Raw genomic sequence first — 72,089 nt, forward strand, 5'->3', positions numbered from 1 at the left:
CTGTCTCACCCAGGGCACCTGGATGACTTTACCAAGTTTACCTGGCAAAAAAATTCTTTATGGATTTTCATTCAGCAACATGTCCCAACCTCTTTTAAAATGCACTGTGCTAATTATCTTCTTGATCACATCCTCTGGCAACAAATGTTATAGCTTGATTATGCACTGAGTGAAAAAATACTTTCTATGATATGTTTTGATTTGCATTGCCTAAAATCCAGTTAATTGTGACACATCAAAACTTTCCCTCAGCTCTCCTGTGTCAGGAGAGAGGAGTTTCTGTAGTCACCAGTGCCAGTGACATGCCAGGTACACACTGCATTGAGTAAAAACCCTGCCCAGATAAGAGTGCCAGGTCTGTTTTGTTTTTTTTTTTCTGCAGAATTAAATTCCATGGAAGTAGGCCAAGCACGAACTATTTTCCTGTGTGCTTTCACGTGCTCCGTGTATGCTGCTTACTTTCCTGTGAAATTCGAATAGGAAGTAGGTGACAGTGACAGTGAGGTTTCCTGCACAGCTGCCTGCTTACATGGAGTTCATACAGGATTTTTTTAAATCCTTTACTGAAATACTTGAATAAAGTTGAGTGGCCGCCATAATAATGAAGATTGCCCACAGTCACTAAATTTACTGACAGTTGTATACAAAAAAAAAAAAAAATAAGACCTGTGCGTACAAATAATTTTATGCCAGTGAAAACATCGGTGTCTCTCCGTTGCCATGGGCTAAGGTTTTGTGAGGCTGCAGTAGGAGTTGGGGACTTTTGCCTCATAAAGGGCTTTAATAATAAGCCCAGCTGTAAAACGGGTCAGTAAAAAAATAAGTAGTTTGTCAATAAAAATCTGGAAGATTGTTAGTAAAAAAAAAAAACAACAACTTTTTTTTTCCATAGGTTGATAACCCGCATCTTGGTCCATTTGGAAATGTAGAACAGACGAGCTAGAGGTGAGACCAGTTTCATAGATTTCTGATGGGCTTTGGAGGGCCTCAAGGTCAGGAAGGAGTGACCTTGGGGTGCATTACGATTAATGGTCAGGATGGTGATCGCAAGCAGAAGAGGAGCAAGGCGACACTCCTGCGAGGGGGGGGGGGGTGGCCGGAATACCGGACGGGAACTTCCAAATTATTTATTTATTTATTTATTAAAGGCTTTTATATACCGAATTTCTTGATACAAATCAAATCAGCTCGGTTTACATAGAACAAGTAGAAACTATAACCAACCAAACAGTAAAGACAATTTGAAGGAGAATAAAGTTACATTATAACAAAGATGTGTAACTTGGAGGAGGAAATAAGAAGGGGTACGAAAGATTATAATATACATTGGAGAATGTGAGGGAGACAAGGAACAGTCCCCGAAATTACAGGAGCATAAGACGCTTGAAATGAAGCAGGCGCAGAGGGGACGCAAATCCACTTTTCTTTCTCACCCCCTCTGCTAACACGTTACCCCCTCGCCCTCTCTTGCCCCCTCCACCGCCCCTTTTAGTTTCTAGCTTGGAAAACAAACGCTGCTGGTGTAGAGCCGACGACTTGCTCGCCTATTCAGCTCTCTAAAGCTCCTCGGAGCTGGGCCAGTACAAGGGGTCTCAGCCGCACCTTGTTTACCGAACTTTTATTTCTGAATTATTGAAGGAAGAATCCAATCGTCCAACAATCAAGGCCAACACCAACACCATCTCCCCGTGGCAGAGTCCAATGCAGTGCTAGCCCCCTGTATAAATGTGGCTGTCACTGGGGGACCTTGATAGCATCGCTAATGGGTCCGAAGCAGGATCCTGTGTTTGCTGCCGTGGCATTTGCTGCTTTGAATATGGAGCGCAGCGAGAAGCAAACCTGGTCCCCGAGAGGTGCCTGTAACAGCAGGGTTTGGCACTCGGTTATTAAGCCCTCCCCGCCCCTTCCTCCAGTACTTCCAGATTGATTTATTTATGTATTGAAGCGCTCCTATTTTCGGGATATTCACAGTGCCTATTAAATCAGCTATACTTCTCTGCATTTAGTCCACCAGCCTGGTTATTGTTGCTTACTGTGCAGTCTGAAGATAAGCCCCCTTGTTTTGGACTGTCGCCTAAAAGCATTCAGTTCCCCCCTCCGTGCCAAGCGTAAGAGCTTACCCTGGTTCGGGCTCAGTCAGAAGACTGCCTCCTCTGGCTCCAGCAGTGCCCCTGTGTCCTGTGCCCTGAGCTGGCAGGAACGATGCCTCCGGAGTGCCTGGCTGCCACCCTCAGGACGCAGTGAAAAGAGTGGCAGGCACTGGCGAAGCGAGGCGAGGCGAGGCGCGGCAGGAAGCCCTTTTTACATCTGGGAGAGAGCAAGAGACGAGCCGGAGGGACACAGGAAACCGAAAACCTTACTGCCGATGCAAGCCCTGAAAGAGGCACTGAGCACAGTAGCGGTGACCTCATAAGCTCGGTTTTCTTCCAATCTATTCTAATTGGCTGCTTTAATTCCCCAGAAATTTCTTCCACTGCAGCTTGTAAAAGATCAGACTTGAGAGTGCACAGCGGCAATAATGTGCTCCGGCCACTGGGGACGAAAGCCCTCACCGTCCACAAGCGCAGCATTCCTCACCCATCAGGGAGCGTTGCTTATATATATAATGCCCCATGTCTGTTCTGAACGCTTCCTCCATGTGTGGGAACAGTTTCTTATGGTGCATTGATCTCCCACTGTAATTGGTGGAAGACAATTTAGAAACTCATAGGTAGTGGACGCCGGGCACAGGCCTATGGACTCGGTGGCAATGGTCATGGTGCCTTGCAGGATTCTCCATTCATACTGCGTCTTGCTCTTTCTCAAATAAGTGTTTCATGTCAAAGTGACAGCACCACAGATTTTTCTGTCAACTTGTTGGTGGGAGCTGCTGCATTCACCTTGTCTGTCTGTGAGGTCACAGGCAGCCATATCTAAGCCACAGGTTCAGTCCAGCAAGTGACAAGGGGGTCAGGTCTGAGCTTAGGTTATTACTGGGAAGATGGTTCGAGAAAGCAGCAGAAGCAGGTCTAGAAGAGGCAGGAATAGGCAAGAGCTAAGCCCGGAGCAGGGACCCAGGAATTGGAATCGGTAGTGGCAGCAGGGAACTAGTCAAAGCTGCAAAGGAGCTGATTTGGCACAGCCAAATGAAAGCTGGCCCCTGGGTGAAGACAGAAAAAAAAAACCAGGGATGCTGAACCTGCTGGATCTGTGAATCACATGAATCTGTGGCTTAGTGAGCCAGCTACTTGCCAGCAGATCTGAGGGTCACCGGCTCAAGACCAGCTAGGCTTGACACGCCCACCCTATGCCATGCTGGGTTAGGCCAGGGGCCATTCTGTCTCCTACAGTGGCCATTCTGGGGGACAAGTACCTGGCAGACCCCAAAAGGTAGATCTATTTATTGTTACTCACTCCCAGGGATAGCAATAGCTTTCCCTAAGCTACCTGCTAATAATATTTTATGGACTTTCTCTCAAGGAACTTGTCCAAACTTCCTTTAAACCCTGCTACGCCAGCCACCTTGACCATTTCTTCTGGCAATATTTTCCACTGCTTGAGTGAAAAAGTACATAACATAAGAACATGCCATACTGGGTCAGACCAAGGGTCCATCAAGCCCCAGCATCCTGTTTCCAACAGTGGCCAATCCAGGCTGCAGGTACCTGGCAATTACCTGAACATTAAATAGATCTCAAGCTACTATTGTAGTTAATTAATAGCACTTTCTACTATTTGTTTTAAATCTGATGATTGTTAGTTTCATAAATTATCACCTCCTTTTGGTAGTATTTGAAAGGGTAAATAATCATTCTTTGTATACCCATTCCACCCCACTCATGATTTTAGAAACTGTCACCCCCCCCCCCCCCCTTAGCAGTCTCATCTCCCAGCTGAAGATCCTTAAGCTGTCTTCCTAGGGGAGCGGTTCCATCCCTTTATCAATTTTCTTGCCCTCCTCTACCCCTTTTCTAGTTCTCCTGTAGCTATTTTGAGATGGGGGACTAGAACTGCACACAATATTCAGAGTGTGGTCGCACCAGGGACCAATACAGAGGAAATATGATAGGCTCTGTTTTATTTGCCATTCCTTTTTATATCATCCCTAATATTTTATTTGCTGTTTTAGCCACCATTTCGTTTAGTAGATACCTTGTTGTAACTATCAGATACAGCATAGTCCATCCGTCTAATCTGCCCAACTGTGCTGTCACAGGTCTTACTCATCTGTCATCTCTTTCCCATTGCCACTAAGGTCCCTTTGTGTCTGTCCAGTGCATGCTTGCCGTCTGCCATGGTTCTAGCTCCAGCTACATATAGTAACATAGTAATGACGGCAGAAAAAGACCAAAATGGTCCATCTAGTCTGCCCAGCAAGCTTCCCAAGGTAGTACCTATCACTCCATGCAGGTTACCCCATGTTTCCCTTAAGGGTAGTAATTGCCGTTCCATGCTGGTTAAACTTTTTATTTATTCCCATCCTCTAGCCTTGTAGAGATCCACAGTGTTCATCCCATTCCCCTTTGAAATCCTTCACAGTATTAGTCTTCATCACTTCCTCCAGCAGGGCATTCCAGACATCCAGGCATCTGATTTCCTGACATTGGTTCTAAGTCTTCTTCCCTGGAGTTTCAAATCGTGACCCCTAGTGCTACTAAATTGGTTCCTTTGCTGGAAATCTTTTCCAGATGTCCATCATGCTCTCAGTTATAGATATTTGGAAAGAATATTTGGTTACAATTCATAGAGCAGAATTTTGCTCAAAAGATTTACATCCAATTGTAATTTCATGTGAAGTTTTGCCTGGCAAAGCTAAATCACTTACGACAGGAAATAGCTTTGCTTGAGCATCAACATAACTAATTATTATAGTTAGTTTTATCATGTTTAGAGCAGTAGTGGACATACAATGCTGTACAATAAGTCCCTTATCCAAAGAGTTTACACTTTGAGTACTTGAGGCAATAGCAGATACTGTAGAATATCATTGAGAGAGGTGGAATTTGGTGTGCGGGTCATGCTTAAAAGTGTGGAAGGGCACATGCAAACTTTTACACCATCAGTTAACGCCAGGGAAGGCTGCATGCATATTTTGCACTGCACAGTAAGACAATATTCCAACACAATGCCTATGGGCACCCGGTGTCTGAATATCAAGGTGAGTTTGTGCAGGCTAAAAACTCTGCAGGGGCATGGACAGGACACGCTATTGAAACTTTACACTTTTCTGATTAGGTAAGTTTATTGCAGTTTGCTTACATTCTAATTTAACAGTTTCAAAAAGGAGCATGATATGAAAATAAAAAAGGTAAAAAATATTCTAAAATATGTGACCCTTGGCAAAAATCTCTAATAATTTTCAAAGCCATTTACTTAGGCAAAATGGGAGTCTGTAAATGTCCCTCCATCCATCCATCTAGAAATGCATGAAAGGCTGTACAGAGCATGTCCTCTTACCCGGATTGAGGGGGGAGGCACGTGTTGGGAAAAGGATTGAAAAGATACACCTGTAGGTTTGTATTTTCAAATCAAGAGGTGTTATTTTCCATAGAAGTTTTACCTGCAAAAGAAGCGGGGCAAAGTTCATGGCTCCTTTTGCACCTGGGGGCAGCTTTGAAAGGGAAAAGCATATGGATGTACTTTCCCTTTGAAAGTTATGTGCAAGGTCGTATTGGGAGACTTTGCAGCTAGGAAGACATTTTGAAAATTGTCCCCTTTACTATGCATGAGAAAATTCTGCAGGTATAGTAATAATAGTAAAAAAAAAAAAAGGTAAGCCCTAAAAAATTTGAATAATTTAAATGAATACAACCACATGTAGAAGATGAATTTGTAACCAAAGTACAGAAATATAACCATATCAATAATCAAATCAGTATTTATAACACACCTTCACACAAAGGTGCTCAAGGCATGGGACATAATAACTAATAATAATGAGATACATAAAAACCAACAGTTAAAATAAGAGCAATTACTGCAAAACATTTTATGACTGAATAATTAAAATAAAACAATAAGATTAACAAAGGTGACAATAAATGCCCTCTCTACTACACTAATTTCTTTCCCAGATCTTCTCATCTATGTTGGAAGGGATGCAGGTTGGAGAGCTCATACTTGCACATGTGGTGGCAGTGCCCCTTGGTGGTTGCTTTTTTGGAGGAGCTTATGTGGAGTGATATCTCGTATTTTGGAGACAGAGATTGCTCTAATGCCAAAGCTATGCTTTTTGGGGATCTGGGCAAAGAGGCACTTACCAATCTCCAAGAGAATAGTAGCGGATTATTTATTGCATGCTGGGAGATTCACGTAAGAGCATAAGGCTTTCCATACTGGGTCAGACCAAGGGTCCATCAAGCCCAGTATCCTGTTTCCAACAGTGGCCAAGCCAGGTCACAAGTACTTGGCAGGATCTCAAGGGGTAGATAAGATTCCAAGCTGCTTATCCCAAGAATAAGCAGTGGAATTCTGCAACTCTACCTTAATAATGGTTAATGGACTTTTCCTCCAGGAACTTGTCCAAACCTTTTTTTTTAAATGCACCATAGCACTGTTATGGAAGCTAGCTTCCACTCTGGCAATATGGAAAAAGACAGGTACACCAAATTGCTTTAATAGAACAATTAACCTATAAACTGAAACCTAAGGAGATGATAAGATTTGGAAAGGTTATTGGGACTAATGGGACAATGCCCAGAAGAAATTGTATTAATGGTTAAGCTCTGGAATTTGTTGCCAGAGGATGTGGTTAGTGCAGTTAGTGTAGCTGGGTTCAAAAAAGGTTTGGATAAGTTCTTGGAGGAGAAGTCCATTAATGGCTATTAATCAAGTTTACTTAGGGAATAGCCACTGCTATTAATTGCATCAGCAGCATGGAATCTTCTTAGTGTTTGGGTAATTGCCAGGTTCTTGTGGCCTGGTTTGGCCTCTGTTGGAGACAGGATGCTGGGCTTGATGGACCCTTGGTCTGACCCAGCATGGCAATTTCTTATGTTCTTATGTCACCTGTATACTCTCAGATCTTTGCACTTTGGGTGATTGGTCTTTTCATGATGTTTTCCTTTCTGTAAAGGAGGACCATGTGCTTATTACTCATGACTTACAAACTGCACCATGCTGTTTTGGATGTACTGCCTTGCTTCCTGCCAGGGTTGTGCTAACTTCTTTTAAAATAAAAAAGTAAAAAAACAAAAACCACAAACAACCCCAAAACAAAACAAAGGCGATAATTATTAATTCTAGTAAATATCATGAACCTTAAGCCATAGATATAAAACAAACCAAGCAGAAAACTTAAAAATTCCATTAAATCAGTATGAACCATAAACCAGGATCTTTAAGAGCTCAGCATCAAATAAAGTTATATATGGAACACGTTGGATACACCAAAAAAAAGGGGGGGGGGGGGGGGAGTATATACTTCACTACTAAAAGTGTGCACAAAAACTATATTTAAAAAAAACAGTATTTAAGAATTGCACTTTTGAAAAAAATATTTTGTTCACGTTCAGACCGATGAATCTATTAGACCTAATTGGTTTCTAAGAACATAAATCTCGTTCTCAAACCAAGGGTGGTATGATGGTCCATCTAAAATCATTGTATTATATATTATGGTTTATTTTGCCTAGCAATACGTGTTTGTATATTTCTGGAATCATTTCGTTTGCGGCAGTACTGGACTCTTAATTTTTGTGATCTAAAGAAATAAAAACAACAGCAAAAGAGAAAATTGCTAAATAAAAACCCAACACAAGTTTCAGGCAGAGAAGATGGTGATAAAGAATAGAGGGAAATGTAAAACCAACTTTACTATAACTTTACTATAACCCATGCTATAATTACACAATGTTGGGTTCCATATTAGGTGCTACAACCCAAGAAAGAGATCTAGGTGTCATAGTGGATAACACATTGAAATCGTCGGTTCAGTGTGCTGCGGCAGTCAAAAAAGCAAACAGAATGTTGGGAATTATTAGAAAGGGAATGGTGAATAAAACGGAAAATGTCATAATGCCTCTGTATCGCTCCATGGTAAGACCGCACCTTGAATACTGTGTACAATTCTGGTCGCCGCATCTCAAAAAAGATATAATTGCGATGGAGAAGGTACAGAGAAGGGCTACCAAAATGATAAGGGGAATGGAACAACTCCCCTATGAGGAAAGACTAAAGAGGTTAGGACTTTTCAGCTTGGAGAAGAGACGACTGAGGGGGGATATGATAGAGGTGTTTAAAATCATGAGAGGTCTAGAATGGGTAGATGTGAATCGGTTATTTACTCTTTCGGATAATAGAAAGACTAGGGGACACTCCATGAAGTTAGCATGTGGCACATTTAAGACTAATCAGAGAAAGTTCTTTTTTACTCAATGCACAATTAAACTCTGGAATTTGTTGCCAGAGGATGTGGTTAGTGCAGTTAGTATAGCTGTGTTTAAAAAAGGATTGGATAAGTTCTTGGAGGAGAAGTCCATTACCTGCTATTAAATTCACCTAGAGAATAGCCACTGCCATTAGCAATGGTTACATGGAATAGATTTAGTTTTTGGGTACTTGCCAGGTTCTTGTGGCCTGGATTGGCCACTGTTGGAAACAGGATGCTGGGCTGGATGGACCCTTGGTCTGACCCAGTATGGCATTTTCTTATGTTCTTATATCTATTTTTAGATTGGATTACTCACCTTTCCAAACCTGAGCTCAGTACTAACTACAATGCAGGTACAGTTGATAAGTCCCTGTCCCAGCAGATTAAAAATCTAAGGGGACTGTTTAGTAAAGATTTTCTCTCATGTTGTGTCTATGGGAAAAAGCTTAGGAGGTAATTTTCAAAGGAGTTACGCTTGTAAATGTAACATAGTATCATAGCAATTTTTAAAAGCCATTTACATGCATAAAATGCACTTACATGTGTAAAACCTATTGACAATTCTTTGGGATATATTGTAGCAATTTTCAAAAGCCCACTTACACGCCTAAAGTGAATTTGCACGTGTAAAACTCAGTTTTAAGCATGTAAACCCTTTTTAAAGTCACAACCCCCCCCCCTAAGTAAACAGGGCCCTAAGTTCACACCTGAGGCAATGGAAAGTAAGGTGATTTGCCCAAGGTGCATCAGTGAGAGAAGCAGGATTTGAACCCTGGCTTAACCTAGTTTGCAGCCCATTAGGACCTGCCTCCACTCTTTGTTATAAGAAATCTGTATTGGTAGGAATTTCTTTCACCTCTAGTGATGATGCTATGAATTCCTGGAAAACCTGGCATTACGAGGAAGGATAGCATCCCAAAATGAGAATGCATGCACGGATGATACAGAAAGGAGGGATCGCAGCTATGTCATGTGGCTGGTTTCAAAATAAAACTGTGTGACAAACTTTAGATGGGAACAGGGTGGTTGGTATCTGAAAGAGGAAATCTGGTGTCTGAGGTTTCCCCTTTCATAAGAAGCATCTATTACAGATTTAACTGCGACCTAGTTATCTGTTTAAGAAAGAGAGAGAGAGCAAAATGCCAGCCAGAAATCTTAGCTACAGTCTATCCTTGGGAAGGTTTGCTATGACAAATACATTTTGAAAAGTTATGTTTACAGCAACTCACTTCCTATAGCAGAATGGCGAAGTTGTCTTCAAAAGCAAACGGCTCCTACCAGCACGCTCACCCTACTGACTTATCTCTCATTTAGACTTTGGAGGACATAGCCCCTGTCCTCAACGCCCTGTCTTTGACTAGATTGTAAGCTCTTCAGAGCAGGGACCATCTCCGTACAGCTAGCTCTGTGATTGCCTTGTAACGCTAGAATCAACGATTCACAGCAGTAGGGGTAGTGAAAGGCATAAAGAGGGGTAGCAGAGTATATGCATGCCTGTTGTCAGTAGGGTGCATATTAATGGGGCTATCATTGTGATTGAATTTAGGATTCACACAATCTCCTTTTAGATGCCTGCCGCACATTACCATGGTCTTAGAGACAGTTCTTACCCCTCTACAGCTTACATAACATTTACTGCCCATACGATTATGGCACGCTCAGAGAAACATTACTCCTTGATCAGCTGAGATCCTCAACTAATCTACCCCCCCCCTCAAAAAAAAAAACATTTTTATAAAACGCCTAGCTTCAATTAGAAGACTACAAAGAGGATTCAAGAAACTTCTTTCTCACCTTAAGAGTTTCAAAAAGTGCAGCGAATAAAGCTGAACCCAAGAAATGTGGAAGTCACACAGCTACAGCGGCACAGAACTGCTTTCCGTAACACAGGAGGTACAAGGCAACTAGGACTTACTTTAAAGGGAGGGTCCTGACAGGAAGCCAAGGGCTCAGGGAGTGACTCATTTTCCTGCTTGCGAGACGCGCGCAGGGACTCGGACTTTACTATCTTCTGAAGCAAAGTGCATCCCATCCAAATGGCCATAGAACGCACATTTTCAGAACTTGGGACCAGACAGACTGGCTGGGTCAGCTGGCCCTTTAGCGCACATATGTACTAAAATGAGATGCACGACGCGGTAGCGTTAACATGGCTGTGGTAAAGGAAGTGTAAACACGGCAACCCTACCAGTTTGGGCAGCTCAGTTTCCCAATGCTAACCTTCCTTTTAGCTTTGGGGGGGGACACCCATTCCCATCCCAATTTCCAAAGTGAAAGCAAGCCTAGGGGCACTTCGAGCACCCCCTTCTACCGATGACAAATGGGCTTCCGAGTCCGTCAAATGCCCATTCACCGCGGCTGCAGAAATACATCTTCCCTGGCAAAAGGGAGCTGGATTTGTTCCTGCCCGCAGTATCAAATTCAGAATGGCACAGCTGACCCTTCTGCATGCCAAAGTCAATGGGGGCTGGGTAGATGAGGGGTCCAGAGAACCACCGACTACTAGGAGAGGGCAGGTACTCGAGTGCCCCAGAAGACAACTGTATTTTAAGGGGAGGAGAGAGAATGAGGGACGCGAAGTTCCACCTTAACATGATCCATATAAGAATACCAAATTAACTGCACCTTATTTAGAACATAAGAAAATGCCATACTGGGTCAGACCAAGGGTCCATCCAGCCCAGCATCCTGTTTCCAACAGTGGCCAATCCAGGCCATAAGAACCTGGCAAGTACCCAAAAATTAAGTCTATTCCATGTTACCATTGCTAATGGCAGTGGCTATTCTCTAAGTGAACTTAATAGCAGGTAATGGATTTCTCCTCCAAGAACTTATCCAATCCTTTTTTAAACACAGCTTTACTAACTGCACTAACCACATCCTCTGGCAACAAATTCCAGAGTTTAATTGTGCGTTGAGTAAAAAAGAACTTTCTCCGATTAGTTTTAAATGTGCCACATGCTAACTTCTTGGAGCGCCCCCTAGTCTTTCTATTATCCGAAAGAGTAAATAACCAATTCACATCTACCAGTTCTAGACCTCTCATGATTTTAAACACCTCTATCATATCCCCCCTCAGCCATCTCTTCTCCAAGCTGAAAAGTCCTAACCTCTTAAGTCTTTCCTCATAGGGGAGCTGTTTCATTCCCCTTATCATTTTGGTAGCCCTTCTCTGTACCTTCTCCATCGCAATTATAGTTTTTTGAGATGCGGCGACCAGAATTGTACACTGTATTCAAGGTGCGGTCTCACAATGGAGCGATACAGAGGCATTATGATATTTTCCATTTTATTCACCATTCCCTTTCTAATAATTCCCAACCTTCTGTTTGCTTTTTTGACTGCCGCAGCACACTGAACCGACGATTTCAATGTTTTATCCACTATGACGCCTAGATCTCTTTCTTGGGTTGTAGCACCTAATATGGAACCCAACATTGTGTAATTATAGCATGGGTTATTTTTCCCTATATGCAGCACCTTGCACTTATCCACATTAAATTTCATCTGCCATTTGGATGCCCAATTTTCCAGTCTCACAAGGTTTTCCTGCAATTTATCACAATCCGTTTGTGATTTAACTACTCTGAACAATTTTGTGTCATCTGCAAATTTGATTCTCTCACTCATCGTATTTCTTTCCAGATCATTTATAAATATATTGAAAAGTAAGGGTCCCAATACAGATCCCTGAGGCACTCCACTGTCCACTCCCTTCCACTGAGAAAATTGTCCATTTAATCCTTCTCTGTTTCCTGTCTTTTAGCCAGTTTGCAATCCACGAAAGGACATCGCCACCTATCCCATGACTTTTTACTTTTCCTAGAAGCCTCTCATGAGGAACTTTGTCAAACGCCTTCTGAAAATCCAGGTATATTACATCTACCGGTTCACCTTTATCCACATGTTTATTAACTCCTTCAAAAAAGTGAAGCAGATTTGTGAGGCAAGACTTGCCTTGGGTAAAGCCATGCTTTGTTCCATTAAACCATGTTTTTCTATATGTTCTGTGATGTTGATGTTTAGAACACTTTCCACTATTTTTCCTGGCACTGAAGTCAGGCTAACTGGTCTGTAGTTTCCCGGATCACCCCTGGAGCCCTTTTTAAATATCGGGGTTTCATTTGCTATCCTCCAGTCTTCAGGTACAATGGATGATTTTAATGATAGGTTACAAATTTTTACTAATAGGTCTGAAATTTCATTTTTTAGTTCCTGCAGAACTTTGGGGTGTATACCATCCAGTCCAGGTGATTTACTACTTTTCAGTTTGTCAATCAGGTCCACCACATCTTCTACGTTCACCGTGATTTGATTCAGTCCATCTGAATCATTACCCATGAAAACCTTCTCCATTACGGGTACCTCCCCAACATCCTCTTCAGTAAACACCGAAGCAAAGAAATCATTTAATCTTTCTGCAATGGCCTTATCTTCTCCAAGTGCTCCTTTAACCCCTCGATCATCTAATGGCCCAGCTGATGCCCTCACAGGCTTTCTGCTTCGGATATATTTAAAAAAGTTTTTACTGTGAGTTTTTGCCTCTACAACCAACTTCTTTTCAAATTCTCTCTTAGCCTGTCTTATCAATGTCTTACATTTAACTTGCCAACGTTTATGCTTTATCCTATTTTCTTCTGTTGGATCCTTCTTCCAATTTTTGAATGAAGATCTTTTGGCTAAAATAGCTTCTTTCACCTCCCCTTTTAACCATGCCAGTAATCGTTTTGCCTTCTTTCCACCTTTCTTAATGTGTGGAATACATCTGGACTGTGCTTCTAGAATGGTATTTTTTAACAATGCCACGCCTCTTGGACATTTTTTACTTTCTCAGACAACCACTTATTCAATAGTGTCCTGCTTTGCATATTGTTCTTTAAATTAATAAAAAGAAAATACAAACTATCTGATACGGTGATAAGAATTCCACTCTATTCCCAGCTCACGCGGCTCTCTTAACATGGAAGGGGAAACAGTAGAACTAGGGCTTATGCAAAGAAACGTGCTGCTCTTCTCAACGCTAATGTCCAAGAATTCACAACCCCAACACCAATAAGGACTAGGGAAGATGGGCATTACATAAGATGTTTGGAAGTTTCGCCCACCCTTCCAAATGATGTCCAGAAAGCTTAGGGGCAGATTTTAAAAGGGCCGTGCGCGCCTATTTTGCATAGGCTGCTGGCACGCGTAAAGCCCCGGGACGCGCGCAAGTCCCGGGGCTTTCGAAAAGGGGCAGGAGGGGGCGTGTCCAGGAACGTCCCCGAAATGACACGGCATTTCGGGGGCGTGCCACGGCATTTCAGGGGCAGGCCTGGGGGCGTGGCGCCGGCCTGGGGCGTGGTCGAGGCCTCCGGACCAGCCCCCGGGACTGGAGGACAGAGCGGGGCTGCCGGTGACAGGTGTAACTTTGCCGACAAAGGTAAGGGGGGGTTTAGATAGGGCCGGGGAAGGTGGGGGGAGGGCGAAGAAAAGTTCCCTCCGAGGCCGCTCCGAAATCGGAGCGGCCTCGGAGGGAACAGGCAGCGCGCGCTGGGCTCAGCGCACGCAGGTTGCACAAACGTGCACCCCCTTGCGCGCGCCGACCACGGATTTTATAAGATACGCGCGTATCTTACAAAATCCAGCGTACTTTTGCTCGTGCCTGCTGCGCGAACAAAAGAACACGCTTGCGTATCTTTTGAAGATCTACCTCTGAGGGCATAATTCAACTTCATGTATAATGAGTCACTTTTCTAAAGAACTTACAGTCCAACTAAAGCAGCAAGAGATAAGATATCTTCTAAATGCCTTCTTTATAGCTATATGGCTTACCCGTCAGCAACTTTGGGAAAAGCACAAATAGGATCAAGATTTTTTTTTTTTAGCCTCTACCATTTTCAACCATAGCACTAACTTTGTTATACAAAAAACAACTTTTTAAAGAAGCCTTTGATGTGCAGTTTTCTCAGATGATTTTTTTTAATAATGAATTATTATAAATGGGGGTTACAGGAAGGCCTCAGACGTAAGACACAATTGGTTCCTAAAATTAAGTTGAAATGTAAGTCAAACCAATTGTCCCATAAAAAATTTGTTATAAATGGAGGATTGGTTCCACCACCAGGGTCCACTTCCTTGTTATCGCCAAAATAACCTGAAATATAGTAATATATAGTATTGTTAAAAAAAACAAACATACATTAAAGGGTTACTTTTTTTATTAGCTGAAGAGAGGAAAGTGCCAAGGAGATTGCACAGATATTGCTTTGAGAAGATTAAATCACTGGTACACTGCCTACTGCCACCACCTCACAAGGCACCATGGCCATCAGCACACCAATGTTTGCCTGATGGCAGTTGCTAAGGTATCAAAGTCAAAACAAGTGTAAGTTGGACAATGGGTTTAGAAAAGTAACTTAAAATGTCTTAAATCAAGGACTGCCTGTAGGCCCAAAAAATTGGGGCTATCTAGTTCTGAATACATTTTCTTGAGTATTTTTTAGTAATGATAATTTTGAAAGAAATGTTGTGTATTTCTCATCTGCTTTTGGAGATACCTATATATCCTCCCTGCCTATAACTTGGTTTTAGAATTTTTAAGAACATTGCACTTTTTTCATTCATGCAATAATTAAGGAGTTTGCACAAGTTTTTTTTCTTTTCTTTTTTTTTTGTAAGAAGTCATGGAGCTGGACAATACACTTGTGAAGTTGATATAATTATGTTTTGATAAAATGTTCCCATGCTAAGTATGCATGGAGGTTGGTATTCATACCTGGGAACTCTCTGGATTGCCGCTGGAGACTCAGGAGCAGCAGCAGTCAAAAAGATTAATGGAACAGTAGGAATTAGTAAGGAATTACAAACAAGACTGACAATTGTACCGTTATACAAATCCATGCGGAAATCCACATCTTGAATACCACATGCAACTCCAGCACTCCCAAAAAAAAAAAAAAAAAAAAGACATAGTAGGAGGTATGGAACAAACTTCCACACCACGAGAGAATTAAAAAAAATATATATATATATACCTTGGGCTCTTCACCTTGCAAAAGAGAAAACAGAGGAGACATGAATCATAAAAGGTGCTGAGAAAGTAAAGAGGGAAACTACTAATCACTCTCTCTCATATGGGAAAAACATGGGGGTCACCAGTGATGCTATCAGGCAGCAAGTTAAAACCAAACAAAACTACACCAAAGTACCTTTGTCCATCCCACTGGTGGGAAATATGAAAACAAGTTTCTTAGTATTATTATTTCGGTCTGAATGTTCTTTCACAGCACTGTCTTTTTCAGCATTTCGCACCACATTAGGAAAGTTGGTTTTACATTTCCTGCCATTCTTCTCACCCCTCAACTTACCCAACAAAACTTGTGTCTGGTCTTCGAGCGTATTTCTTTGTCTTATATTTTCATTGCATGGGGGGGAAATAATTTCTTTGGTGCAATTTTTTATATTCTGGATATAACTATTTGATACCTGCATTTTCTCTCTTTTTTTTTTTTTTTGAAGGTTTCATCTAGTATATGATCTGTCCCTATGCATTTAATGTGATATATCTGTTATTACTCTGCTAGCAAGGTTGTTTCATGTACAATAAATGTTAGAAAATAGAGCAAGGCTGTCTCAAGATAAGATGTATTTTTTTTAGAATATTTGCTTCATTTTGTCAGGTCCCTCTCCTACATTGACATATCTTCAAACTCTTCTACATTTTCATCACTCAAATGCCTTCACCCCTCCCCCCCCCCCAAAAAAAAAAACCCCCACCAAAATTGTCAGCCGCTATGTTTTGCATTTTTATTAAGACCATAAGCTATGCCATGTTGGGTTAGACCACCGACAGTGACCGATCCCAGTCACAAGTAGCTAGCATATCCCATAATTAGGTCTATTTCTTATTGCTCACTCCTTGGGATAATCAATGACTTTTCTTCCCCATCTACCTAATAATTATGGACTTTCCCCTCCTAGAATCAGCGAAACAGCTATACCCAAAAAGTACTCTAATAAACAGAGAATATGACACGAGAGGAGGACTACAAGAGCCAGGGGTCCTCAAATCGGTCCTAGGACCACCCCCCCCCCAAAGTTGGGTTTTCAGGAAATTTCTAATGACTATGCATGAGATTTATTTGCATGCACTCTCTCCTGTGTATGCAAATATTTTTCATGCCTATTCATTAGAAATATCCTGAAAACCGAACCTGCTTTGGGGGGGAGGGAGCGGCATAGGATTGGTTTGAGCATTCCTGATCTAGTCCATTGTACTTACAGTTCTAGCTAAAGCAGAACAAGATGGTCTTTATCCTTCTGTGACTGGTTCTACTTGTTTAATGATGCAATTTTTTTAATCATGCAGCACGTCATTCTTTCTGAATCTGAAGTGTTTCTGCCTGTCCCCCGACTCATACCTTGGCTGCCTCAGCTTTACCTTGTCTATGGTAAAGGTTAAAACAGTTATTTTCAATTTCACAATGGCTGAATTTCAACCTCAGTCCTGCTCCACCCTAATATTGTTTTCTTTAGAACCAGAAAAATATCTGAATGAAGTCTGCAGGAATATCCAGGGTTAAAGTTTATTTTCAGATTTATACCTTAGAAATGGAAATCACATTAGCCCATCAAAAATCAAATTACTTAAAAGGAAGCCAACAAATCAGCAGGGTAACAATGCAGTTTTTCTTGCGCAATCCCACAGTCAAAGATAACAGGATAAACAAGGAAGACTACAGATGGACTGGAGGGTGTTCTAAGGTAGATGCTTGTGTATACCTTTTTTTTTTTTTTTTATATCATGCAGGAGTTATTGCACACCAGCTTTGAACAAAATAGACCTTGATCCAATGACAAGGAGCCCAAGACGACAGGCTGGTCTGTGGCAGCCTTCTCACTGAGAACCTTCACGTTCTTGCAGCCTGCTTTATCATGGAGCACTGACAGTGACTGGGTGATGACAACGCTAGAAAAAAGGTGTAAGGAGGAAATGATTGGGAGGTGCTATCCCCACTCCATCCTATGTGGGTGCGACTGCTTGAGCCATATCTGCTTATTCACCAGTTGCCTCTGCTTATTTCACATTTAACCTTCATTGAAGATCATTCTAGTATCTGCCAAACTGCAGCCATGCTGTGTAATGGTACATGCACCTTTACAAGGCTTGCCCATCTGATACTGCAGCTTGGATGTCCAGCCACCACTTAACATGGCTAAGACAGGATGTCTCTTTTCAAACAGTGTATAAAACCAATCTAAAAAATTGCAAACCAAGGCTGTTGCAGCAATTGGATCGCTTTTGCAATCAACCCTGTTTTGCTGCAAAGATGTGCAAGCTGTCGCAGCAGGGGTTCGGCATCCTCAGGAGCTGCCCGAGTCCCCTGTAACTGAGCCTTACCTGTCTTCTGCACTACACCAGGCAACAAAAAAAAAAAAAAGCTGCTGTTCCAATTTTACCCACCATCCCTTCGACAACTAGCACCTGCTCTGGAACTTAGCTCATTCAAAAATTGCTTTTAATTATGGATGCAAAACAAACAGTTAAGGTTTCACTTACCTTTTAAATTACCGCTTAGTCAGTTAGATGTTTAAACATTTTCTAGCACTTCTGCGAGGAGCCAGGGACAAGCTCAAGTCAGCCTTCTTTTGGTTCCCTCTTTCCAGGTGTGATGTTGAGGCAGGCTGGGCTGTTACTGGCCATCCTGGGGACTGCCACAGGCATAGCAGCAAGCAGAGAAGTGGGAGGTAGAGAAAAAGTCCCGTCCCCCCCCAGGCAGCTGATCCTGGTTTTATTGTTTAGATGGTTAATTATTTCAGTAAAAACAACCTTTTTAAAAGGAAAATGAAAATTGGTTTTTACCCTCAAATTTTAATTCCTGTAGTACCATAGATCAGTCCAGACTCCTGGGTTTTGCCTCCCTTCCAGCAGATGGAGACAGAGAAAGTTTTACAGACACTGCCCCTTAACATGAGGTGGCACCTGCAGTCCCTCAGGATTGTTCTGTACCCAAGCTAGAATAAGCTTGAATAACTGACCACCCCCTGAACGAGCAGTGGGAAGAGGAAACTTTGAACTGAGAGCCACATCCTCACAAAATCCTATATAGGACTAACCAAAAACCTGTGCCATAGTCACAAAAAACAGATCGAGCGGACTCTCCACTACTCCCCTTCCTCGAGAGGGCGGGACTCTGGCCTGATCTGTGGCATTTCAGGAACGAAAATTAGCAGGTAAGAACCAAATTTTCCTTTCCATATACATACCAAGATCAGTCCAGACTCCTGGGATGTACCAAAGCTTCCTTAACAGGGTGGGACTGTGAAAGTCCCGCTCGAAGCACACTTTCACCAGAACCCATGGCCTCTGAGACCTGAACATCCAAATAATAATGCCTGGTGAACATGTGCAACGATTTCCAAGTAGCCGCTCTACAGATCTCCTGTGGTGAAACTTACTGACACTTGGCCCAAGAGGCCACCTGAGAAATGGGTGGAATGTGGCTGTAGCCCCTCTGGAATAGGGCAACTTTGACAGACATATGCAGAGCAAATAGCCCCTTTCAACCACCGCATAATTGTGGCTCTAGATGCCTTATGACCCTTTTTGGTACCACTCCAGAGCACAAAGATGATCTGATAAGCAGAAGTTGTTTGCGACTGCAACAAAGCATGCTTTATATCTGTCATAACTCTTTAGCTTGAGACACCGTAGGATCCAAATTTGGGAAGGATGGGAGCTCCACTGACTGATTTAAGTGGAACGATAACACTACCTTGGGTAGAAAGGACGGAACCATTCTCAAGGACACTCCCTCATCCGAAATCCAAAATCCTCAAGGAAGGCTCCCTATATGATAACACTGAAGCTCGGAGATTCAGTGAGCCGAACAGATTGCCACCAGGAAATCCACTTTCAAAGTGAGATTCTTGATAGTCGCTAGTTTCAGGAGGCACACACATGCTCTTTAGGACCATGTTAAAGCTCCAGGAAGGGCAAGGCTTCCAAACCGGGGGATACAAATGTTTCATTCCCCGAAGAAAAATGCACAACACCTGGATGAGCCACCAGAGAAACTCCCCGAACCTTACCTCGAAAATATCCCAAGGCTGCCACCTGAACTCTGAGGGAGTTAAAGGATAAACCTTTGACCAAACCCTCCTACAGAAAGGCCAAAATATGGACCAAGGCTTGCATAGGTTTCACCCTCTGCCCGAAACTTCCACTTCCCTGGCTCATAAAAGCCAGGGAAGTGGAAGTTTTCCTAGACTGTAAGAAGGTAGTGACGACCCCTTCCAAATAGCCTCTCTCTCAAAATGCTGCCACTCAAAAGCCAAGCCGCTAGACAAAAGTGATCTGCCTGATCCAAACAAATGGGACCTTGGTGCAGGTTTGACAGATGAGCTAACTGTAATGGTCCGTCCACTGCTAGGTTGACTAAGTCCGCAAACCACGGATGCCTCGGCCACAATGGCGTGACAAGAATCACATCGCCAGGATGAACCTCTGTGTGTCACAAGATCTTGCCTACTAATGACCAAGGAGGAAATACATACAGAAGAAGAACATCCATCAGCCAAGGCATCTACCCCCTTTGCTCCTCTTTCTTTTTGCTGGCTGAAGAAACATGGGGCCTTGGCACTGTAGAAGGTCACTATTAAATCCACACACAACATGCCCCACCTGTGAATGATGAGGCACATCGCTTCCTCTGACAACTCCCACTCTCTGGGGGTCCAGTTGCTGAAAGCTCAGAAAATCCACTTGCACATAGTCCATGTCCGCTATGTGGGAGGCTGCGAAGTGCTCCAGATACTGTTCTGCCCAAATGATCAAAATCCAGGCTAGACTCTTGGTTGCCCCCTGTCGGTTGATGTAAGCCACTGTTGTTGCATTGTCCGACAAGAACCTGACTGGCCTTCCCCTCACCATGGGTAGAAACACCTGAGGGCCAAGTGCACCGCTCTCGGCCAGACGACTGATGGCCCACCAGGCTTCCTCCGCTGACCACCGCCCTTACACAGACTGGTTCTGACACACTGCTCCCCCACCCGGAAGGAGTGGCATCAGTGGAAATGATTGTCCACACCGGAATGTCTAAGTCCACACCTTGACTTAACTTGTCCGGAAGGAGACACCAGGAAAGACTGGATCCAGCAAACTCCATAAGAGGGAGAGGTAGCTGAAATTGCTCCAAGGGATCCCAGGGGATAGTAAATGCCCATGGAACCAATGCCAAGGTGGAAGCCATAGATCTGAGAACTTGCAAGTAGTCCCAGACCTTGGGTACCGCTTTTTCAACAATCCTTGAACTTGAGCTTGCAACTTAGAAATCCGCTCTTCGGTGAGGAACACCTTCCCCACCCTTGTATCGAAACGCGCTCCCATGAATTCCAAAACCTGGAAGGGACAAGATGACTCTTGGACAGACTGACTATCCACCCCAATGATCTCAGGCACCAGAGGACTAAGTCCACTGCCTTCAGACAAAGGGTTTCCAACTTTGCCCGAATCAGTCAGTCATCCAGATAGGGGTGAGCCAGGACCCTGTCCCTCCGGAGAGTTGCAGCCACTACGACCATTACCTTGGTAAAGATCCTGGGTGCCGTTGCCAGACCAAAGGGCAGAGCGTAAAAGTGAAAATGTTCTTGATCAGGTCAGATTCCTATGTGCAAGTACGCTTCAGTTAAATACAGAGATGCTAGGTACTCCCCCTTGTGCACTGAGGCAATCACCAAATGCATGGTTTCCATTCGGAATCAAGGAACTTTCAGAGCTTCGTTCACCTTTTTTAAAATTGAGGATTGGATGGAACGCATTCTCCTTCTTGGGAACTTTGAAATAAATGGAATAGTGGCCTGTCCCCTGCTCCTCCAGGGGGACAGGAACAATGGCTCCCGCCCTGTGCAGATGATAAACGGTCTCTTGCACTGCCCACTTCTTTTCTTCGCAAGTGCATGGAGAGATCATAAATCCATTTCTTAGCGGCCATCTCTTAGCGCCAGAATGACAGCTACTGCCTAGAGATAATACCCTTATTCAATAAACATACACATGGTTACTGTGACTCCAACATCGCTCTAAGCTACAACAGCAAGAGGAAATGTGGAAAAAAGGATTCGCACTCACAAAGCGGGGAGTAGCTGGCTTGTTACGGCGGTTACTACCCCAAACCAAATAAGCCTGATACTTCACTTTCAACCCATATCCAGCATAGCTCTCTGCTTCAACGGCAGGGGAGAAGAAAACCAACCAATAAGGGCTGAATAACATAGTCTGGGTAAAACAAATAAGCATGGGTGTAGCTTGCTTATTGCGGCGGTTACTTCCCCTACTACCCCTAACTAATCAAGCTTGATATTTCACTTGGATGCAGCTCCATCACTGCTCTCTACATTAATGGTGGGGGTGGAAGGGAAATAGAACCAAAGAGCTAAGAGAAACAGATAAAGTATGAGAAAAAATGTGTGAAGCTTGCTGGGCAGACTGGATGGGCCGTTTGGTCTTCTTCTGCCGTCATTTCTATGTTTCTATGTTTCAAGCAAATTCTAAAGCGTAACCTTATTTTATTACGTTTAAGACCCACTGGTCCGACATGATTTTGGTCCACTCCTCATAGAACAGAGCCAGCCGGCCCCCTATCACTGGAACCGAGGAGTGGAGCAGCCTCGCATCATTGGGTTGATTTGGCTTCAGCTCCACCTTGGGAAGAATCATCTCTGCTGGACCTATCCCTCCAAAAGGACTGGCTCCAGGATGGTTGTCTGCTTGAGATCTGCCTCTGAGTACTCCCCGACACTCTGGGTATCTGAAATCGCCAACTCCCTCCGAAGCGGGAACGAGGAGAAAAGGAACTTTTCCCTTTTGGTTTATCTTCAGGCAGTTTGTGGACCTTATTCTCACCGAGAAACTTGACCATCTCCAAGTCTGTACTAAACAGCAATTTCCCTTTAAAGGGCAAACAGACTTGAATGAAATGTCAGCCAACCAATTCCTCAACCAGAGGAATCTCCCAGCCGAAACCGCAGATATAGTCCTGGAGGAGATCATACAAGGCATCCGTATTATTCGCCACAATGGTTTCCAGCCGCTCTGCCTGTTATCAGATTCAGACAAAGACCTGTCCGTCTGCAACTGCTGCACCCAGCGTAAGCTTGCCCCCAACATAAAACTGCTACATATAGCAGCCCGAAAACCAAGGGCAGACACCTCAAAAATCTTCTCGAGGTGCACTTCCAGCTTCATGTCCTGGAGGTCCTTCAGAGCTGTAGCACTGGCAACCGGAATGGTCGTCTTCTTAGTAACCGCCGAAACAGATGCATCTACCTTCAGGATCTTCAGAAGCTCAGGCGTATCCTCTAGCAAGGGATACAACTTATCCATGGTCCTGCTGACCTTCAGGCCTGTTTCAGGAGTATCCTATTCCCTAAACAGCAACACTCTGACCAACTTGTGAAAAGGAAGAGACTTCACTGGATCCCGGAGGCCAACCAAGACCAGGTCCACTGCCCCCAAATCGGAGTCCTCTCGCAGGACTTCTTTGCCCAGTTCCTCCATTTCTTCCGCGGTTATCAGAGGACCCAGCTCCTCTTTGAGTAACAACCTTGGGATCATCACTGTCAACAGTTGAGCTCTTTGATAGCACCTGATCCAACTTCGGAGGGTCCTGTATCCACGGTAGGTGGCAGCACCGGGGCCCTCAGGAGTCGCCTGACTCTTGTGGCTCCCACATCCCCAGAGGTGTGGGATCTCTTTGCCGGCCTTACGGAAGCCCCCTTTTCAGAGCTGCATCACACAGTCTTCCTGGCCTTATAAGCTTTATGCAGCAAAAGAACAAAATCTGAGGAAAAGATAGAAGAGGCATCCAGGTCCTCCTCACTTCCTAAAGGGGGCCCCTCGGTGCCTGGACCTCCCCCAGAGGTCCCCACCACCTGAGATAAAGGAGGGAAATCTCCATCCCCCTCCACAGCCCACACACCAGTCCTGAATTTAGATGAAATGGCCACCGTTCCCACGCTTAGCAGGAAGGGACTGTCAGCGGGCTGCTGCGCTGGCGAGAGTCTCCCAAGCTCACGGTGCCTGGCCGACTTATCTGCTGCCATGCTCCCTTGAAGTGCCCTCCCCACCAGAGAGGCATTGGGAGCATTTACCATCATATGAGAGATGTGTCCACACAGGCCGCACCACGTGGAATGAAAACCAGCGTCGGGCAACGAGAGAAGAAAAGCCGCCGGAGGAACAGGGAGAAAACAACTGAGCTGCTTGATTGGGTAAGCAGCAGAGCTATAACAAGTAATAAGTAATAAAGAAAGCACTTCCCTCAAACCAGGGGGGGATGACCCCACCAGGACCTAACAATCCCCTGGGAGACAAGCACCTCTGAAGTCTGTAGTCCAATACACTTTTTTTTTTTTTAAACTCAGACTGCAGGCTTTGCACTACCACCATCTGCTGGAGACCGAAAAATACAGAGGGACTGCAGGTGGCAACTCGTGTTGTCAGTGTCAGTAAAATTCTGTCTCCATCTGCTAAAGAGGAGGCAAAACCCAGGAGTCTGGGCTGATCTGGGTACATGCAGGGAACAATATTTATATCCTTACTTGTAACCTCAAAGTATAGCACAAAATGGCACACTTGTTCCCTTGAATATTAGGGATGTGCATTTGTTTCTTCCATTTCAGCACATACTTGCATACCTCATCAACTTTCTAGTACACGCGGGGAAACACAGTATGCATGTACTAGAAAGTTGATGAGGTATGCATGTACCTGCCGAAACGGAACAAACAAGTGCACATCCCTATTAAATAGATGCAGCACAAAGTAGGCTCAAACAGCAACAATAAGAATTAAACTGCTCACACCAGAAAATCACCTACACACAGTGTAAAAATAACAAAGGATCTTCTTTTAATCAAGAAAGAGGTTTATGGGATGGTGATCCGCTGCTGTGAAGTCACAAAAACTGAGACATGAACTAATCACATTAGGCGCTGGGTGAGAAACTCCACTGAAAATCCTGAATCCCCAGAGCAGAAATCTGACTGGCCTTCACAGCTCAGCAAGGGCACAATTTTTAAAACTGTTTAGAATGAGGAGAGTCCACGTAAACTACACAGAGATGGACAACAGCACAATTTCAGTAAAAACACAAAAAAAAAACATTAAATTACAGGGATGTTCAAGAACTGCAACAACGGAGGGACCTAAACAATGACACTAATCTCACTGCAAGTGGGTATTTCTGCAAACGCCTTGGCTCCTGCCCCAGTCTCACAGCATAAAAGAGGGACCTAAGCCTAATGTCAGTCTACCAAGATGTGCCCCAGTCCCATCGTGTAACTCAGGGAAACACCTTCGCTTTGATGCCATTTTCTTTCATGTCTCAATCTTGACGGAAGCATCTCAGGCCTTATGCCTTTCGTTCTTAGTTTAAATGAATACAACACTGGTGCCACCTTCTCCCTACCTGCAGGGCTTGCAACCATGCTCAGGTTTCCCTTAGTTCCACTGCCTGTTCTCCACCAATGTCCAGAGTTCCTCAGCTCTGGAAGCCAGCAGGTGGGGAGGGAGGTTAGGAAAGTGGTTCCTTAGCTCTGTTCAGAGAGTCGGGAACTCTTCAGTTCTGGTGCCCAGCTCTCCCCTGATCCGTACGTGTGTGTGTGTGGTTGGGGAGGGTGTGCAGGGGCAGCCCTCAGCTCTCCTCTGGTGCGAGGAAGTCTCTCCAGCTCTGGTGCTCTGTTTTCTCCCACTGTTGGGAAGGCCCCCCCCCGACCTCAGCTCTGATGCTTGGCTCTCCCCCTGGGGAATACTGAGCTTTTGCTGCCAGCCTCTTTCCAAGACCTGCTGCTTTGCTGTTTAAACTTCAAAAAATCTGAGGCCCCTTTTTAAAAGTACACCAAAATTAATTTAAAAAAAATAATTTTTTTCAGAAACAAAACCTCTCACTAAAAAGCAACATGACTAAATACTGAGAATGAGTCTGAAAAAGCAGGGAAGTGTTTCAGTATGTTTTTTTGGGCAAAGAATTCCAAAGACCGTCATTCACGCTGTTCCATTTTCACTTTGGGGGGCTTGAGGAAAGTTCTGTTTTTCTTCTCTTTTTTCCCTTTTGTGTTTGCCTGGAAATTTCTCCAGCTGTCCACCCGCCCATCTCGACTCTCCTGGAATAAGAGGATAGGAGAAAACATGTTAAAAAATACATCTTGAAGAGGGGAGGTTGGTCTTAAGCAAAGGAAGTAATTTATAAACATGCTGAGAATAATAAAAGCATCATGTGAACAACTCAAACACTTTTCATACAGCCACCAAATGGAGCTGTCAGCCAATCACAAAGTAGCTTTAACAAGGCTAGACATCGCATAGTGCTTTAGCTTCATCATAATCAGCACAGTACACAAGGATTATAAACAGACCCCCAAAAAAATGGGCTACTGGTGCCAAGCCATCTTAAAAATGCAGCGACACTCCTGGGTATGCACTAAAAGATTTACAGTGCATTCAGAAGATTCAGACCCCTTCACTTTTTCCACATTTGGTTATGTTACAGCCTTATTCTAAAATGAATAATATGCATTTTTTCCCCTCTTCAGTCGTCCCCATAATGACAAAGCAAAAGCAGGTTTGTAGAAATTTGTGCAAATTAATTTAAAAAATTAAACTGAGATATCACATTTACATTCAGACCCTTTAACTTTAAGGCATCTTTTGCAATGATTACAGCCTCAAGTCTTGCTACAATCTTGGCACACCTGGATTTGGGGATTTTCTCCCATTCTCTGCAGATCCTCTCAACCTCTGTCAGGTTGGATGGGGAGCATCGATGCACAGCTGTTTTCAGGTCTCCCCAGAGATGCTCGATCAGGTTCAAGTCCAGACTTTGGCTGGGTCACTCAAGGACATTCACAGACTTGTGCCGAAGCCGCTCCTGCATTGTCTTGGCTGTGAGCTTAGGGTCATTGTCCTGTTGGAAGGTGAATCGTCGCCCCAGTCTAAGATCCAGAGAGATATAGATCAGGTTTTCATTAAGGATCTCTCTGTACATCATCTTTCCCTCGATCCTGACTTGTCTCCCAGTTTCTGCAGCTGACAAACATCCCCCTTAGTATGGTGCTGCTTCCATCATGCTTCACCGTAGGGCTTGTGTTTGCTAGATGATGAGCAGTGCTTGGTTTCTTCCAGACATGGCGCTTGGCATTCAGGCCAAAGAGTTCAATCTTGGTTTCATCAGACCAGAGAATCTTTTTCTCATGCTCTTAGAGTCCCTTAAGTGCCTTTTGGCAATCTCCAAGAGGGCTGTCATGTCTTTTACTGACGAGTGGCTTCTGCATGGCCACTCATAGAAACATAGAAATGATGGCAGAAGAAGACCAAATGGCCCCATCCAGACTGCCCAGCAAGTTTCGCACTTTTTCTTTTCCTCATACTTATCATACTTATCTGTTACTCTTGGCTCTTAGTAACCTTTTGGTTCTATTTCCCTTCCACCCCCACCATTAATGTAGATAGCAATGTTGGAACTGCATCTAAGTGAAATATCTAGCTTAATTAGTTAGGGGTAGTAACCGCCGCAATAAGCAAGCTACACCCATGCTTGTTTACCCAGACTGTGTAATTCAGTCCTTGTTGGCTGTTCTTCATTCCCCCTGCCTTTGAAGCAGAGAGTTATGCTGGATATGCATTGAACGTGAAGCATCAGGTTTATTTGGTCTGGGGTAGTAACCGCCGTAACAAGCAAGCTACTCCCCCGCTTTTTTGTTAATGCAAATCCTTTTTTCCACATTTCCTCTTGCCGCTGAAGCTTAGAGCAATGTTGGAGTCGCATTAACCGTGTGTATGTTTATTAAATAAGGGTATTATCTCTAGGTAGTAGCCGTCATTCCCGCGAGCCACCCACTCTTCATTCACGTCCATTAGACTTTATGGATCCACAGTGTTTATCCCACGCCCCTTTGAAGTCCTTCACAATTCTGGTCTTCACCACTTCCTCCGGAAGGGCATTCCAGGCATCCACCACCCTCTCCGTGAAGAAATACTTCCTGACATTGGTTCTGAGTCTTCCTCCCTGGAGCTTCAAATCGTGACCCCTGGTTCTGCTGATTTTTTCCCGACGGAAAAGGTTTGTCGTCTTTGGATCATTAAAACCTTTCAAGTATCTGAAAGTCTGTATCATATCACCTCTGCTCCTCCTTTCCTCCAGGGTGTATATATTTAGATTCTTCAATCTCTCCTCATAAGTCATTCGATGAAGACCTTCCACCTTTTTGGTCGCCCTTCTCTGGACCGCCTCCATCTTGTCTCTGTCTCTTCGGAGATACGGTCTCCAGAACTGAACATAGTACTCCAGGTGAGGCCTCACCAAGGACCTATACAAGGGGATAATCACTTCCCTTTTCTTACTCGATATTCCTCTCTCTATGCAGCCCAGCATTCTTCTGGCTTTAGCACATTGTTTCGCCGACTTCAGATCATTAGACACTATCACCCCAAGGTCTCTCTCCTGCTCCGTGCACATCAGCCTTTCTTCCCCCATCGAATACAGTTCATTCAGATTTCCACTCCCCATATGCATGACTTTGCACTTCTTGGCATTGAATCTCAGCTGCCATATCTTCGACCACTCTCCCAGCTTCCTTAAATCCCGTCTCATTCTCTCCACTCCTTCCGGCGTGTTCACTCTGTTGCAGATCTTAGTGTCATCCGCAAAAAGACAAACCTTACCTTCTTATCCTGTCCGCAATGTCGCTCACAAAGATACTGAACAGGACCATGAAGGCCTGATTGCTCGAGCGCTGCAAAGATGGTTGTCCTTCTAGAAGGTTCTCCCATCTCCACAGAATTCTGGAGCTCTGTCAGAGTGACCACTGGGTTCTTTATCACCTCCTTGACCAAGCCCTTCTCTGATTGTTTTGTTTGGACAGATGACCAGCTCTAGGAAGAGTTCTGGTGGTGCTGGACTTCTTCCATTTAACAATGATGGATTCCATTGTGTTCTTTGGGACCTTCAATGCTGCAGCAATTTTTTGTACCCTTCCCCAGATCTGTGCCTTGACATAATCCTGTCCCAGAGGTCCAAAGACAATTCCTTTAACTTCATGGCATTGTTTTTTGTGTAGAGCAAAATCAATGTGTGGCAAACAATATACTGGTCAATAACCGTTAACAAGAACAATTTTTATTTATAAATATGCACACATCAGTTCTAAACAATTCAATTGTAGTATATAAATATTTTTCTTGTTAACGGTTATTGACCAGAATATTGTTTGCCACACATTGTTTTTCGTATATTTTCTCTATATGTGTGTATTGATTTTGCTCTGACATGCACTGTCAATTGCGGGACCTTATATAGCCAGATATGTGCCTTACATAAGAACATAAGAAATTGCCATGCTGGGTCAGACTAAAAGGTCCATCAAGCCCAGCATTCTGTTTCCAACAGAGGCCAAACCAGGCCACAAGAACCCAAACACCAAGAAGATCCCATGCTACTGATGCCAGTAATAGAGGCCATTCCCTAAGACAACTTGATTAACAGTAGTTAAGGGACTTCTCCTCCAAGAACTTATCCAAACCTTTTTTAAACCCAGCTACACTAACCACATCCTCTGGCAACAAATTCCAGAGCTTAACTGTGTGTTGAGTAAAAAAGAATTTTCTCAGATTAGTCTTAAATGTGCTACTTGCTAACTTCATGGAGTGCCCTCTAGTCCTTCTATTATCTGAAAGTGTAAATAACTGATTCACATCTACTCATTCAAGACCTCTCATGATTTTAAAGACCTCTATCATACCCCCCCCCCCCTCAGTCGTCTTCTCCAAGCTGAACAGCCCTAACCTCTTCAGCCTTTCCTCTTAGGGGAGCTGTTCCATCCCCTTTATCATTTTGGTTGCCCTTCTCTGTACCTTCTCCATCGCAATTATATCTTTTCTGAGATGTGGTGACCAGAATTGTACACAGTATTCAAGGTGCCTTTTCAAAACATGTCCAACCAACTGAACTTACCACAGGTAGACTCCAATCAAGGTGGAAAAACAACTCATTTCTACAATTTTCTACAAACCTGATTTCACTTTGTCATTATGGGGTATTGTGTGTAGATTAAGGCAGGGAAAAATGCATATTATCCATTTTAGAATAAGTCTGTAACGTAACAAAATGTGAAAAATGTAAAGGGGTCCGAATACTCTCTGAATGCACTGTAAATACACTTTTTGGGCACTTGGCCTTTGACATGGTTCACAAAACACCCAGGACCAATGCTAAAATGCCATCACACATGCAGTCATGTCTTACTACTTCTAGACATCCATACATACGCTGCTGCTCTCATTATAAACGCTCTGAGCTCCCAAATCCATTATTTACCCCCTACCCATAAAAAAAAAATGTAACTTAGATTCAATAAAACCTAACAATATACAAAATGCAAACAATATGAAATTCAAGAACATAAATGTTTTCTAAAGATAGAGAATAAATCATTAACAGACATGCATTTAGGCTTTTAAAATGCAATATAGAAAAAAGATCTCCAATTTATTTATTTATTTTTTAAGAAGAAAATAAAAAGAAATAAGAAAAAGAAGGTCAACAAAGGAGAGTAGAGTTAAACATCAGTTAACTTAGATAAAGAAAATGAAACAAGAAGTTCCAAGCAGAAGTAATGGAGCCTACTTTCCAGAACTTATGAATATACATGGATCGCCTGACATGGCCTGAAAATGTGTGTTTAGTGTCCTATCCGCCACCATAAGGTATTGGGGGACACACATGCATGGCAATTTCATGAGCCTCCTTCCCTTCAGAAAGTTGGCTTAAAAAAAAAAAAAAAAAAAAAGAGAGAGAAGACAAAGATCTGCTGGAGTCAAATCACTCAATGCCTATAGGAAAAGTTCACAAACATTATGGAATGTGCTATCAGTTTTTCCATTTGCAGGAACCTCCCATAACCTGGAAAGCTAGTTAGACCTTTTAGGAGAATGGGATCTACACCACAATGACGCAACTGTGCACACAGATGTTTAAATAACTTACACTGAGTTAAAGTCCTTTGATCACAGAGAAAGCCAAGTACAAATACAAATACTCCTAGGTTCCAAGGAAGATCAATGCCAACAACTTTCTTAATACTATAGGGTCTGAATTTCCAACATGAAACAATTTTCAGACATTTCCACCACACTAAATGCCTTCCCTATATTAAATAATCTCCAAAATTTATTACAGGTCTGTGGGAAAATCTTGCACAAACTGGCGAAGACTATATATCAGCTGTAAAATAACTGCCCAATCTAGTTTTGAATAGTTAACGTATAATTCACATTCACAATTCTGCCTGTGAGGAAACTATGTGACACAGTATCTGAGCATGTTATATGAACTGAAGACTAAGTCCTGGGTAGATGCAAATTTAGTACACATACCCTCCAATGACCTTTAGTACACATACCCTCCAATGACCTTTAATGGGTATCCAATGTGTAAATATGCATACAAATCCATTTGTGAGATTCCAATCTCAACCATAAAGTTTTGTAAATTATCCCAACATTCTTAGTCTCAAACTTTCCCAAGTGGTGTAGATTTTGAATCAATATCTGGTGGAACAACCAATTATTTCGAATGAGTCTTAACCTGTTTTATAAACAGATTCCCAAACCTTCAGTGTCCATACAACGATAGTTGCCCATTTCAGACAAAGTTTTTGGGGTATCCAGGGAATCATTCTTAGTGCAAGTTTTCCTAGAACCTTCTGTTCAATATCTGTTCAAGCTTTTTCATCAACTGGAGACTGCCATTCAACAAAAGCTTTTTAATTGAGATGCTTTAGAATAAAGAATTAAGTTAGGAATTCCCCATTCCTCCCTTGGCTTTTTTACAATACAGAACAGACTGGGTAATCCTTCTGATTTACTTTTTCCCCAAATGGAAAGAGAAAGTTTTATTCTGAATAGATAATAGAGAGAAGAGAGAAAACAGTTTGGCTAGGATATTATTTTTATGTTCCAACAAGAGATATTAAGACCTGATCAAATTAAAATATCACATTTTAAATTATGGATCAGCTTGAAATAATGTGTGTGTGTGTGTGTATATATATATATATATATATATATATATATATATATACATACATACACACACTTTTTTTTTTATTTATTGTTTCATTTGATGAGGAAATGAATACATTTTGAAATTTGTAAGTGTCTAGGTTTAGGATGGGGTAAAGAACTATCAATGGTGTCAGAAACATGGCATTTATATTAGCTTTTGGTATCAGTTCTATACATTTTGTCTAACCAATTCTATACATGCAAAGAAAAATTCCTTGGTGAAAAAATTCCCCTGGATGAGCAAACCCAGTGATTGGCAGGGAAATATTGGACAACTGACAAAATAATAAAAAAACAAGTATTTCAGTAGCTTTTAAAATTAAAAATAGAGTCTCCCCTTGGGTAATAGAGGAAGAAATTCTATCAAGACATATTCTGAATGAGGAACACCAGCTGGTCCAATGGGATATTGGAACTTAAGCCGTCTCCTCCCCCATCACTAGAGGACAAAGCAATTCCTGGGATCCTTTCCCATGGTGAATGAAATGCCACATACCTCAAAATTCTTCTGCCACTCTCTCTCCCGCTTTGATTTTTCTTGTGCCTCAATCTCTTCTTCCCTCTGTCTCTTCCTAAAATGGAAATGTGACAACATTCTCTGAGAATATTCTGTGTGGAGAGGAGGAACGTAACTCGGACGGTGCACTGGGGCACACAAAAGGCCTGTGAAACGATCTGTACCCAGGGCTAGCAAAATGCCTTTCCCTGGTCACTGATCATCCTTGGTGGCGAAGGATGCAGATGTAAGAAATTCACAGCTCCATAAACTGAGTCATGTAAAAAGCCTACTTAAAGCAATCTCACTGAAAAGGAGGGATGAATTTAACTGAAGTAATTTAAGACTGTGCTGTGCTGGGCCACCTCATAGACCAGTGGTTACTTTCCTGCTCAGATGCTCAGAACAGTTTTCTGAGTATTTATGAAGTATCAGATTAGTACAGAGAGGTGCCTCAGAGGCTACCAAAGCAAAAACTTGGATTTGGATCGGAGAAGTGGCATTGCTGACCAGTGGTTAGAGCAATGGACTGAGAACCAGGGAAGCCTCTCTATAGTAAGTGACCACTCTTAATGGAAAAACTGCAGTGATTTAGGAGTTATATTGTTCCTAGAGAAAAAAAAGATCCCTTTTACAAGATCAAAATAAAGATGATTTATATGAATTTAGTGCATACAAGTCCCTTCTTTAAAAATTGAGACGATCTTCACTATTGTTTCATCTAAATCTCTCTCAATGAATTTAACTGTGCTAGTATAGTGCTGCAAAAAAACAAAAACAGAAGGTCTTGAAAAAAAATGTTTAATACTATTATGTCTTAGCCGTTTTGTTTTGATAGCCTCCAAAATCATGCTTAGTTCCATTTCAGGTAGAGCTCCTAGGGCCATGCTTTAATACCTTTGAAGATAATTATGTGCTGCTCTGAGGCAGGCTGACTAGTCCCAAGCACCAGCACAGAGGAATCTTGTATGGCAATCATAGTATTTTCTTAGCAAATACAGTCAATTTCCAAGGTTTCAGTCTTCTCTATAATCAAATACAATACCAAAACAATTAGTGTCACTTGTGATCTCTTCCTCTCTGTGTAACATCAGCAACAGCTATGCATCATGGGAATCTGGGGCTCTAGCAGGCTGGTGTGCAATCTGTTAGTCTACATTTTTATTTTTGTCAAAGCATCCATTAGAAAAATTTCAAAAGTGAGAACCCTGAAAGAGATGGAATACCCTTGTAACTTTATGCTTTCCAGGTTGTGCTTCTTACCTTTCATGCATGTCTTTCGCTTCTCTCTCTTTCCTTTTGATCTCCAACTCTGCAAATAGCTTCATGGTCTGTTTATACACAGCCTGTTTGAACTGTAAGAGACATCACTATGCTATGGGCGATGATAACCAATGCCTGCTACACACAGGAAAGGAAACAGTTTCTCTTCCCCCCTCCTCTCCATCATGAGAGCCCAGGCACATTAACGGTTAGAAGGAAAATGCAGTGCTAACACCAAAGGCCTTTGCAGTAGCAAGCGTTTTCCCTAGCAGAGTTCAAGTGCTCACTATGATATGCCTTATCCAAGCTGGCCCCAACAGGTTAAGAGTTCCCCTGCACTGTAGATAAGCCATAGGGCTGAACCCCAGCAAATAGATGGCTGGCTGGCTGTGCACACATACAGAAAACACCACCCTCAACAGGTGACTTTTCTTTTGGATTTTTCACTACTTTAAAAAAAAAAAAAAAAAAGGTAGAAAGCAGCACCTTTTTTTTTTTTAACCGGCGATTCATATACATTTCACCACTTTGCAGCATCTAGTGTTGCTTGGAGTCCTTCTTGTGCTATTGAAGAAGTGCAGTAGAGTCTGCAAAATGCTTGCTTTTACTGTTGAAGGTCAGCAATGACCAGTTAGAATAAAACAAGTTTGGCATGGCCAGGTCCTCTTTTGCCCCAAGTTTTTTAGCCTCCCCTCAAAAGGCGATCATCTCCTCGTACCTCCCCACTCCCACCATCACTTGCAGTAAGGCCACAAGATGTTTTTATCACAAAATTCAGGCAAAACATGGAAGTGAAGGAAGGAGAAAATACATACCGGTACTTCCTTACAGCCAAAAGTATGTATCCCCAGAATTACATTTCTATACAGAAATATATTTTGGTAACCTTTACAAAAACAAAAAAAAACTTCTACTCTTGACAAGAATTCCTAGAATATTTATATTTGTTAACCTTTAATTGTTACGAAAAATATTAGGGATGTGCATTCATCAGATTCTTTTCAGCCGGTATGCGCATACCTCACCAACTTTCTAGTACACATGGGAAACAGAGTATGCGTATATTTTTAATAATGAGATACACACATACTATCCATTTTCCCATGTGTACTAGAAAACTGTTGAGATATTAGGGTACCCACCGAAAAAGATGCAACAAATGCCCAACCCTAGAAAATATATGCATCCTTTCGTGGATTGCAAACTGGCTAAAAGACAGGAAACAGAGAGTAGGATTAAATGGGCAATTTTCTCAGTGGAAGGGAGTGGACAGTGGAGTACTTCAGGGATCTGTATTGGGACCCTTACTGTTCAATATATTTATAAATGATCTGGAAAGAAATACGACGAGTGAGGTAATCAAATTTGCAGATGACACAAAATTGTTCAGAGTAGTTAAATCACAAGCAGATTGTGATAAATTGCAGGAAGACCTTGTGAGACTGGAAAATTGGGCATCCAAATGGCAGATGAAATTTAATGTGGATAAGTGCAAGGTGATGCATATAGGGAAAAATAACCCATGCTATAATTACACGATGTTGGGTTCCATATTAGGTGCTACAACCCAAGAAAGAGATCTAGGTGTCATAGTGGATAACACATTGAAATCGTCGGTTCAGTGTGCTGCGGCAGTCAAAAAAGCAAACAGAATGTTGGGAATTATTAGAAAAGGAATGATGAATAAAACGGAAAATGTCATAATGCCTCTGTATCGCTCCATGGTGAGACCGCACCTTGAATACTGTGTACAATTCTGGTCGCCGCATCTCAAAAAAGATATAATTGCGATGGAGAAGGTACAGAGAAGGGCTACCAAAATGATAAGGGGAATGGAACAACTCCCCTATGAGGAAAGACTAAAGAGGTTAGGACTTTTCAGCTTGGAGAAGAGACGACTGAGGGGGGATATGATAGAGGTGTTTAAAATCATGAGAGGTCTAGAACGGGTAGATGTGAATCGGTTATTTACTCTTTCGGATAGTAGAAAGACTAGGGGACACTCCATGAAGTTAGCATGGGGCACATTTAAAACTAATCGGAGAAAGTTCTTTTTTACTCAACGCACAATTAAACTCTGGAATCTGTTGCCAGAGAATGTGGTTCGTGCAGTTAGTATAGCTGTGTTTAAAAAAGGATTGGATAAGTTCTTGGAGGAGAAGTCCATTACCTGCTATTAAGTTCACTTAGAGAATAGCCACTGCCATTAGCAATGGTTACATGGAATAGACTTAGTTTTTGGGTACTTGCCAGGTTCTTATGGCCTGGATTGGCCACTGTCGGAAACAGGATGCTGGGCTTGATGGACCCTTGGTCTGACCCAGTATGGCATTTTCTTATGTTCTTTTCTTATGTTCTAAGAAAGCGATCAAAAATAGTATCTTTTCAGGGACCTTTCCATAGTACACTTTTTTTTTTGCTAACTTCTGTTTTTCTAAACCTATGTGGTCTTCGAAATTTTCTGAGAATAGCAGTACTTTGAAATTCTATCTGAAATGGTCTCCAAAATGATGCTGAATTATTTGAAGCTGTATTTTTAGGTCACTGTTTGAAAACGTAAGCCACTCTTCCGTAGGCCATGGGGAGGTCAGTCACACGTGAATCACATAATGCATCTCAGACAAGATCGGCCCCCATATTAACCAGTGTCAGAAATAACATCGAAGACAGTATAAATATGAACTAAATCGGCTTCCACTGCATGTAATTCAATCCAATGTACCATCCCGAGGATGGAGGCTTCCTGAAACGTAGGAAAATTCTGGAGGTGGAATACTTCATAAAGACTGAAAAACCAGCAACTTAAAAGGCAAAGGGCCGAATTTTTAAATCTACGAGCACGGGGTACATTTGTGCGCGCTACCTGGCGTGCACAAATGTATGCCCGATTTTATAATATGCGCGCATGTTATAAAATCCGGGGTTGGCACGCACAAAGGGGTGCACGCTAGTGCACGTTGCGCATGCTGAGCGCTAGGGGAGCCCCGATGGCTTTCCCCGTTCCCTTGTCCGTCCCCCCCCCCCCACCTTCCCCTCCCTAACCATCCCCCCAGCCCGAAAATAAATACAACCCTTACCTTTGTTGCAGAAGTTACACCTGCCAGAGGCAGGCGTAACATGCGCGTGCCAGCCAAGTGCTCAGCGGCCTAGCAGAGGCCTCTGGTCACGCCCACACCCGCCCCCTTTTTCAAGCCCCCGGGACATACGCGCGTTGCCAGGCCTATGCAAAATAGGCTCGGCGCGCGCAGGAGCGGGTTTTAAAAGGGTTGCGCGTGTAAACCCCTTTAAAATCCGCCCCAGAATGTTTACGTGCTGTGGGGAATTACTTGTGCTCAGAAATCCTGTGCAGGACAGGGAAGGCATGGCTTTCGCCTCTGGCACCTACTCAGAGACAACAGCTTGCAAAACTCACCATTTCCGAATCATCTTCGTCCAACTCTGTTGGCTTCCCTTCCTTTTTTAGTTGCTTCCTTTTCTCCTTCATCTGAAATTATGAACACATTTAAAGAACAACATTAATACACACTGCACATCTCAGCAGCTGTCCCTCAAGTTCACTTCCCCCTGTTATAGCATGTCATTTAATAAGCCATTACAGCACAATATTTTGCTATATGTGGGGTGATGGAATTTAGCCGATAGGACGACGTAAATGGAAATTTTTTTTTTTTTTTTTTAGCAGGAAGAGTGCAAGTGATTAAGTAAAGTTTGGTTGTCTAAGTATGGATGAGGGAAAGATTCTGCTGGTGCGTACAGAAGTAAAAAGGGAAGAGGAATGTAAAGTTTACTGATATTACTGTGGCTCTGGGTTTCATCTCAAAATCTGAGACCTGTTACATTTTATAAGGCACCTTCTAGTACAAGATAATCACCTGTATTCAATACAATTCATTTACACATCATACATATTTAAAACAAATTAAAAAATAATTTACATATAGACCAGGAGTACATATCACATTCATACATACCAAGACATTTATCAACCCACATACATATTTAAAAAAATATTCATTCCTAACATGTTTCTCTTGACACAGCTTCTTCAGGGGAAGGATGTTAACCAATAATTTTTATATAGTCTATACTTTTTAGTACAATCTATATAAGAAAAACTATATTCTTTATATTAATCACAAACTAAAACTTTCAATATATCATTTATCGATATATTTTGCCATTTTGTATATGTTTTATAATGCAGCATTCCAGTAACCACAGTGATTCTGGAAGTCACTGGATTCTTTACCAACTATGCTATCTTTTACTGGACCACCAGAAGAATAAGGACTAAAAAATATAACAAAATTACAACTAGAAATGAAAATAATGTTATTTATAGTTATTATGATCCTGAGATTTGGTATTCCAATATTCTGTTACAATATACAAAAGCAAGTTTACTTCCATTTTCACAAATGCAAGATAAAAGATCTTTATCCACTTATCTTCAGAAAGTTAGCACTGTAACCTCTAGAAATGTAAATTATTTCCCTGGAAGCACAGGACATCTAAAAATCCACTCAACCATTTATCTATCAAGTTTTATATACCGTCATTCAGTTTTGCCATCATAACGGTTTACAATTTTTGATGGGGTGGGAATGTTAGCGGGAAAGCAAATCAAATATGTTCAGACTCAATTTACAGGAGACAAATACAGAAATAAGTTAGTAAATACTTTATTTTAAAGGCTTTTTTATACCGGTATTCGTAGGTACATCATATTGGTTTACAGAGAACATAATGCATTATAGGGAACATGGTGTATAGCAACTTGGAAGGAGAGGAGAGGAGACGATTGAAAGAGCAAGGAGAAGATACATGGAGGAAGAAATGGTAACAAGGTGAAAATAATACAATATGTACAGTAAGAACAGGGATCGGGTACGATAATGCAGTGTTCGGGAGCGAGGGGAGGTGGAAACTTGAGTTGATTACGATGAGAGGGGAAGGAGACATTAAGGGGGGGTGAGAGGGCTGGGACCCGAGATGGGAGGGGGGGAGGGCACAGAGGAATGAATCTAAAGGGAAGGGAGGGGCAGGGGATAGGAAAAGGGAGGTGCAGGTGAGCTACAGAGACAAAGAACACTATTCAGGGTATGCTTGCTTAAATAGCCAGGTCTTTAGTTTTTTCTTGAATTTCTGGGTGCAAGATTCTAGGCGGAGGTCGGGAGGCATGGAGTTCCAGAGGGTAGGTCCTGCAATTGTAAGAGCTTGTTCTTTGGTGGTCTTAGGAGAGGGTGAGTGTAGGGTGCCTTTATAGGCTGTTCTGGTGGGTCAGTTGGAAGTGGAGGGAGGAGTCAAGCCAGTGTATATTAGGGTTGTGTAATATTTTGTGTATAATTGATAGGGTCTTAGAGGATTCGGAAGGATATAGGAAGCCAGTGGAGTTCTTTAAGGACGGGGGTAATATGGTCTGTTTTGCGGGTGTTGGTAAGGATTCTGGCTGAGGCATTTTGAAGCATTTGGAGTGGTTTGATGGTTGAGGTGGGGAGGCCTAGAAGAGCATTGCTATTTTGGAAAAAATGGTGGCCTGAAGGACTGTGCGGAAGTCATGGAAGTGGAGGGGTTTCCGTTTCTTGACTACATGGAGTTTGAAGAAGCATTCTTTTATGGTAGCGTTAATGAATTTTTTTTAAGTTAAGTTGGTTGTCAATGGTGATGCCAAGGTCTCGTACATTTTGCGGGAAGGAGATAGGGGCAGGGAGGGGGTTACAGTCGGGTGAGGGCATTATTTTGTGGTGTGCAGAAATGAGAGGAGCTCAGTTTTTGATGTGTTTAAGATGAGATGGAGATTTGTGAGGAGGATGTTTATAGTGGAGAGGCAGTTTTCCCAGGTTTTGAGGGCCTTGGATATGGATTCTTGTATGGGGATGAGGATTTGGACATCGTCCGCATAAATAAAGTGGGTGAGGCCAAGGTCAGAGAGGAGTTGGCAGAGGAGCAGGAGGTATATGTTGAAAAGGGTGGATGATAGAGATGAGCCTTGGGGAATGCCTTGTGTTAGTTGGATGGGTGTGGATTCGGCGTTTCCAATTTTGACTTTATAGTGTCTGTTTTCAAGATAGGATTTAAATCATAGCAGGGCTGTTCCAGTGATGCCAATTTCTGTGAGATGGTTTATTAGGATGTTGTGGCTTATGGTATCAAAGGCAGAGGAGGATGTTGAGCAGGACGAGAATGTATGATTGTCTGTGGTCTAGTCCTTTTACAAGGGTGTCTGAGGGAGATTAAGAGTTTCTGTATTGAAGAATTTACGAAAGCCGAATTGGGAAGGGATTAGGATATTGTGATTTTCTAAATGGTCTGAGAGTTGGGAATTGACAACCTTTTCCATAATTTTTGCAAAGAAGGGGAGGTTTGAAATAGGCCTATAGTTAGCTCGGTCAGAGGGGTCGAGGTTGGGTTTTTTTTAAGATAGGTTTAACTATGGCCTGTTTTAAGGAATCTGAACAGAGAAAGGTTACAGTACTGGTATGGTTAATGAACCATAAGCCAATATTCAATTTCTTCAATATTCCTCCAAAAAGGAATGTTATTCCATGGACTCAGGACTTTCTCAGCATCTACAGTAACAATTTCAATTGGATCTTCCTCTGTGGGATGAAACAGTTATGAGCAACATCAATCACCTTGGGCGTTGCTGTTAATTGATTTGCTAAGAGTGACACCAAAACTTTTATATCTAAGATGGCCCACGAAGGAACCTAACACCTCAGGAAGCATCTTCTAACTTCTCTTCTTCTGTCCCTTTCTTTCTTAAACGCAGGTTTGCACCTCTACCATCTGCTGGAGACAGAGAAATACTGAGGGAGTGCAGGTGGCACGCTCACTTATGTAGCAGGGCTTCAAAGTTTTTAGCTCTCTGCCTCCATCTGCTGGCAGGGATGCATAAACCCACTTGTCTGGACTGAACTGGGGTATGAAGAGGAACCACATTTAATATCAGCGGATAAGACACACCTTCTAGATTCTCTTTATTATCTCAGATCGTAAAAAAAAAAAAAAAAAAAAAAAAAATGATAATCACATTGAATCAGGTAAATTATGCCATTTAGATCCATAATTGTACATGTCTCCGAGATGATTTGCCAAAAAGTCCCTCTGGTCTGTGGGTTGTCCAATTAACCCCAGGCACTTTCCATTCTTGGCTGAACCAGTGGCTTCCTTAATCTCTTCAACAGTCAGCACATTTTCCAACAAGTTCTTTTTCACATCCAAAACCTCTCAAGAGATCCACTCAAAAAAAAAAAAAAAAAAAAAAGGCAATACTGGGGGTATCCACCGTGGAACCTGAGTAATGTAAACTTCCATAGAATTCTCTACATCTTTCATCAATAACCTTTGGCGATATTAAGATATCTCCCTAAAAGATACTGGTAATATATCTGTTTTTTTACTCTGCTCTTAATTGTGCAAGAAGTCTATCCATTTTATTTTCTTATTTAAAAGTAATTTCGCTGCATTTTTTGTATTAAGCATCTCACACATTGCATTTTTGTTGCTCTGTTTCTTTCAAAATAGTAGCATCGTTACTGATGAGCAGACATAAACAGAGGCTTTATAAACTAACTGATTTTTTGAAGCTTGAGCTTTCAAGGGCAAAAATCCATTAAGGCAGTTGCAAATCTCTTCATTTATAAAATGCCAAAAGCCTCTGTTTTTGCACGGCTACCCTTCTGAAAATGTTATTGATGAGAGATTTTTCTTCCAGTACCATGTATCCTTATATTCCCAAAGTCTCATGTTTCCTTTTGGATGACAGGTTTGTTCTCTCATGTGAGGCGAGTGACCCGAGATTCCCCTACTTAAAGCACAGCATAATTTTATTTATTTGTTTTTTCTATACCGTGTTCAATTTTACATATCACATCGGTTTACATTCAACATGAGTGGTGCAGGAAATCAGGCGTTTCCTTTGTCTAATACAATGAACATTTGTAACATGGAAATGGATAAAAAGGGGGAGGAACGTTAACAAAAGTCAAAGCGGATGAACGCCTATCTTACAATAGTCAGGCGCAGGAATTATATCTTACAATTAAAATCAATGCAGAGGAACTTCTATCTTACAGTGGTCAGGCTCAGAGATTATATCTTACAATAGACCCTCTATGATTGATGAGAGATTAACCAAATAATAAGGTATATGTAGTGTGTATGATGTCTGTTTACAGGGGGCTGGTTACTGACTGGGCTATAGGGGTATGGTCTGGTGTGGGATTTGGTCATGTTATTGTTGCGAAGGCTTTATGAAATAGCCAGGTTTTAAGTTTTTACTTGAAAGATCGAGTTGACGGATCTGTTCTAAGTTCGATGGGGAGCTTGCTCCACAAGTTGGGTCCGGCAAGTGATAGCGTTCGTTTGCTTGTTGATAACTTGTGTGTTTCTTTTGGTGACAGTGTTTGTAGGAGTCTGGTGTTTGATGATCAGAGGTTCCTTGGTGGAGTGTGGAGGTGAAGGGGTAGGGGTAGATTTAGCCAATTGGATTTGTCGTTTTGGAGAATTTTATGTTCAATGGTTAAAGCTTTGTATTGGACTCTTTGATGAATGGGGAGCCAGTGTAGATGTTTGAGTATAGGTATTATATGCTCCGATCTTCTGCTGTTGGTGAGAGCTCTGGCAGTGGCGTTTTGAAGGAGTTGGATGGGTTTGAGGGAGGATGCTGGGAGACCTAGTAGTAAGGTGTTGCAGTAATTGAGTTTAGAAAACAGAAGGGCTTGTAAGACTGTTTGAAAGTCTTGTGGGTAGAGAAGTGGTTTAAGTTTGCGTAGGATCTGGAGTTTGTGGAATCCGTCTCTTAAGATGTTGTTGATGTGTTTTTTGAAGTTTATTTGGCTATCTATGATGATGCCTAGGTTTTTTACTGAGGAGAGTAATTGGTTGTTTTGTTGGTGTGTGGTGGGGTCTGTGCTGGGAGGTGGTGTAGGTTTGTTGGATATGTAGAGGATTTCCGTTTTGCTATGATTGAGCGCGAGGGATAGTTGAGAGAGTAGGTGTTTTATTGTGGTTAGGTGGGAGTTCCATAAATTTAGGGTGTGATCAATCGAGTGTTTGATTGGAAGTAAGATTTGAACATCGTCAGCATATATATAGTATAGTAATCCTATTTTGTTTAGTAGTTTGCATAGTGGGGTCATGTGGATGTTGAACAGTGTGGAAGAAAGGGAAGAGCCTTGCGGAACACCGTGGGGAAGGGGTAGCTGCTTGGATTTGGTGTCGTTGACTTTGTAGGACCTGTAGGATAGGTATGAGTTGAACCAGCTGAGGGTTGTGCCGTGGAGGCCGATTTCTTTTAGCCTGTGTATTAGTGTTTTGTGATTGACGGTATCGAAGGTGGTGGAGATATCAAGGAGGATGAGTAAGTAGGAGTGATCACAGTCCAGTCCTCTGAGAATTGTGTCTGATAGTGGAAGTACGAGGGTTTCGGTGCTGAGGGATGCTCTGAAACAGTGTTGGGCTGGGAATAGTATATTGTGGGTGTCCAGATATTCGGAGAGTTGACAGTTTACTATTTTTTCAAGGATCTTGGCAATGAAGGGGAGATTCGAGATTGACCTGTAGTTGGCTGGGTCGGTTTCATCAAGTTGAGGTTTTTTTTTTGAGGATCAGCTTGATGATGGTGCATTTTAGGTCATCTGAGAAGGTGCCTTGGTCGAGGGATAGGTTGATTATGCTTGCTATTGGTTTGGCAATGTGGTTTGGTATTTGCTTAAGGAATTTGAAAGGAACTGGGTCGATGGGATGAGCAGCAGGATTGATGTTCTGAATGATTGACTCAATTTCAGTAGATGCGATGTTTTCGAAGTGTGTTCATTTGAAATTATTTGTGGTTGAGTCTGTTGTGACTTCATTGTCTGCGGTGGGGTTACTTGCGATTAGATTTAGATTATCTCTGTAGGTATGATATATAAAAAGGTCTCTGGTGATAGGCTTTTTTTTTTTTTTTTTTTTTTTTTTTTAACAACAAGCAGCTGATATTCTTGAATGTGTGTCTCTCCAGTAAGCAGTGACCTGCTTCAGAAGCTATTAAATAGTGCAGCAGATTACCCACAAGAAGATTTGTTCTTGATTGGCGATGCCGTGCAGCTCTGGAGAATGTGTGGAACAGACTTAGCATGGTGATTAGCAGAAAATGATACTTATGAATGCAGTGTTCTCTTTAGGATATAGGGAGGTGTGGAGAAAGAAAAATCCAGACACCAGAATTTGCTTTTGTTTCTCAACCTCTCATGATTTCTTTCTAGGTTAGATATATGTTTTACTTTGATAGTTTGAATGTTTCTCTTTTGGATAAGGCATGTAATCTCTTTGCAGTTAGTTGTAAAAGCAATGCTATCACTTGACCCGCACATACTTCTCTCATAAAGATAGCTCTCTCCTTAGTCAGATGGATCTCCAGTAAAAATCTGTCTATTTTGCCTCTTTAGAGATTGAAAACTAATGATCTCTTTATTAGAGTCCTCTTAACATTCCACCAGTGATACTCAACCTGGTTCTTGGGGGATCGCCTGGCTAACAGGGATAGGAGGTGATGTCCTTTTGTGGATTACAAACTGGTTAAAAGACAGGAAACAGAGAGTAGGATTAAATGGTCAATTTTCTCAGTGGAAAAGGGTAAACAGTGGAGTGCCTCAGGGATCTGTACTTGGACCGGTGCTTTTATATATGATATATAAATGGAAAGGATTACGACAAGTGAGGTTATCAAATTTGCGGACGATACAAAATTATTCAGAGTAGTTAAATCGCAAGAGGATTGTGATACGTTACAGGAGGACCTTGCAAGACTAGAAGATTGGGCATCCAAATGGCAGATGATATTTAATGTGGCAAGTGCAAGGTGTTGCATATAGGGAAAAATAACCCTTGCTGTAGTTACACGATGTTAGGTTCCATATTAGGAGCTACCACCCAGTAAAAAAGATCTAGACATCATAGTGGATAATACTTTAATATCGTCGGCTCAGGGTGCTGCAGCAGTCAAAAAAGCAAACAGAATGTTAGGAATTATTAGGAAGGGAATGGTTAATAAAATGGAAAATGTCATAATGCCTCTATAATCGGTCCATGGTGAGACCTCACCTTGAATACCGTGTACAATTCTGGTTGCCGCATCTCAAAAAAGATATAGTTGCGATGGAGAAGGTACCGAGAAGGGCAACCAAAATGATAAAGAGGATGGAACAGCTCCCCTATGAGGAAAGGCTGAAGAGGTTGGGGCTGTTCAGCTTGGAGAAGACAGCTGAGGGGGGATATGATAGAGGTCTTTAAGATCATGAGAGGTCTGGAACGAGTAGATGTGACTCTTATTTACACTTTCAAATAATAGAAGGACTAGGGGGCATTCCATGAAGTTTGCAAGTAGCACATTTAAGACTAATTGGAGAAAGTTCTTTTTCACTCAACGCACAATAAAACTCTGGAATCTGTTGCCAGAGGATGTGGTTAGTGCAGTTGGGTTCAAAAAAGGTTTGGATAAGTTCCTGGAGGAGAAGTCCATTAACGGTTATTAATCAAATTTACTTAGGGAATAGCCACTGCTATTAATTGCATCAGTAGCATGGGATCTTCTTAGTGTTTGGGTACTTGCCAAGTACTTGTAGCCTGGATTGGCCACTGTTGGAAACAGGATGCTGGGTTTGATGGACCCTTGGTCTGATCCAGCATGGCAATTTCTTATGTTCTTGTCTGTAATGAATGGGTGAAATGTATCTGCATACATGGCTCATGCATATTCTTGAAAATCAGACTGGCCAAGCAGTCCCTAAGGACTGGGTTGAGAAAAGAATACTCATGTTTTCTGTTCGTTTCTGATAACATCTTTGCTGTTTCACTTTCTTTCTTTTAGGACAGTGCTTCTCAACCTGGTCCTTGGAGCACACCTAGCCAGTCAAGTTTTCAGGACATCCACAATGAATATGCACAAGATTAATTGTATGCAAATCTAAGGAGTGAATGCAAATCTACCTCATGAGGAGTCATTGTGGAAAAGCTGAAAACTTGATTGGTTAGGTCTGCCCGAGAACTGGGTTGACAATGGAGAAATTACTTACCTGATAATTTTGTTTGCCTCAGTGTAGACAGATGGACTCGGCACTCTTCATCTCCCATCTGCTAGCAGAGGAACACATAACCTACCAGTCCTGAGTCCATCTGGCTACACGCTAGGAAATCATTGCCTTAGGATACATATAAGCTATGTCACAGCACTAACGCCAACTTCAACAGCACGAACCACTGTCCTTGGCATACCCTGCCATCTCCTAACCGCAGAGCTTTCCAGAACCCCAAACATTATACTAGATACATGTGGTTCTTCTAATTCCCTAGGATTAACCTCCTTACTCCAGGGGCAGAGCATCTTTCCATTAAAAAAAAAAAAAAAATCAACCATTTCCTTATACCATTCTCAAACTGAGGCATTTGTTTCATCTCTGGCCATTCCCTCCATGCTGGGCTTGTTCTCTGCTTCTCCTGCTTATTATGGAAAAGATGGTGCCAGCACAAACATTTCAGCTTTGCCAGAATTATCAGTTTTTCATTTAAAATTTCTGACTGTACAGCTTTCTTGCCCAGTAAATTTGCGCCCCCTCCACCCCATGCAGATTTTTTTTTTTAGTGAGGGAGAAGGGGTTTGCTGGCTCCTCCCACTCAGGCTGCCATCACATGATCCCAGAACAACTTATTTGATGACAGACTGCATCAGTTTCTGGCAATGGGGGCTGGGGATCAGGCATCATATAGAATTCCTCTGAATCCTATTTCTCAACAGGATTTTTCTTTTATTAACTTGGCAGGCAAAGCCCAAAGAGGAGTCACACCATAATGATCTGCTGCATTTCCCCTGCAATCTATCAGCACTAATAACCTTCAGGCAGCAGGTTTGAGAAAACACAGCATAATGCTTGCATATAAACATGTACATCACCTCATGTCTTCTGGTTACAGTTTGGTATGATTTTACTGTTTCAAAGCCACAAAAAAAAAAAATTGCAAACCACAACTAGAAAAGATGCGTGTGGGTTTTTTTTTTTTTTTTAAACTGTTACCAGTGAAACCTGGATCCATAGTTACTTTTGAAAGCTGAATCAGATGGGACCCAGACTGACCCTTTCTTTTTCTCTGTGTTGGCATAACTGATTATAATAAAGAGTTTGAAGAATAAAAAAAACCCAAAAAACAAACAGGTTCTGTACATCAAATTTAAGAACATAAGAACATAAGAAATTGCCATGCTGGGACAGACCAAGGGTCCATCAAGCCCAGCATCCTGTTTCCAACAGACCAGGCCACAAGAACCTGGCAATTACCCAAACACTAAGAAGAACCCATGCTACTGATGCAATTAATAGCAGTTGCTATTCCCTAAGTATAATTGATTAATAGCCATTAATGGACTTCTCCTCCAAGAACTTATCCAAACCTTTTTTGAACCCAGCTACACTAACTGCACTAACTACCTTCTCTGGCAACAAATTCCAGAGCTTTATTGTGCGTTGAGTGAAAAAGAATTTTCTCCGATTAGTCTTAAATGTGTTACTTGCTAACTTCATGGAATGCCCCCTAGTCCTTCTATTATTCGAAAGTGTAAATAACCGAGTCACATCTACTCGTTCAAGACCTCTCATGATCTTAAAGACCTCTATCATATCCCCCCTCAGCCGTCTCTTCTCCAAGCTGAACAGCCCTAACCTCTTCAGCCTTTCCTCATAGGGGAGCTGTTCTATCCCCTTTATCATTTTGGTTGCCCTTCTCTGTACCTTCTCCATCGCAACTATATCTTTTTTGAGATGCGGCGACCAGAATTGTACACAGTATTCAAGGTGCGGTCTCACCATGGAGCGATACAGAGGCATTATGACATTTTCCGTTCTAGTAACCATTCCCTTCCTAATAATTCCTAACATTCTATTTGCTTTTTTGACTGCTGCAGCACACTGAGCCGACGATTTTAAAGTATTATCCACTATGGTGCCTAGATCTTTTTCCTGGGTGGTAGCTCCTAATATGGAACCTAACATCATGTAACTACAGCAACATCTTCAAAATCTTATCAGGGAGCCAAGTCATTCCAACAGCAGGATATACTACCCACCACTGCCCACCTACCATGCAAACCTCAGACTATGAACCATGGAAAAAACAGTTGTGCACCATGGCCATTCAGACCCTTCTTCACTAGATACAGGAAATCCTGTGCAAATAGCTGATGAATGACTGCAGGCAACAGCCATGCATAGGTCAAGTTGTATTGCTGCATTCCAGATGATAAATACTGTTATTTGGTGGAGGACTGATTGTACACATTGCAGTCATTCATCAGCCATTTGCACAGGATTTCCCTTATCTAGTGAAGTAGGGTCTGAGGGGTCATGGTGCACAATCCTCTACAAAAAAAAAAAAAGAAGAAAATCATGCTTTTCTGAGGTTCCTCCTGCTTAATATCACTACACTAAGTAGGAGGAACCACAAAAAGCAGCATCAGGGACAAAAAAAAAGTCTTGATGGTGATCAAATTAGGAGAACGGACTCAATTTACGAGTCCAAACAGTGCACAGTCACCTCTCCTGGGCACCCGATGACAAGGATGTGCTAGGGACATATAACTTACATATTGAATCATGTGCCCAGGAAAGATGGATGGGCATGCATTAGAAAAACAGGCACTCAATACGAGCACCTGATGCAGAGAAAGCCCAGAAGATACTTACAGTGTGCTCCACATATTCTCTCCCAGCCTGGATCACATCCAAAATCCTTTTCTTCTGCTCAGAGTCCAACAGTAGCTTGTATGCTTTGTCCACAGCTAAACAAAACACAATCTGCAGGTCACCACCTCAAACACACTTTCAAAAGCATCCACGCTCTGTCGACAGCCAAGGTAACACTCTGCTTTTTGGGAGGGACAATTTTCAAAAGTGATTTACCAGGCTGAAAAGGGGCCTTCTGACACTGCCCATCTTTAACACAGCTAAAAAGCAGGGGGAGGCATTCTTGGGGGGAGAGTTTAGAGGCGGGATTAGGAAAGAGCACATGTGTTGCATTTTGAAATGGACACGATCTTTCCCAGTTAAATTTAGCCTGCGCAGAAAGTGCAAAGCCTGTGAGCCAGTTGTACCCATGGGCAATTTTCAAAGAGGAAAGCAAGCGCTGACTTTGCCTTTGAAAATCCATACAAAGGTAGAAAGTTCCCATGGACTTTGCACCCGAGTGGATTGTTTTGGAAATTGCCCTCACAATGGGGCCGATGCAATGTAGTGCGTTCAGCATGGCACACAGGTTAAACCGCAGTTTTCGATGCGCTAGAATAACTCCTGATGCAATCATGGGATTAGCGCGTCCAAAACGCATGTTCAAACCAGCGCGCAGCCAATAGTGCTCATCGCATATAATGCCACGTAGATGAGGCTATTAGCAATTACCCTCTAGGCACACATTTTTACTCCCAAAAATTAACACCAGCCCCAGAGCTGGCATTAAGTCCTGAGGTGTCCAAAGCCTCCACAAAAAAAAGAAGAGACTGGTTTTCTGTGGTTCCTCCTACTTATTATCACCACGATACTAAGTAGGAGGAGCCACAAAAAGCTGCATCAGGGGAAAAAAAAAAAGAAAGTCTAGACTGTGGTCAGTTTAGGAAAACTGATACTCAATTTATGAGCATCCGTTCTGCTAAACAGCACACAGCCACCTCTCCTGGGCACCAGATGACAAGGATGCGCTAGGGATGTATAACTGACCCCCTAGCGCATCCTTTTCAGCACGGCACCTCATTATTGAATCCCGTGCCCAGGAAAGATGGACGGAAGTGCATTAGGAAAACAGGAACGCAATACAAGTGCCCGTATTGAATCGGCCCCAATGAATTTCTTCTCCATTTGTTTTGTTAACTTTAGTCATCTGAATTCTTAGAATAAACGGCAGGATAACCCATGATCATTGGTCTGGTCTTTTAATGTCTGGTAAAATGCTCCAATGAAGGGCTTTTAAGTAACTGAACAATTCTTTTTTTTGGTTAGAAATAAAACATGGACTTATTTATATTAAGTTGTTTGGTACATAATTATGTGTTTTAATGCTGAGATTCAAAGCTCAGCAGCACAAATTTATACATTATCAACATATACCTCTGAACAAGTTTTGATATGTTAGAATGGCTGCAATAAGAATTGATTTTTGGCTTAAGTTCCAGTGTTGTGTGGGTTGCCATACCCCCCCCCCCCCCCCCATCCCCCTTTATCAGGGAGTTCTACCAGGCTGATGTAACCATATGAACTATTTTGAGAACTGCCACAATCAACAAAATATGTGCAGGGTCACTTGCCCTCCTACTGAAACCCTAAAGCATTTCCTCAGGAACAACCCCGTATCTGACCAGCACCAAGTAAAAGTCCTGCAGTTCAGGTACCTATGCTGGCACCAAAATCATACAGCTAGCTGTAAATTGCTTAGGAAGTTTTATTTTCACCGATATTCATTTGTTAGACTAAGCTTCCCTATGCACATGGCCCTATCAGAACAAGCAGCAGTGGTGCCAGCTTCTCATAGTGGGTAAAGATGCACAGTGACAGTGCATGTTTCACATAAATGGCCATGGTCTATAAAGCAAAAAAAAAAAAAAAAGAGAAAACTATGTACTAATGTGTGTTAAACGTAAGGTGGAAGCAAGGGAAAAAGACGAATCTTCTCGCTGCCTACAGACCTTTTCAAGCAATATGGAGAACAAATTTGAGCATTTATCCTCAAGAGCAGGGGTGGGCACTTCTGGTCCTCGAGGGCCACAAACCAGTCTGGTTTTCAGGATATCGCTAATGAATATACATGAGAGATTTGCATGCACTCTGCCTCAGTTGTATGCAAATCTATGTCATGCATATTCATTAGGATATCCTAAAACCTCGACAGGTTTGTGGCCCTCGAGGACTGGAATTGCCCACCCCTGCTCAAGAGAGATATGTAGGTGCTTGGAAAAGGGCAAACAAACAAATGGGTCATTAAGTTAATAAAAGGGATTGACATACTAAAAAATGCTGAAAAACTGTCTAGGCTGGGGTTATGTTCTTTTAGGAAAGAGAAGACATGCAAACAATAAATGTAACTACCCTGCACAAATTAGATATATTTGAATTGAAATTTGTCAAGAGCTTTTCTTTTAACTCCAGTATAAAAAAAAACAAGGGTGCAACATTTCAAACTAAGATATCACCATCCTTTGGAAGGTATTTTCCAAGAGTGGCTCAGGGAACATTTTATGTAAACAAAGAGAAGGGCAGACTGAGTTTCCTCGATCCAAGTATTTAATGTGTAATCATATGGCAACTCCACTGTTCTTATTTCAAATATTATTTCAATACAAAGTGTATTGTATTGTATTGAAATATTTGAAATAAGAACAGTGGAGTTGCCATATGATTACACATTAAATACTTGGATCGATGAAACTCAGTCTGCCCTTCTCTTTGTTTACATTAATTGTTTAAAAGTGCAGCATCAGCTCATTTTGTGGTCAGGGAACATTTTGCCAATAGAGCATCATGCCTACAGAATTAAACTGGACGACTGGCATTATTGCTTCATATTAGTGCTTATTCAACCATTTTCTATAATATTCAACTTCAGAGCAAAACTGGATAACGACGGTGCGATCACCATTAGAGAATAGCGAAAAGAGCTAACCCAAGGATGGATGTCTATATTGAGTGGGGGAACAGGGTGGTCTGGAAGGAATTTGCTTTTACATTGCTACATTTGTTATAGGCAAGGGCACAGTATTTTCTGCATTTTCTCCGAATCACCGTGCAGAGCTAGCCAGAAAAGCAATCAAGCACAGAAAACATGATGGGGCTCTGATCTTCTTTCAACCTAACAATATAAAAATATGGCCACAGCAGAAGAGCAGATAAAAGTGGAAGAAAAGCTCATTCTTTTTTCATTATTCACTGTCATTTTCACCAGAAGGGAAAAGATGAAATGTTTAGGGCTATATGGCAAATTGTTTTCCGCTGAAACAGCCAAATTTTAGCCACTGCTACGTCATTGTGCTTACAGATGAGCAACAAGCTTTTCACTGGGTCACCAAATCCGGTAGTCTTACCTTCAAAAGCCTTCTGTGCTCGGTCTGCATCATCTTGATTTTTGTCAGGGTGGACTAATATAGATAGCTAAAACCAAAAAAATGAAAGCTTAAGGCATAATTAGTCACAATGGCTTATGCAGAATAAAAAAAAGCTACCATTTGTACAAGAAGCTCTAATGATCAAAGTGGCTTCATTCAGGAAATGATCACAAATGGGGAAAAAAGGTGATTGAAATTTAGTGTTATACATTCCCTTCACTGGTGTTTCTGTTTACTTGCATTTGGTCATGATACAGAATAATGTCATCGCTATAGTCAAGTAACCCAGAAAGTACAAAGAGACGTGGAGGGCAATTTTGAAAGCCTATTTCCACAAGTAAAACACTTTCACCTGCATAAGATTGGCTTTTTGAAAATTGGCTATCTTTAATGAGGGTAACACGTGCATAGTTTTACCCGCATTGACAGAAAAGCGTTCCAAATGGCATGTTTAGGTCAGGAGATAAAACCAATTTGCATTGTGTGTTATTTTCCCTTTCTTGCACAAATACTATGGCTAAACCCTGTGAGGAGAAAGTACTTGCATCAATGGAGCAGTTTGATTATTGCTTCTAAGTGACCAGCTCAAAGTCATAGTCAGCAGCAGAGCTAGGTCTAGAAGGGAGATAAAATATCTTGCCCATGAACACACAGGAAGTATTAGATCATGCAAAATCTATTGCTAATTTTCAGCTGTAACCACTCAATCTTTCCTCTGCATGGAAATCACAAAGAAAATATTTCAAAGGCTGAGAAAGATGAAAGAAAGAAGAGAGTCGAGACTTGTACCAGGGTCATATTTCTGCTATTCTTACAGTAGGTGGCTGTAGTCTCCACCTCCATCCTACTGCCAACAACCCCTGCCATGCCTTCTTAAATTATCTCCATCCCAGCTCCCATGGCTAAACCAATAACCAGTATACCTGTCTGAATCTCTTCTTGATCTCTTCATCAGTAGCTTCAGGATCCAGCTGGAGTACCTGCAAAATTAGAGAAAAAGAAAAATATATTTCACAAAATGTTAAATCATTTTTATTTTACATACATAGAACAGAACAATTCAACATGCATACAATTTTTAACTGAGAAGAAGAAAAACATCAAACTTAAGACATTTATTGGGATTTGAGCCATTTGTCATATGGAATCCCACTGTAAATCAAAATCAGAGAGAAGTGAAATGACAAAAGATTATATTAAAGTCCGGTAATGCATTCCCACCCCATAATTTGTTAGCAAGAAAAAGCATAAGAGCTTGTATAATGTATACCAACAATAGCTGCCAGAAAGTGCTAGCCAGCCACTTTCTTCTACTAATAAAACCTCTTAGCAACAGCTTACAAAAAATCCCCCACAAAACCCACCTACAAAAGGAACTCATAAATCCAAGAGAATAATCTCACCAGAAAAAGGAGCCCAAACAGCCCAAAACTTGCCTGATCAGTCTTTGAATTCCCAAGTCATTTTCTCCAAACCTCTTCTAGCCTACACTTTTTGCATCCACTCCAATTTAGGAGGGGGAACATCTCCTCCAGCACCTAGCATAAGGAGATGGGGAGGACAATTATGAAAGCCTGTTTCCACAGGTAAAATGCTTTTTACCTGCATAAAATCTCAGATCTTGAATCAAGCTACCAATATTCTAGTAAGTTATCCACTGAGAATCTTCTCCTAACAGAAATCAAAAAATGGTAAATGGAATTTCCAAACTTGGAATCTGTGGGAGAGTGGTGTCCACCTTTTTCCAAAACACCTGGATTTAAGGGATGGTTCCACAATAAGTGAATAAATAAACCTGACAAATTTCAGTTTTGCCAACACAATAAAGAAATATTAGAATCTCATTTGAAAATCTGTTGGGCAGATATAGACATCCCAATAAGATTTGTACTTGTGTGCCGACACGATAAACATTTATTTAAAAATGTTCTATACCTCTTATCAGATATTCTAATCAGTTTACAAAACAGAACAGTCATAAAATAAAATGCAAAAAAAAGATAAAAATAACATAAGCAAACAGCACCTTAAAAAAAAAAATTCTAAACATATAGTGGAAATCAAACCACAAACAGATAATGAATAGTATCTTAAACCTAACCCAAAAACTGTAAGTAAACATACGTGGATGATTCCTTAATAAATCTAATACATATAATAAAAACATATTACCTAACTAAAAGCATAAAACAAGCAACATCTTAATAGATACTTAAAAATATATTGCCATACTAAAGCCCAAAAGGACACTAGATCCCACCACCTGATACAACAATGATCAAAAGGAGAGAGGTAGTATCGCAAAGTCTACAGCCTTATAAAAAGGCAATAAGTCAACCCTCCACCATCCAGCACTTTTTCAAAGCCCAACTGATACAACGGGTGGGATTTAGGGAAACTCTCAGAAGTGGGGCAGGACCACAAGGCAGGAGTTGGATCTGTCTTCTGCCTAGCCAGCACCCTCCCCCACAGGGTTCTGAGGGCCAGTAGGACTTAGTGGGACAAACTGATTAGCGCTGGGCAGATACAGGCTGGAGGTAGTGAGCAGAGACAAATAGATAATGAGTAGATGACTGGATAATAGGACAGGCAGGGAGCAGTGGAACAGGTACTGACACAGACAGGGGGCTGTGGACAGGATACTGGGAAGGGCACAAGACCAGACAAGGACAGGACTAAACAAGGAAGAACAAACAGGGACCATACAGAACAAATAAGCCTTAAGGCAGCAAGGCTAGGAGGTCCAAAGGCCACCGAGCAAGAAGCCCCAGAGGGCAAAGTCAGAGAAGGCCTACAGAGACCGTAGAGTAACGGCAAGGGGTAAGACACCCCTTATGCCACAAGGCAAGGCACGAGAAGGCCGGGAGGCCACAGAGCAGGAAAAGAACAAAGTACAGGACAAAGAGCCAGCGAGGAGGTTCTGGCAAGATAAGTCTAAATCGAGCTGGGGCTGGGGGTAGTGCAGGCAGGAAGGAGGAGACTGGCAAGTTCTGGAAGCCAAACCTGCTGAAGACTCCTAGTGGAGAGAAGGCTGCACCCCAAGCTGAGTCAGGTTGGTCACTGAGGAGCTGGCTCTGGTGGCTGACATTAGAGGCCTCTGCCGGTGAGCAGGTGTCATAGCAAGAGGCAGCAGGGTAGGCTAAGCCTGTGTCGCAGGCGAAATCCTAACACCAACTATGGCCAGGTAAAATATAGCAGTTACCTTGATCCAATTGCAAAATGCCTAACCTGAAAATATTGAAAGATCTGCCTCTCCAAAGCAGCAATCACATCTTCCCTTGTTAAACTCATTACAAAAAAAAACAAACAAAAAAACAAACAAAAACTGAGAAAACATACATGGCTGGACATTTGCTCCTAAAGAACACCAAAAGGGTTTTCATCTCTAGAGAATCTCTGTGCAGCGAGAGGAATAAGTGGAGAACAAGGGGATATGCTTATTGCTTTACAAATTTTTGCCACATTAGTAATGAAAGGGTGTTTTATAGCTATTCTCTTCCTCGTGTACAAAACAATGTATGCAGGTAAAGACAATGGCAAAACTAGATGTTTTTCAAGCCTAATCCAGCGAGTATGAACTATGGGGTTTACATTTTCAGACACACATCCCAATAATAAATCTGAATTTTAGGGAAGCCAATCCCTCCAGGCACCTCAGAAGAAATTAGTGAGTTATAGCCAACACGTCTTCCTCCCCTTCCAAATACATTTCAAAAATATTTTTGTGATGTATAAAAAGAAAAACACAAGTTATCGAAATAGAGAGCTGAGAGGAAAACATTACTGAGGAATGCCATTTCTTTCCATCTGTTCAAATCTGCTTTGATTTTTCTCCATCTCCCATAATTCAGCTGATACAATGCTGACAGATCATTTGGTATCATTATCCCTAAATATCTAAAGTTAATGCTGACCTTAAAATCATAACACATGTCCTACATGGCATAATTATGAATTTCAAGAAATTAAGTGAAATACAAAAACACAACCAAATTTACCAATGCCAATAAATGTTGATGGTCCATTCCAACGTTTTCTAAGTCTAATCTCTGCCCCTAAGCTTTCTTTATCCCAGCTTTATACATGTCTACACTCCACTACTTCCTATAAAATTCACAATGTATTAGCGGCCAAATGGGGACAAGAACTTGGGATCACTACTATCGTTAAAGACTTGGCTGATAGTGATATGCAAGTGGGCAAAGCAATAAAGGGTGCAAAATTTTGGAAATCACATTCAGGCCGATACAGTAAAGTCTGTGGGAGAGCTCCGGCACGTGCACCGGCCACTCGCCGGTGTGCGCGATGCAGTATTTAAATTAGGCCCGGCGGTAGATCCTGGCAAAAGGAGGCACTAGGGACACTAGCGCATCCCTTGACAGGAGCAGCGGCTGTCAGCGGGTTTGACAGCCGAAGCTCAATTTTGCTAGTGTCTGTTCTCGAGCCCGCTGACAGCCACGGGTTCGGAAACCAGATGCCAGCAAAATTGAGTGCCCGGTTTTCGGCCCGACGCCGTGGGCCGAATTCAATATATTTTTTTTAAACTTTTTTTTTTTACTTTTCAGGACCTCCGACTTAATATCGCCATGATATTAAGTCGGAGGGTGCACAGAAAAGCAGTTTAACTGCTTTTCTGTGCACTTTCCCAGTGCCGGAAGAAATTAGCGCCGACCCAAAGGTCGGCGCTAATTTCTGAAAGTAAAATGTGCGGCTTGGCTGTACATTTTACTTTCTGTATCCCGCGCGCATACCTAATTGGGCCATCAACATGCATTTGCATGTTGAGGGCGCTATTAGGGGTAAGGGAAAACGCGCTATAAGGGGTAAGGGAAAACGCGCTTACCCCTAATAGGGCCATCAACATGCATTTGCATGTTGAGGGCGCTATTAGGGGTAAGGGAAAACGCGCTATAAGGGGTAAGGGAAAACGCGCGTCCAAGAGCAGGCTAACAGTGCGCTCTGTCGGAGCGCACTGTACTGTATCGGCCTGATTATAAGGTATTACACAGACTAATATTTTGGTCAAATAAAGCTTATGCAGCCCGTATAGCTGTTTCTAATAATTGTCCAAAATGCTCCCACCCGCTAGCATTCTTTATGGGATTGCCCATTAATCTCCTCCTTCTGGAGCTCTGTATAAAAGTTTTTTTGGAACACTGCTGTTGCCGATGTCTTGTTGGTCACCAGCTTTTTGTCTGCTTGGGCTTTGCAACAATGGTGAAGAAATATCTCATGACAAAAGGATGCCTGGTGGCCTTGCGATTAATCATATAACAATGGCTGCAACCCTCTGGCCCCTCATTGGAGCTATAGAAGTTCTCTCTTCTGGATATCTAAATGTTGGAGAACAAGACAGCCAAACTGGAAACAAAGAAATTTCAGGCATAGAACAATTGACTGTGGCAGTCCATTGCTCAATGTTTAAAAATTCAGTTGAATGACTAGAATCTTGTAAAAATCTGGCCAAGGTGTATGCTTTGTATGTTTTGGATGTTTCAATACAGCCACTTCTATTACTAATACGGAGTGACACAGGGGTGGGGAGGATAGGTATGAAAAGAGGGAAAATATCTGTTTTTCAGATTCATGTTCAAATTTTGACCCTGTGATTTTGCCGCACACTGAACAAATCTTGCATTAGTTGTAATGGTCATGTTGAAGTTCAATAAACATATTTCAATCAAAAGAAAATGTTGAAGGGAAACATTTAGGTCTGCCATATATGTTAATATATTGTCCACAAATAAAGCTGTTGACTTTTCAACTTGTGCTGTGATCTGACTCTTTTAGTGAAACAGCAGATTATTCTACAGCCAAGTCAACCAATAAAGCTGACAAAGAGCATTCCTGTTATGTGCTTCTTGCTAAGAGAAAAGATGCTCAATCTTTAACCTTCACTGCCCAAGAGGCAAGATACAGTGCCTTAACACAACCAATAGCATTGTCCTCAAACCCAAAATTACAATGACACAAAAAAAAAAAAGACCATTCTTTACAGATGTCAACAAAAAATATTCAGCCATTTGGCTATAGTATTTTTGCCCCATATAAGACTTGATCTTATTGATTATTCATTTCATTCAATTTCTATAACAGCTATTTAGTTGATATGTTTGCATGTTTATAGAACATAAGACTTGGCATATTGGGTGAGACCAAAGGTCCATCAAGCCTCGTGAGTTAACAAGTTGACTTGGAGAATTAGCCACTGCTATTACAGGCATCAGTAGCACTTAGTGTTTGGGTACTTGCCAAGTACTTGTAGCTAGGATTGGCCACTGTTGGAAACAGGATGCTGGGCTTGATGGACCCTTGGTCTGATCCAGTATAGCAATTTCTTATGTTCTTTTGTACCATCAGCAAATTTGATCATAGTAACATAGTAATGACACAGAAAACCAAATGGTCTATCTAGTCTACCCAGCAAGCTCATGGTAGTAACTAATGCTCCATGCAAGTTACCTCCATGATTCTGTTAAGGGTAGCTCCTCACCTCACTTGTTGTTCCCATTTCCAGGTCATTTATAACTATATTAAAAAACAGTCGTCCCAGAACACATCCCTGGAGCACTCCACTATTCACCTCTCTCCACAGAGAACATTTACCATTTAGCTCTCTCTGTTTGCTATCTTTTAACCAGTTGGCAATTGACAATAGGACACTGACCCCTATCCCATGACTTTTAATTTCTTAAGAAGTCTCTCATGAGAGATTTTGTCAAATGCTTTCTGGTAATTCAGATACACTATATCAACTGGACTCACCTTTATCCACAGCTTTCACTGGTGAACCTTTTTAAAGTTGGAGCGCAAGTAAACAAATAGTTTTGCTGGCAACCTGGGGCTTGCTAGCTGCGTTACATGGGAGACTGGGTCTCTTGTTCATAATAGTTTGTGTGGCACATACAGAGTAGGTGATCCTGCATTGCTTGAGTGACATTTTGTAATTCTTTTTCATATCTTCTCCCAGATCATAAGAACATAAGAAATTGCCATGCTGGGTCAGACCAAGGGTCCATCAAGCCCAGCATCCTGTTTCCAACAGAGGCCAAAACCCAGGCCACAAGAACCTGGCAATTACCCAAACACTAAGAAGAACCCATGCTACTGATGCAATTAATAGCAGTGGCTATTCCCTAAGTATAATCTTTAATGATATGTTATACTACAATTCTTGTTCCCATGCCTCCACACATCAGGTAGTTTTTCACTCTCCCCAGTTAAAATGGCAGCATCTGCAACTCTAATGGTACTGCAAGCATAACCAACCTTGACACTATAAGAAGAAAACCACTATTTTATTTATTTATTTAAAGGCTTTTATATACCGGAGTTCATGCACTAGTGCATACCACTTCGGTTTACACGGAACAAGGAACAGAAAATTACATCAAACAGATTGAACAATTAAACAAATATACAATTACATCCAACAATTGTATAAACTATAATAGTTTTATCTAAAGAGATCACCTTCCTAAAATATATAGGTGAAAATTCAATGGAAAGAAGGAAACTGACCAACCTGCTCGGTTTATTATTCCTTTTTTTTCTGTCATGCCTCTGGTCGTCAATTAGGTGCTTTAGCCCCGAGGAGTTTTTGGAATTAAAAAACCTCTCTTACTTACTTCAAAAGGGTTCAGGTTGAAATAGGAGGAGCCAGGCCGGACCAGTCTTTCAATTTGTTGTTTTGGAGTCAGAACTGAGTCTCTCCTCTCAATTTGCTTTACCTGTAGAGATAAGAAAAAAAAGTTTGCATACTCTACACCATTACCAAGTCTCAAAACCACGAGTTATTTTTTCTGCCTCTAATTAGAATTAGTCATTGACCAAAAAGGTTACTTCCAACTCCTCCAAAAACTCCTCAAAATAGTTAATATTATTAATACATATGTTTCCCCAACAGCAAAGATAGATAGAAATTCTCCCTTACCCCGCAATCTTGGGGGTGAAGGACCCTCCATTACCTCATACTACAGGCTCTGTCTGTGGGTTGAAGGGTCCCCGCTGTCTCCTGTCACAGACTCTTCCCGAGGCATGAGGAAACCCCTTCTATCTCGGTCTCATAAACAAGAACCCCTTACAGACCGAGGCTTGCTCCTCCCCCTCTCCACCTGCGGTCCTCGCTCCGTTACCTCGGTATAAAAGGTCTGGAAGGCCTCCTCCACCTCCGTTTGAACGCCACCTCCGGTAGCCGCCATTTTCCCAGGCACACTGCGTCACCGACGCCAGAAGCACGCCACCCACGTGACCTACAGAAGTCGAGCGTGATAGAAGGCGGGGCGGGAGGGAAGAAGCACAGACCCATTGGCGCACCAAAGCGGGAGGCGGTGCTTCTGGAGGCACAGCCCATTGGCGCCAATCTCCCATCAACTTTTCCCCAATCCCTGCCTGTGTATCAGACCGAGGCTTGGAGTAGATTCTTTAGCAGTTTAGCATTGGGCTTGTTGTGTTGGTTGCTAACTGCTGCAGCTATAAAGTTTTTTCGTGAGCACAGTGTTTCTCTGAGATGTGTCCTTGTCTTTCCGAATTAAGTTTTCTAACAATGGATGCATGCACTATGCAACCTATACTCCTTCCATCTTCCACAGTACTTCCAGTCTGAGGGGAGGACCCTGGTTGTTCTCCTTTCCACTGGTTGCCAGTACTCATATGACAGTCAGTTGAGTCCAATCATGTTGTTTATTTTCACACAACGCATACACAACATTGCAACATTTCACTAGCAAGAGGTAGAAGTTTCATAAACATTGTATCCTAGACAGTTCACTGGAAAGATGGTAAATGAATCCTAGTACTAATTGACATCCAACCCAGGTATTTATTCTCACTTGCTGAGGTTCACCACCTGTAACTAGTGGAAAACCATGTACTCACTACACAGTGGCTTACTGCATGCCTCCAACTACCTTCACAGCAGGAGAGATCCAAATGAATTACCTGGCATAACTTCTTGGAGCTCACAATTGCTCTACAAGGAGCTGAATTCATTAGAGCTGCACGATGTTCAATTTACACTTCACCAACAAGCTTTCTTCAAAATTGGGCCATGCAAAAGATCAGTAAACTAAACCATTTAATAATCCCACACGGGGGTGCTAGAATGTACAATTGCAATAAGGAACTATGAGTTACAACTAGAACCAAGGTTTCAACCTTAACAGCAGTTATATGACTGCATCCAAGAAGACAGTGGGGTAAGCCTACATGGAGGGACCATGAGTATAATTATGTAATGTGGTTTATTCCTTATAGACTGACCATATAGCTCCATATGTAAAGGCCCTAACTCCTCCAGTTCCTAATGGGCAAAGAAGACACGATGTTTTGGTAGCCATGTGGCATATTAGAAAACTTAGTAATAAGAAATGGAAAGTGATCTGGGTGTTGGTCTTATAAGAATAAGAGAGGAAGATGACAAAGCTTGAAATGGATTACTAGCAGAGATGGTGGAGGCCAGCACTTTAACAGGTTGTGGGCATGCTGCGGAGAGATATAAGTACAGTAGTAGGAAGAGCTGAGAGGTGAAATAAAAAGGATGGGGGAGCTGGTGTTGATTTGTGTATCGAAATTTAAATACTCATCTACCCAAAATGGAAGAATCTAAATAGAGTAAATTGATCTTGCCATCATTTACTGTGGTATATGCCATCGGTTCCTATGGTATATAGCATGGAGTTATATTAACCGTTCTTTTGCAAATGGGGCTGTTATGTTCTGCCTAAGATCTTGCTTTCCGTATCATTGTAATGGTTTGCATTGTGCTTGGAATCGAGTTGTTATTTTTCCCTTAAATCAACACCAGCACGCTGGATCTTTCATAGAAGAACCAACCAGTGTAGCGTCTAGTGTAAGAGGAATGTAAAAGATATAACCCTCACAGATTATGTTCCTTAAAATGTAGTAGAGCCTGACCAAGCGGATTTAAGATCAGTATTAGAGCCCCTCAACAATGCGATATCAACAACTCTTCCGCCCAGTAGCGTCACAGCCAGGGGCACGCAAGCCGAGCACGGCGATTGGCTGCAGACGGTATTGCTCCGTCTCCTCGAAGGAGTGGGAGGGGCTAGCTCCAGGCACAGGATTGGCCGGTACCTGATGATGCGCTCCCAGAATCCCTGGCCAGGACAAGGTCAGCAGATTGGAGTGAACGAGTGAAAGTGATGGCGGCGCTGCTGATGCGGAGGGTTGTAGGGCGCACACTGCGGGGTTGCACCAGCACCATGAGCGGCCGGAGCTACAACGATTCCAGCCAGGTAAGCGGAGGGGTCGCGCTTTCCGGATCAGGGCTTCCCTCGCCAGTCCGGCTGGAAATGATACCCGAAGGCTTTGGGCAGGGCCGCCATTCGAGCAATGCTGATTGCACCTTCCCCATGGTTCTCTTTGGGAGGGACTGGGAGGATCTCTTTGGCTATATCTGATGCCTCCCCACGTTGCCATTTTCAGGGGCCAGCTCTACTAAGCATTTTTCCCATGTACACACAATAGGCGGGATAGCTATTACTGGTGTTAGGCCTAACTGCTATTCGGTGATAATTGTGAATTGAATAGAACCGGAAGGAGGAAAGTTGGAAGGGAGTACAAATTGGTGCTAAGAGAATAATAGCTGTTCTGGGCTTAAAAGCCTTTTAAGTTCTAGCTAAGTGACAAAGCTAGAGCTGTGAACTTGTGTGGTGTAAAGAGAAAAAAAATTATTTTTGTGATACCTTCAACCATTGTGAAACTATATATAAATGTAGCGATAAGCATTGTGTAATGTACTATTGGGAATCTATGCCTTTCTTTCATTAAAGCCCACTTTAGAAGTAATACATTACAAGGTGTTGGTCATTCTCCTGACTATATTGTTACATAGTAATGTAGAAAATGAATCATAAGGATCAGTGGGCTCATCCTGAATGCCTAGTTATTCTGGTGTGCACTACCAAGGATATATCCCAGCTGTGGAAGCTTGACTGTTGCAGGGTATCTCACCCAAATGGGTTTTTAATGGTTTGTTTTTTTTTAAATTTCTTCATTGAATGATCATACAAGTTTTCATATTTAATACAACACCCAAGACCCCCACCCCTCATGTTCAGAAAGAAACAATTATGCAGTTGTGCTCATAAGTTTACTGAATTTGTAAGATGTGTAGCATTTTAAGAAAACATGAATGATCAGGCAAAACACGTTATTTTTCATGTGTTTCAAATTAAACTAATTCCTAGTGTGTAGCCAGATGGACTGTGGACCAATGCTAGCAGATGGAGTCAGGTTTCAAAACTGAGGTCATTAAACCATAGTAATAAGGGAAATAAAATTGTCCTGTTCAAAAGTTTGCATACCCTTAGTTCTTAATATTATCTATTTATTTATTTATTTAATTTATATACCGGAGGTTCCTGTATAATATACATATCACCCCGGTTTACAAGGAACAGTAACTATCGCTACATTTAGCGGTTTACATAGAACAGAATTAAAAAACGAAGTTTTTACATTGAACAAATGAAGTAAACAAGTTTTTACATTGAACAAATTAATCGAAGTAAGCAAATAGTGTATAATATTAAACCATTAATAAACATGCAGTTAATAAATCAATAAATAACATGGAAATATGTAAGTCCACATGAGTATATGTATGTAGTATGTATGTAGTCAGCATGAATATGTAAATATCTGATTGAATAAAGGAAGACTATAATAGATCTGAAAATATCATTGTGTGAGTGAAAAGACTTTTCTTCCTGTTCTTGGTTCTAGGGGAAAGCTTGTTTGAACAACCAAGTCTTAAGTTTCTTTTTAAATGTAGTGTGGCATGGTTCCAGACGCAGGTCAGGAGGGAGCGAGTTCCAAAGTGAAGGGCCCGCTGTAGATAGTGCACGTTTCCTCAGAACGGATTTCGCCAGTTGTGTGATTAGTCTGTTCTGATAAGCGCTTCTGGTTGGTTTCACGGATGTGTGTAGTTGAATTTGAAATGTTAAGTTGAGAGGCGCGATGTTGTATAAGGCCTTATGTATCATCATTAGAGACTTGAATTGGATCCTGTATTTAATCGGAAGCCAGTGGAGGTGGTGGAGGATTGGGGTGATATGATCTCTTTTTTTGGCATTTGAGAGAATTCTTGCGGAGGTGTTCAGGACCATCTGAAGTGGGTTTTTTTATTGTGTATTGCCCCCTTTTTTTTGCATCAATGATGATTTGCAGACTTTTGTGATAGTTGTGAATGAGACCCTTTATTTTCTCATGTAGTAAAGCTGCCCATTCCTCTTGTCAAAAAGCCTCCAGATCCTGTAAATTCTTTGGTTGTCTAGCATGAACTGCGTGTTTGAGTTCTCCCCAGAGTGGCTCAATGATGAAGTCAGAACCTTCACTTTCTCTGCTTCAGCCACTGAAGGGTCGACTTGGCCTTATGCTTTGGATCATTGTCATGTTGGAATGTCCAAGTGCGTGCCATGTGCAGCTTCCTGCTATTACTAGCAACAGTAACATGGAATAGACTTAGTTTTTGGGTACTTGCCAGGTTCTTATGGCCTGGATTGGCCACTGTTGGAAACAGGATGCTGGGCTTGATGGACCCTTGGTCTGACCCAACAGACCAGTACAGTGCACTCCACCGGAGTGCACTGTACTGTATTTATTTATTTATTTTTAATTTTTATATACCGATGTTCCTGTAAAGAATACATATCGCACCGGTTTACAAGGAATTGAACAGTCGCCTCAAGGGCGGAAATACATTAAAACAGTCGCCTCAAGGCAGAATACATTAACACAAGTATACAGGAAAACTATTAAAAGAGAACTTTCATAAACTCAATTAAATGTAACTGTGAACCATAAATCAGGAACATATGTACAGAGGTAGGTATATCGTCTGTTGCTTCACCAGATTTTAGCTCTCAGGGAAAGCTTGAGTGAATAGCCAAGTCTTTAGCTTCTTTTTTTGAATGTCGGAAGGCATGGTTCTTGGCGGAGGTCCGGTGGGAGCAGGTTCCAAAGATGGGGACCTGCAGTGGACAGAGCTCGTTTCCTCAATGAGGTTTTTGTTGGCTGGGTGTGAAGCATGTTCTGGTATGCACTTCTGATCGGTCTATTGGAGACGTGTTGCTGTAGTTGGAAGGATAGGTTGAGGGGGGAGATGTTGTGAAGAGCCTTGTGAATCATCATGAGGGATTTAAATTGTATCCTAAATTTTATGGGCAGCCAGTGAAGATTTTGGAGGATAGGGGTGATGTGATCCCATTTTTTGGTGTTAGTGAGAATTCTGGCTGTCGCGTTCTGGACCATCTGAAGTGGTTTGATGGTGTTGGCTGGCAGGCCCAGGAGGAGTGAGTTGCAATAGTCCAGTTTAGGGAGGATGATAGATTGTAGTACCAAGCGGAAGTCTTGGAAGTGTAGAAGAGGTTTTAATTTTTTTAAGACTTGCAATTTGAAGAAGCAGTCTTTGGTAGTATTGTTTATGAACTTGGTGAAGTTGAGTTGGTTGTCCAGAAGTACACCAAGATCTCTTACTTGTGGTGTGTGGTCGATTGATGTGAAGGAGAGTTGGGTGGAACTAGTTGGGTTGAATAGAGAGCACTTGTCTGGAGCTATTATGAGGATTTCAGTTTTGCTAGTATTTAGCACGAGGTTGAGGCTTGTTAGCATGTTTTGATTTCCGAAAGGCAGCTGTTCCAGTAAGACCACGTTTTGTGGAGGGATTCCATTATCGGGATGAGGATCTGAATGTCATCCGCGTAAAGGAAGTGTGTTAGCTTGAGGTTAGATAGTAGATGGCAGAGTGGAAGGAGATAAATATTGAATAGTGTTGGTGAAAGGGATGATCCTTGAGGTACCCCCAGCTTTGATCTGATAGGGAGTGATTCTTTGTTGTTAATCCTGACAGGGTAGCAGCCTGACAGTTTGCTATAGATGATTAATACCTAAACATGGAAACATTTTTGGCTATTTATGTACATAAGAAATTGCCATGCTGGGTCAGACCAAGGGTCCATCAAGCCCAGCATCCTGTTTCCAACAGTGGCCAATCCAGGCCACAAGAACCTGGCAAGTACCAAACACTAAGAAGATCCCATGCTACTGATGCAGTTAGTAGCAGTGGCTATTCCCTAGGTAAACTTGATTAATAGCAGTTAATGGACTTCTCCTCCAAGAATTTATCCAAACCTTTTTTGAGCCCAGCTACACTAACTGCACTAACCACATCCTCTGGCAACAAATTCCAGAGCTTTATTGTGCGTTGAGTGAAAAAAGAATTTTCTCCGATTAGTCTTAAATGTGCTACTTGCTAACTTCATGGCATGCTCCCTAGTCCTTCTATTATTCAAAAGTGTAAATAACAGAGTCACATCTACTCGTTTGAGACCTCTATCATATCCCCCCTCAGCTGTCTCTTCTCCAAGCTGAACAGCCCTAACCTCTTCAGCCTTTCCTCATAGGGGAGCTGTTCCATCCCCTTTATCATTTTGGTTGCCCTTCTCTATACCTTCTCCATCACAACTATATCTTTTTTGAGATGTGGTGACTAGAATTGTACACAGTATTCAAGGTGCGGTTTCACCATGGAGCGATTTATAGAGGCATTGACATTTTCCGTTTTTTATTAACCATTCCCTTCCTAATAATTCTTAACATTCTGTTTGCTTTTTTGACTGCTGCAGCACACTGAGCCGACTATTTTAAAGTATTATCCACTATGATGCCTAGATCTCTTTCCTGGGTGGTAGCTCCTAATATGGAACCTAACATCATGTAACTACAGCAAGGGTTATTTGTCCCTATATGCAACACCTTGCACTTGTCCACATAAAATTTCATCTGCCATTTGGATGCCCAATCTTCCAGTCTTGCAAGGTCCTCCTGTAATGTATCACAGTCTGCTTGTGATTTAACTACTCTGAATAATTTTGTATCATCCGCAAAACCTCACTCATCGTATTCCTTTCCAGATCATTTATATATATATTGAAAAGCACTGGTCCAAGTACAGATTCCTGAGGCACTCCACTGTTTACTCTTTTCCACTGAGAAAATTAACCATTTAATCCTATTCTCTGTTTCCTGTCTTAACCAGTTTGTAATCTACGAAAGGACTTAATAGGATATCATTTTTTATTTAAAACACTTTTTTTTTGTCTAAATGTGTGTTTTGTTTTGTTTTTTTTACCCTCTTTCCCCCCCCCCCCCCCCCTCATCATGACAGTCCTGGTGCTTGCCCAGTTGTCCCTTGTGGACACTACTCAGCAGTCCCTGCAGTTCTGAACAAGGGCCAGCTTGGATGTCCTATCTGGGTCTCCTGCATGGCAGGTCTACTTCCAGGAACCAGCTGCAAATAAGGGTTTGGTCTTGATTAACAGATGTAAACCATATAAAAACTTCTTTGATGTGGATTATTTTGTGCATATGTGTGGGGCAAATCTTAGAACAGTATGAGAACCAGCCTCTGCCTTCTTTTAAAAGGAATAAATCTTTGTTGTAATTGTGTATTTTATGGGACCAGTCGTACTAAAGGATTTTTCCCATTTTGTGTCTTATGAGAAGGATGCTTAGGAAATAGGCCCCTGTAAAAGGAGAGGTATTGGCAGTGGGATGTGCAGCTCATAGTATGCCAACTTTACACTGCTTGGAAGAGTTCACTTGAAACAAAACCTCTTTGGTAGAGTAGCTGTAGGTTAGCCTCCTTTTTATTCAGCTTTTGACATGTGATTCAGTGTTGCACTACCTTTAATTTAATATTTATGAGATGTTCTCATGTTTTTCTGTCTTATGCTTATAGCTGGGAGAACTGGGGAAAGGTGCTGGCAAAGGAGGCGGTGGAGGTGGATCTATTCGAGAAGCCGGAGGAGCTTTTGGCAAAAAACAAGCAGCAGAGGAGGAAAGATATTTCAAGTAAGCAAAAAAAAATGTTTCAACTTGCACACTTTCAGCTTGTGCTATGCTTTGAGAGAGCAGCTGCAGAATATCTTACCAGCCTGAGCAGAGAACTGACAGCATTTTTGGTTCTAGAGCAGGGGTCAGGAACCTTTTTGGCTGAGAGAGCCATAAACGCCACATATTTTAAAATGTAATTCCATGAGAGCCATACAATATGTTTAAAACTAAATACAAGTAAATGTGTGCATTTTATGTAAGATCACACTTTTAAAGTACAATAAGTCTCTGAAAATATTACACCAGGCCTTAAGACACCAATACATCTCCTATTAGGAAAACGGACCAAGTCAGGCTGCTATAGAGTCCTACACAGAAACTACACGCCAGCAGAAAACCTCACCTGAATCACGTGCTGTCCCTCACCTAACATAGAATAAAGAGACCAAAACGCATAACAAGAAGCATGCAGACAAAAACTGAATTGGAAACTGCAACAAGCCAGAGTCTCTGTATGCAGTGTAACAAAGGAAAAAAGAAACATCACACATCCTTATAAAACAAATCAAGAAATATAAAATCATCAGCAATAAAACTGTACTAACAAAAAGAACATATTTCGAAACAGCTGATGAGTGGAATATCCAATAATTAAAAACTCATATAAAACATTTCCAGATACCAACAAAATATTTCAAAATAGCAGACACAAAGATCCAGTAATGAAAAATAATAAGGATACAAAAATTTTTTGCTCTGCATACCTGGGACGTTTGATATCCAGGTGTCCTGAGATTGTTCTGAATTAGCAGGAGGTGGGGTGGTTTGCTTGGAACTTTCTCCTCTCTGTCACATACCAGCGCTCTCTCTCACACTGGCTCTCAATGACACACCTATACACACATGCTCTCAGTCACTCACATATACAAATGTTTTTTCTCTCTCACTTATATAGGCTCTTAATTACACATTTACACACATGCTGTCTATCTTTTCACGCTTACACACACACAGGCTTTCAATCACATAAATACATGCTGTCTTTTTCTCTCACACACAGACTCTCATTCACATGCTTACAAACATGTCCTCTCTTTCTCTCATTTACACACAGGCTCTCAATCACATACTCACATGCTCCCTCACCTAAATCAGCTCTCAATCACACACAGACACACATGGTCTCTCTCTCTCATTTAAACACAGGCTCTCAATCACATACTCACATGCTCCATCACCTAAACCAGCTGTCAATCAGACACAGACACACATGATCTCTCTCTTACTTATACACACAGGCTCTTAATCATACATACACATGATCTCTCTCACACACAAAGGATCTCAATCATACACACATACTCTTTCAAACAAACAGGTTTTCAATTACAAACTTACACATACAGGTTCCCAATGGTAAACTTACATTCATGCTCTCTCTCTCACAGGCAGGATCTCAATCACAGACATACTCTCTTTCACATATACAGGCTCTCAATCATTCACATACATGCAATCTCTCACTCACACACACAGGATCTCAAACACACATGCTTGCTCGCTCATCCACTCTCTCTCTCCCCCCCCCCCCCCCCCCCCCCCCCGGGAACTCGCGGCAGCAGCAGCCACCCTCCCAACGCTAACCTCCTTCATTTTCAGCCCTCGCGGAGGCGAAGGCGGAGTCCCATCGGCCGCGGTTGAAGATTTTCATTTTCCTCCGAGCCGCGCTGCAGTCTTCTTCCCGCGCAGGCATCGGCGTGCTCTCTTCTCCTCCCCCCGGCGGCCCGGAAGAGGAAGTGGTGAGCATCGGGTGCCTGCGGGAAGAAGAGACCACGCTAGCGTGGTCTCTTCTTCCCGCGCAGGCACCCGATGCTCTCCACTTCCTCTTCCGGGCCGCCGGGGGGGGGGGGAGGAGAAGAGAGCACGCCGGTGCCGCTGACTCCAGCTGTCCTGCCGCGTTCCGCCCGGGCTGACAGCATTTTAAGCCCGGGCGACGGAGGACCGGGGAGCAGCTGGGTCAGCGGGGAACCGCGAAGTATGGCGACACGTGTCTGCGAGCCAGATGCAGCCCTCAAAAGAGCCATATCTGGCTCGCGAGCCATGGGTTCCCGACCCCTGTTCTAGAGCCTCTGTTTTCTGCATCACGTCAGAGTGCAAAACCATCGGCTGAACCAAGGAAGGAAGATAAGTTGTGCGGCTGAATCTTGAATACGCTGAAGACATATGGCTCAGATTATAGCTAATCAGGAGAGGAGCAAGTGAATAAGGATTTTGGGCAGAATATAGATTTTTGGTAATATTGCAGAGAATACATATTCTAGTAGTGTTTTGAATGTTTGCAGAGAAGGTGAGAGGAATTGAAGAACCCAAGGTTGCAAGCTAGAAGGATGCCAGTGGTATTCATAGATATGCAAAGAGGAGTAAGGGGGAGAGTGCGTTTGGGAGGTTTGCTCTATTGAGCTTCATTGAAACCCTGTACAGGAATCCTACTGCTATATGAATGAGAGAAACAGCTGAAATGCTAAATTCTTTGGAAGAATTTTTTTCCTTAAATGTGGAGATAGATATAGATATATAGATATAGATATATTTTTATTTACCAGAAACTGTTTCTATCCCACCTTTCCAGAGAGTGTCTATATTCAAAACGACTCCAACTTTAGCACTAGCTAGACTTGTACTCGAAAGAAGACTTTCTCTTGTTTTGCACCTAAGCTTTGGAATCTGGTTCCTTAGATTGGAGAAGTATTTGTTCACAAACTTTTGAAGACCTGCTTCTTTCGGTTAGATTTCTAACTTCAGTTGAGGTTTTTTTTGTTTTTTTTCTGTTGACATTAGGATGTTCTAAAGGCTGAAGGAGTTAGGAAGTTTTGGGGTTTACCTTTTCAGTACTTTAGAACTGGGAGTAGTTCTGGAGATAGGCAAATGTGGTTCCTGTTCACGAAAGTTGAAGTAAGGAAGAGGCTTGGAACTACAGGTCAGTTAGCATGCCTGGAAACTGCTTGATTTCCAGTCACCCTGAGATTGTCACGGTGTGGATGTGGAGGGCCAGTAGTAGCCTGCACACAGATTCTCTCACACCCACTAATGCACTCACATGCTCACTCCTCATTCACCGACATGCACACACACTCTCTCCTTCCTCACACATATATGTATATGCACTCTGTTGGAGGTGCTACTAAACACCGAATATGAACAGCCAGAGAAAAATCATCATTACGCTTTTATTATAAGAGATCTCATAATAGGAGCGATGCAGAGTAGATGCCAGCTCAGCTCTTCTGAGGTGTTACACTCTTTAAATACATCACTGCCTCTAAACTTAAACACCAATAGGTTAGTTTGTTTGCATAACATTTTCCAGCTGATTGGCATTATATTTTTCTCATTTATGCTTATAAGACTGGATTTTTGAAAGTCATATGATTTCTTATAAAGTGAGCCCAAAAGGCAGAAACTAAACTTAATGCTGATGTTTAACATACTTTAACTTTTAACACTTTTTTAGCAATTCAACAGCCTTGGCTATTCCTTCAAGTCTGATCAGTGCGATCTCCTTGTACTGTAATTATCTTTATTTCTTCACAGTCGCCAAACTACTTGGCTTTATAGAAAACCTTATCAAAGAGCCCTTACGACTTACTGCTTTCTCTACGCATTCACTCATTCTTCTCTATCATGTCCTCTCCTCAATCCCCCATTAGCCACCTATTTCTACAGGCCCAACAATCCTTCTTTCTCCTCTGCAGTGCGGGCTTGTACTGCCCCTGTTTTCATATTCCCTGCACAGGTCCAATGCTGCTGCTTTTCTTCCTCCTTTGGGCCTGTGCTGCTCCAGTTGCTTCTTATTCTGGAAGCGAGGCACCCAGAGTTTTGGGATATTAGCCTGGAGACCTGGTAACTTGTTCAAAATTCCAGTGTCTCTGGGCCAAATTCAGAGAGCTGCCAGGTGTACCAAATTCTGACCTCTCTGGTGAGCAAATTTAAAGGAATTGCCCCTTAAACAGATAATGTAGTTTCGGTAATCCAATGGATTACAAGATCTGAGGCAGCAAGTTTTTACCAGAGGTAAGTCTTGTCAGATGAATTTGATCAAACTCTTTTACTGGATGACCAGGGATTTGGATCAGGATAGAGCATACTTGGATTTCAATTAGGCCTTTGACATGGTTCCACATAGGTGATTTATAAATACATTGAATGCTCTTGGTACAGGCTCTAAAGTGAGTGAGTTAGGATGTTATTAGCAGTACACCATAGGGATTTGTCTTTGAATCAGGTTTTTTCTGTTTTCATGAACAATATTGCGGAAGGATGATCAGAGAGAGGTTGTCGCCAATACCAAAATCTGCAACAGGATAGACAGCCAGGAAGGTCTGGAAAATGAGAAGGGATCTAGCAAAGTTTGAGGAATGGTCTAGGGTCTGGCAGCCAAGATTTAATGTTAAAAAATGCAGTTATGCATTTAGGTTGCAAAAACCCACGGGAGAGGTACAGTAATAGGGGGTGAAATTTTAAGCATGAAAGAGTGAAATCTGTGATGATCTTAAGGTAGCCAAACTGGTAGATAAAGTGATGACAAAAGCCAGAAAGATGCTTGGGTGCATAGGGAGAGGAATGATCAGCAGAAAAAAGGTGATGTTGCCCCTGTATAAGCCTTTGGAATACCATACACAGTTCTGGAAACCACATCTTCAAAACAATATAAACCGGTTGGAATCAGTCCAGAAGTTGGCTGCTGAAATGGTCAATGGTATTTTTCTAAAGCATTTGGGGACAGATTTAAATCTACATGCATATACCCTAGAGCAGGAGTGGGCAATACCAGTCCTTGAGATTTGCTTACCACATGCAAATCTCTCTCATGCATATTCTGAAAACTGGACTGGTTTGCGACCCTCAG

The 72,089-nt window shown here is 42.1% G+C and overlaps 3 protein-coding genes across 4 annotated transcripts in view; 1 reads left to right on the forward strand and 2 right to left on the reverse strand.

The window, feature by feature from the left end:
• PTAFR (platelet activating factor receptor) overlaps positions 1-10,228 on the reverse strand; it is a 17,631-nt gene extending 7,403 nt beyond the window's left edge. Inside the window, exon 1 of one of the 2 annotated variants that reach the window (XM_029571381.1) lies at positions 10,145-10,228. The gene's annotated coding sequence lies outside the window, so the exon portion shown is untranslated. Of the gene's footprint in view, positions 1-2,120; positions 2,350-10,144 lie in introns of those variants that run through there. The other variant, XM_029571380.1, reaches the window with a different exon arrangement.
• A 13,988-nt stretch (positions 10,229-24,216) lies between these two features.
• Positions 24,217-59,613, reverse strand: DNAJC8 (DnaJ heat shock protein family (Hsp40) member C8). The gene is made up of 9 exons (XM_029571371.1): positions 59,461-59,613; positions 58,954-59,055; positions 52,249-52,305; positions 51,305-51,371; positions 47,925-48,019; positions 36,620-36,691; positions 33,208-33,299; positions 31,945-32,020; positions 24,217-25,492 (listed from the first exon to the last, which is right to left on the reverse strand). Exons 1-9 carry the CDS (start codon positions 59,524-59,526, stop codon positions 25,370-25,372), a joined length of 750 nt encoding a protein of 249 aa, XP_029427231.1. The 5' UTR covers positions 59,527-59,613; the 3' UTR covers positions 24,217-25,369.
• A 1,809-nt stretch (positions 59,614-61,422) lies between these two features.
• Positions 61,423-72,089, forward strand: part of ATP5IF1 (ATP synthase inhibitory factor subunit 1) — a 12,108-nt gene continuing 1,441 nt past the window's right edge. Inside the window, exons 1-2 of the mRNA XM_029571533.1 lie at positions 61,423-61,581; positions 67,089-67,201. Coding sequence (XP_029427393.1) covers positions 61,489-61,581; positions 67,089-67,201 — 206 coding nt within the window. The 5' untranslated portion in view covers positions 61,423-61,488. The remainder of the gene's footprint in view (positions 61,582-67,088; positions 67,202-72,089) is intronic.

The sequence above is a fragment of the Rhinatrema bivittatum genome, chromosome 11, assembly GCF_901001135.1.
Source record: "Rhinatrema bivittatum chromosome 11, aRhiBiv1.1, whole genome shotgun sequence".
Lineage (NCBI taxonomy): Eukaryota > Metazoa > Chordata > Amphibia > Gymnophiona > Rhinatrematidae > Rhinatrema > Rhinatrema bivittatum.

Coding starts and splice junctions, on each gene's coding strand:
- DNAJC8 (XM_029571371.1), bottom strand. CDS start 59,526: ATGGCGGCTACCGGAGGTGGCGTTCAAACGGAGGTGGAGGAGGCCTTC. Junction 51,372..52,248: donor TCAAGAAGAGATTCAGACAG/GTATACTGGTTA, acceptor TTTTGGTTTTAG/CTATCTATATTAGTCCACCC. Junction 25,493..31,944: donor AGTGGCAGAAGAATTTTGAG/GTATGTGGCATT, acceptor CTCTTATTCCAG/GAGAGTCGAGATGGGCGGGT.